General features: G+C 39.4%; 1 protein-coding gene across 2 annotated transcripts; it reads left to right on the top strand.

Moving 5' to 3' along the window:
• Positions 1-18148: 18148 nt before the first annotated feature.
• On the top strand, positions 18149-48577 carry LOC146616399 (alsin-like). Of its 2 annotated transcripts, none has more exons than XM_085373699.1 (41): positions 18149-18336; positions 20183-20359; positions 22563-22723; positions 22807-23031; positions 23483-23673; positions 23985-24017; positions 24102-24302; positions 25420-25520; positions 25612-25805; positions 25977-26064; positions 26205-26386; positions 29374-29542; positions 29786-29882; positions 30256-30333; positions 30501-30722; positions 30899-31070; positions 31161-31356; positions 32008-32073; positions 32259-32418; positions 32644-32775; positions 33524-33652; positions 33909-33932; positions 36715-36785; positions 37455-37521; positions 37648-37817; positions 38882-38947; positions 39157-39255; positions 39542-39706; positions 39929-40040; positions 41855-41932; positions 42092-42228; positions 42393-42545; positions 43279-43393; positions 44403-44560; positions 45185-45283; positions 45400-45582; positions 45688-45733; positions 45852-45913; positions 46799-46948; positions 47597-47693; positions 48024-48577. In XM_085373699.1, exons 2-41 carry the CDS (start codon positions 20340-20342, stop codon positions 48060-48062), a joined length of 4908 nt encoding a protein of 1635 aa, XP_085229825.1. In that variant the 5' UTR covers positions 18149-18336; positions 20183-20339; the 3' UTR covers positions 48063-48577. The 2 variants fall into 2 exon arrangements, with proteins under 2 accessions (XP_085229825.1, XP_085229824.1); XM_085373698.1 differs by having other exon boundaries at positions 42390-42545.
• The last annotated feature ends 6758 nt before the right edge of the window (positions 48578-55335 follow it).

Below are 55335 nucleotides of genomic sequence, written 5' to 3'. Positions count from 1 at the left end.
CTGTGCTGTAATCTGCAAAGAAAACTCAGTATAGATTTCTGACTGACCACACAGAGATTCAGCACCAAGTTCTCAAGCGTGCTTGTGCTTCATGTGATACAGTTGACCATAATACTACAAAAAAGACTGAAAAAGTGTTTTAGTCCTCAAGGGAAGGAGATACTTTTTCACATTTACCAACCAAGTTCTTTCCCAAAGGCTCAGCTCATTGCTTGCTAGACAGTTGTAATCTCCCCAAACAGTCATCCTCAGTTCGTCCAGAGCGCTACAGCTATTGTCATAACAAAGACGAAGAAAAATGAACCAGGTGGATGAGACCAGGTTCAGTCTTATGTGTTTTTGTTTTTAGTTTGTGCTGAATTCTCAGTTTTATCTACTTCTTTAAAGTTCTTTTATAACCCTTTCTATTTTTCACATGTTGTGCATTTTCAGTTGCCTTCTGTGCATTCATGTGCTGCAACCGTTACTCTGCATTTAACAATCAAAGCTGCCCACTGGCATGCCAAGGCAAGTTTATTTTTGCCTGAATCGTTATCTGTCTACCTAAAAGGCCCGTGATCAGGGTGTAGCCCACCTCTCTGGGACAGAATATATTTGGCTGGATTACACATTCCTTACAACGGGAAGTGAGAAAATGATTTACTCTTGAGTGTCCATATTTTTATTTTCACCACTGTCTACAGATTAAATCTGGCTGGTGATACGTCCCCACATGTCACCACCTTATGTTTCTGCATGTCGTTCCCATTTGCGTATTTGATTAAGTTACAAATAAAGGACAGCTCAAACAAAAACAACAAAAAAGCAATAAAATTCAGCAGCAGAACCTATTCAATCCTTCCCCAAAGTGGATTCAGTAACATCTTTTTAAAAAGTTGTAAAAGGCAGAGGAATGTTATGGTTTTGTTGATAAAAATCAGTTTAAAACCTTGTTGATAATGTGCTGCCTTTGTTTCTGATCTAATCAATACACACTGACCCTAATGTTATCTTACCAGGCAATACACTGATTACTGAAAAAGCAGGTTTTATTGATGGTACAAGAGGAAGAGGGGGAAAAACTAAACTGCAAAATTTACCAGGATACTCAAAAAAAGACATTAATATGATTTGGCAAGGGTCACTCATTGTTTGCATAATGTTAGAAATAAGCAATTAGATTAAAGTGTGAGATATTTAGGCTAATAGGGTTATTAAAGGACAGCCCAATCAGTGTTTCCAGCAGGAAAGCTAGTTTCACTAATGCAGAGGTGTAATAATCAAAAACTCCAGCTATTAAAGCTATTGATTTTGAAAGTAAACTTTGATTTCTCAGGAGTGTAGTTTGTCAGACAGCATCTGATTAGTGTTACAGACACGGTGATGTTATACACTAGAGTGAATGAATAAATGGACTGAAGCAATAAATCAATCCATCACGATCACACAATGGTCATCGGGGCATCTGGACTCTAATGAAATATAACAAAAACCATTTAACTACCAGTAGTTTAATCTGGCATATGTATATAATTCAAATTAAAACACACGTGAAAAAGTAACATAAAAGGCTTTTCCATTGCAAAAATTGTAATTTCAAATTCAATTACAATTATGAAAGAAAAAAGATCATGGAGATAAAACAATTAATTTGCTGCATTCCTTTTCGCTGCGGTGCTCTTGTTTTGTCTTTCCTTTACATCAGTGCACTTTCACCTCTCTCTGAAACTCCAACCTCACTCCCTGACATGTGAGAGGTTTAGTCCAGCTTGAGGCAAAATGATAGAAAGACAGACTTTAGTCAACAAAAACAGCAAAACCAATTCAGCTGAATCACTTTGGTTCCAAAGAGTCAAATGGGAAACACCAGTTAAAAAGATAATTGATAAACAAAGACACATTAAACAATGACCTTTTTTGACAAAGAAAGTCAAGTTCTTACATTAAATAACGGTGACTAAATTTGACATTGATGGGCAGCAGCATCTTAAAATGCAATTTATTTATGAAAGTGTCTCTTTCACATTTTTCCTTTGCATTTGAGTAAAGTAAACAAACGTAACTGGAACACCCCCACATAAAAATCCCTGACAACAGTATCTTCCTCCCAGCTGGCAATGTGCCACACCACAAAAACTATCCAGGTGTACTCAAGGAAAACAAAAAAATACAAGGTTTTGACCCAGGCTCTAAACTGATCCCACTCTGATCTAGGCCTTGTGGGATCCATCAGTAGACACTTAATCCATGTAGGCCCTCCTACACAGCAAACCATAGGACACAAAGCATCTTCTCCCAATGTCCAAGTGCTAGACTCTACAGGATGCTCCCAGAGTTGCACATATGCGATATTAGTGGAAAAAAACAAAAAAACAGAAAACAAAATGTTATTAGTGGCAGGTCTGTGAGTATTAATGTCAGTGTGGTACTCCAAGAACATTACCTAACGCCAACATTGCAATTGGTCATAATTTTTACAAAGTTGTACCATGAACATCAACCATCAACTCTGTGGTCAAAAAAAATTAAAATAAAATTTATAGAACTACATGATAAATAAATAAGTCAAACCACCGAAGGCCATCATATTCATCATATTCACTGGAAAAAACAAAAAAGATAATGTTGACCATTTCCATAACCATGCTTTTAAACTGATTTATATTTGTACATTTTTTACAAATCCCCATCCATAATATTTTGCAGATTCACTCCACATACTAATATGTACATTCTCCTCATTCTTCTCATTATTTTATTTATTTATTTATTTATTTATTTATTTATTTAGTTATTTTGATTTAGCTCAAAATTTATTTTTTGTAATGTAGCTATGGTGTTGCATTCTTATCAAATGTATCAACATTTTTATAGTTTAAATGTAATAATTACAATGTTGTTTTGTAATGTTGCTGGTCTTTACATTTATTTATACTACCAAGTATTGCATAAGGGAATAATATAGGATATTACTACACTGCCCTATCCAAGCTCTTTTTTTAAACACAAGGGGAGAAAAATCAAAAGGATAGCTGACTTTATTCAGGAATCTGATCATTTTGATTGACTTAAGACAGGCTTAAAGGACACAGATAACTTGCTTTAATTTAATGATAACAGCTCTTAGACTATACAGGCCATAGAACGTCTAAAATGCCATTCAAGTCTGCAGACAGATATAAACATGTAAAAACATAAGCTTTATATAAATTTGTACCCAGTAAGATGATAGTTGTATTTTAAATGAGTTCTTCCTGCCCCTCCCTCACACAGTGGCTCTGTCTGAGGTGTAAAACACAGCAGTTAGTAGCCACACCACACACTTCATCATGTCTAACTGTAGCTGTTTGTGTGTGTGCGTGCGTATGTTTGTGGATAGTGTCTGCAGTGGTCAAACAGATGTGGGCAGTCCAGCGGGTTTCCAGACAGCCAGTCACTGTTTAGACAGCGGTCTGCTGCAGCTGGACATTTCCTGGAGAAGAAAAAAAGAAGAAGAAAAAGAGAGAAGGGAGAAAAGCAAAACAGTGGTAGAAAAGTGGGCTAGACAAACAAAAAGTACATTTACAGTAGAGTAAGGTGAGAGTTAATGATCCAAAAATGATTTGGATGGTTTGCGCTGTGTTTGCTCCGTTCTAGTGGCTGTAATGCAAAGTATTTGTGCCACCACGTGAAACCCAACACTGAGCAACTATTTAGATGTTCAGCTGAGGTGCACAAACACAGTTAGGTTTGGTTTGAGGAGGTTTTCTAATCTGAGGACAACTTAAATGAAATGTTGGCTGACCAAATTGGTCTAACCAGCATGTTAAGTGTTTCTGAGGAGTCCATATATTAGACCATGGGCAATTACCGTGTGAGTCATTGTGAAATAGTTGTAAAAGTTGTATATTTAAGTGTTTTTTAAATTGTAGGTACACTCATTATAGTTGCCAAAAATCTTGAAATTATTCATTCCCATTCATGTTTTCTTTCAAACATTTACTGAAAGAATAAAAGAGGTCACACGTGGATGAACACGGTCAAAAAGTTTGATTTGCTCAGTTTTATTTCTATGTTTTCGTATGCAGTAACATATACAGAGAGAGAGAACAGAAAAGTTTTTGTTTGCTGATCCTACCATGTTTATGTCACCATGAAACTGCTAAGACTTAGCCTGCTTACTTTGACCGTTTTTCTTAACCTCTTGATAATGTGATTAAAATTAAAGTAATTATCATTAAAACTGCAATTAAAATTTAATTATAAGTGATTGCAACTACTTTTATGTGAAACGTGTTGCTCGCAATTATAAATGGAAAATTCTCATCTGACGGCAATTCAGCTTTTGCTTCTTGTTTTAATTTCACCAGTTTAACTTCATCTTTTTGATTCACGTTGTCTTTACTTGTAGTAGTTAGCTCTATTCGGTGAAACCCATGCGCTGAACAACAGTCGGTCAAAGTTCAGAGTATCCAGCTTGTGAACATAGTGAAGCATTTAGCAACCACAACCCAATACTTCCCTTAGGAATTAGTAGAGAGCAAGACAGAGCTAACAGGACAGCGTATGTTGGATTCACAGTCATCTGGTGGACAGAAACACAACTCCAAATGAATAATGACACTACTACATGACTGCTGGATGTGTAAATAGGCATCCATCTGTTGACAAATTTTCCCTCTTAACTTAAAGGGTGATAATGTATTAATGTGTTTACAGCTCTTGCAGTTTCCACAACACTAAAGAGGGGAAAAAATCTGTTAGTGAGGTTTTAACCTCAAAATAAACACACACACACAACCCCCAAGTAGAGTCTATACCAATGTTAACAACAACAGAGCAAAGCAGAATTAAACCAAACAAGTGAAGGCAAGTTTCTAAAGGCATAGTGGAAAAAGATCTGATTGGCTGAGAAGGTGGAGCTATTGTACCTCAAACTCGAGAGATGAGGACGAGTTTAGAAAGCAGCTCTTAAGGTGTAAAAAGGAACAAATTATGTTCTGCTCTAGACGATTTATTTTACTTTTATCGTCCGAGGTGTCTCTTGCCTCGTTTCTATGTTATGGCTGAGTATATATAGCATGACAGAAGTATGTGTGGAGACTCATCTGAGCGGGGGGAGGGGAGATCAACCATAAGAAGTCAGCAGAGAGAGAGAGAGAGCGAGGGTGGGGGGCAGAGAGGAATGCGGGCAGCTGGTTTGTGTCTGTCAATGCAACACAGAGGGCCTACAGTACTGGACTACACACACGCACATACACACACACTGTGATGAAAGAACGATTTATTTGGACCAACAGAGTGTGTGCTCGGACCGTGGTAGGCAGCAGGAAGCTCACTGGCTGACATCTCAACTACTACTCGGACAAAAACTACAGATTATGTGGCCATAAAAATCGGAGCCATTCACATGTATAGAAATAAGAGTGAAATTCGGTCAAATGAAATACAGTCAGTGCGAGAATGGTTCGGTGTAAAAATGTACTATAAGTTATAAACCCTGGGCAGGTCTTGTTTATATAGCGTCACTCTTGCCATTACTCTAAACGGCTGGGAACACAAACATACTGTACAGCGCAGTTAAAAAGCATTAAGACAGTGACAGCTTTCTTCTTCAGTGTTTGGGTTTGGAAATCTGAACTCTGATTTGAATGAAAACAATGGGGTTCGGCTTCAAATGTTTATTGTTCAGCTTTAAACCATTATTAGTCACCTTTTTTTGTCCTATAAATCACAATGACACTCTCATTTACCAACTTGTAAATATGTGTCTTTATTTAAATATGCTGGGAACATCATTGGTTTTGTAGGTATTTGGTGATACATTTAAATACTGGACAAACTACAGGGCGGGGTCACCAAAGTTATTCTTATTCATGTTGCAGGGGCTTAAATGTGTGTACAAAAATTCACGGTAATCCATCCAACAGTTGTTGAGACTTGGCTCTTAAAGCCACAAATGTCAGCTTCATGATGGTGCCAGAGGAAAATGTGGAGCTCCCCACAGTCAGCAGGATTCTTCATCTGTCAGTTAAGACTGTTTGTAAAATATTCACTCGTAATCCTTCTACTGCATGTTGGGATATTTTAGACTGGACCATAGTAATGGACCACCACACTAAACACATGTTGAAAACAAATCTGATGATTAAACATATAAGAGCACATTTAATCATCAATATTATGAATGATTTGGCTGATGAAGTCACAGGGGCACTTCAGTAATCAATGCCAGATGAGTCTAAGTGACCCAGTGCAGGTCTTCATGGAGCCTGGAGATAGGAAAATGTCACTGAGCCTGCAGGTTTGAGATATGACACTGACACCATCTGCCAGATGGCAGAGGGGTAAACAGTTTGTTCATTGGGTGGCATAGATCATCATATGGGCCTTCCACTCTGACAACGAATGTGGTGTCAAAAATGACAGGGTGCTCTCTGCCAGTGGTTTGCTCTACTGTTCTGGAGAGTCTTGTGGTTGTGAGCACAGTGTTGCCAAATCAGGAGTTAAAAGATTTTGGAGCATAGCTGGGTACATGCAACACTTTGTCTTTAAAAGAAGCATTTTAACCATGTCTGCGTGAACAGTCCCGTCAGGACACCAAAGATAGTCAGACTTCTAACCCTCCCAGCAGGGATGTGGTGTCTCCTGCAGCTTCCTGTAGTCCACTATCATCTCTTTGGTCTTGTTGATGTTGAGTTGGGGGGGTTTGTTGTCATTACACCTACTCACTGGCCCTTGGAAAACAGTCTTAAGTCCACATCACTCACTGTCAGTGGTGAGGAGGTGGGGTTGGGTTTTTTTCTCAGCACTCAAGCCCTTTTTCCTTCAGGAAGTCAAAGATCCAGGTGCACGGCGAGGTGCAAAGCCCGAAGCCTGTGACTTCAGAGCTGTTTTCACAAATGCACTAACGCCCTGAGCTTCCAATACAAAGACATGCATGTTAGGTTAACTGGTGATTTTAAGCTGGATGTAGGTGTGGACAGACAGATAAAGAGCTTAAAATGAATACAATAAAGTACTGTATGAATGTCTGTGAGGAAAAGCAAAACAAAAATAGACTCCTTACTTCATTGTTCAGTTTCAGTTTAGTTAGGTTTCGTTAACAAAGCTATGTGATTAGAAAGACCCACCGTTTAGCTTATAAAAGAAAGTCAAAATAGTTAACAGTGTAAAGGGTCGCGTTTAAACCCAAAGTCATATATTTTTCCTGAAGACAACAAAATAATTTTAATGATTAAACCTGGCAAGATGGTGACAGAAGAATAAATTAAAAATATATATATAATTTGCAAATCTTCACCCCATATTTTATTAACGGCAAAAATATATCAAATGTTTAAACTAAGAGATTTTACCAAAAACATTTAAACTAGCTTATTTTGAATTTGATGACACAGAGACAACAAAAGCCTGGAAAAGAAAGTAGTACTAAAGAAAAACAGCTGGAGGAACATTTTGCAACTAATTAGATTAACTGGCTGCTGGTCAGTAACATGACTGACCAGCGAAAAAAGACCATCCTAGAGACACAGATTTCCTGAGAAGTAAAAATGGGGAGAGGTTCACCAGTCTGCAAAATACAAATTTTGAAACTATTTCAGAATAATGTTCCTCAACATTAAATTGTGAAGACTTTAAATATCTCGTCATCTGCAGTACAAAAGCAGCGAGAATCCTCTATCAGACAAGAATGGGACAACATTCCTCTGCCAAAAGTCCAGCAGCTGATCTCATCAGCTCACAGACATTTATGGAGCGTTGTTAAAAGAAGGGACGCTACACAGGTGTTTTTTTTTTTCTTAAATTGGTGCATTTTCTCATTTTAACCAGATGTTAAGTTTTTGAATGTTGTAATCATTAAAATATGGATTTATGAGATTTGCAAATCATTGCATTCTGTTTGTATTTAGATTGTTGTTGGTGTTGAACATCCACCTACCAAAATAAGCATTCAGCTAGCCAACCTTACAGCTAAGCTGAGAGAGTATGCCATTAAGTTTTAAAACCTGTCACGCTGTCACTAAAATAATCCTCTCACCAGCGGTCATCATTTTTGGAAAGGATAATTCTGCAGAGTATTTCAAATGTACCACTCAAAACCACTACATTTGGGGTGAGCTTCCTCTTCCCCTGCTGTCTCTTTACAACGTCTGTGTGATGTCACATTGCACTCCTGCAGATAGGAGCATGTGCGATGAATTCACCCTGAGCCAGAATGCGTGCAGTGTGAGGCCTCCCGCTTACTCCGCTTAGACAGCACTCGTGTCTAAATCAAATATAGTATTTTCAGTGGTGTCTGAAGTGGGCTATTTCCTACTGTGTGCTAGATGTGAGAAAGAGCAGCTGTGGAAAATTATCCTTACTTTACTATCCTCACATTGTCTAGGGATCAGATGTGAACACAGCCCAAAACTGCATAAATCAGTTCATTGCAGTTAGCTGGGGATTCTACCCTAGAATAGAATCACTTTTACATTTTGCCATCACAAGATCTGACAAATCTGTCAATCTGTATGTCAAAACAGTGGCATCTGATAGTATGATCACTCCACCGACAGACATTTGAACTGGTTTAACTAGTTTGAACTGCAAAAATGGAGACACAATCAGCCCTTCAAAAGGCACAGTGGGAGAAACTTGCATAGCAGTGGTCCAGTGTGTGTTCACCTTGAATAGGTATGTTAAATACTGGCCCCGTTGAATTTGAAAGCTGCCTCAGCATGTGCATTCCCAAAGCACTGATACCATCACAGTCCATTATGTTAGCTCTTTCTGCTCGTGGTTGAATGTAAACTACAACAGAGCTGCACTTTAAGCAAGTGAAGTAAAGTAAAGCCTTGAGAACTTAGGATAAGAACCACGTCATGAGTTAAGCATGTAGCAGAGTTCTGTCGAAGCAGTCTAGGTGCAAAAACACCAGTTGAGCAAATCCAGGTTATGCAATGCTGCACTCACTTTTTCTAACTTGTTGTCAGTGCACTTAATACTGATCGCATTGTCGACAAAATACCACAAAGGTCAATAAATCCACACAAAAGCCATGAAACAACACTGAGAAAATATACCCAGACTACAGACAGCTTTAAGTGAAGCATACATGGAAACAGACAGCAACATTAAATTAAGCGTCACAGCAACAGTACATGTCTCCCTGACAGCTGTTGTTATACTGGGTTGAGATTAAATTAAGTAGCCTGTTAGATCTCTGTTATTTAAGTGAGTATACACAATTGTCCTGGCTCTTTACTTACCCTCCCCCACAGAACACACACACACGCGCACACACACGCGCACACAAAAGTCTTGGAGGTGACGTGCTAATTGATGCAAAGTAATGGAGGAGGTGAATCACAATGGTTGCCCCACTAAGCTTCACACAGAGCTCTTTTCCAGCTTGTGTGGCTTGTATTACTGAAGTTCTCTGCTCTAAAAGTGTGTTTTTGGCTGATGAAGAGAAATAAACCAAAATGAGAGGAAAAGGGGGAAATTATAGGAGCTGAAAGAGGGAGACGGGTACTTGGTAGAGTAACAGGATTAAGACGGGGGAGGCCTCCTGTGGGTTTGAGGTCCTGACACCCAGCTGTGTTCATCACCTTGCTCTGCGAGGAACACACACACACATGCACACACTGCTGCGGTCATCACTCAGTGGGAGTTTGACCTGAGCCAGATGGTCACCGCTCTCTCTTTTTATTGCTCTCTTTTTCTGTCATGTCCACACTAAACCAACGTTTTTCACACCAAAAAAAATGGGAGTGTTGTCAATATACGTTCCAGAGTGGAGGCTTTTTATACCACTAGTCTTGCATTATAGTGTGAAACAATTAAACAAGGCCAAATTAAGGATCTATAAATAACATGCTCATTGTGAAACCTAGGGATTTAACAGCCAGAGAATACAAACTCTAACTGCAAGTAACAATATTATGTCTGGGTTCTGAAACAAAGTAAAATATTTTATTTTAGCATTTTGCTCAAAATTTCATAATTATACCATTTAATTTAATTATAATTATAAGTAATTGTATCGCAGTTTGGGGGCTTTTTTCACTCATGCACTCAAATATTTTCCACCATTGTGCTGCCAGTTGGAGCCAGTTTGGTGTCTTTTGAGAAGCAGCAGGTTTGAGAACTGATACTACGTAATGTTACGAGCAAAACTTCTTCTTCTATAGAAAGAAAAGTTATCTGCCAGGTGTCTATGACTTTCATGCATTAACCCTTTGGCAATTTTAACGTGACATGCTGATGACAGGTTTTTGGCCTTGGCATCAGTTTTTGTTTGGCTGGGCTCACACTGTGTCGGTCCATGCAGATGTATCCAGCGGCGAAAGAGTGCATGACAGATTAAAGGCATTCAAATTAATTCATATTATTATTTTTGTTGGCAACAAACACACTGAGGGATAATTAAATCTATTTACTTAAATTTGCTCAGCTTTAAAATTACATAATATATTTTTTACTGTGAAACTTTAAAAACTGATTCTTCAAATGCTTTTTCAAAACATTCTTTGTATAAAGCCTGTGATCACTGCAGTGGTTCGTTTACTTTATTTTATGTTGTTTCTAAAAATGATTGTGTAAAATTTTAGCTCATGAGCTCTGATTATCACTTAATCTGACATCTCTTCAGGGTGAGATTGTATAGATCTGTATGGTGTTTGACGCTGTCTCCCTCTGCTGTCTCCTCGTTCCTCCCACTGACCTTACAGCTCTGGCTGCAAGAAAAAATGTTTCCATTCATATTTTCAAATCAAGTCAAACAATCATCATTTTGCATTTTTTATAAATAATTTTGTGTCCTTTATCCAAGGATTTTCAGTCAGACAGTAGGCAAAATGCATATTAATGGTGGATGCATAGGCTCCAGACTATTTTGGACAATTGCTTTACATTTTTAAGTCTAAGAGACTGCATAATCAACTCTCAATTGTAATGGAAATTGTAAAATCTGACATTTCGGCAGTTTCCTTCAATTAAATTTACAGTTTTATTTATCCAGCATCAAATCACAACAACAGTCAACTCAAGGTGCTTTATATTGTAAGGTAGACCCTATAATAATCCATACAGACAAAAAACCCAACAATCATATGACCTCCTATGAGCAAGCATTGTGGCAAAAGCGGGAAGGAAAAACTCCCTTTTAACAGGAAGTTCTAAAATCACATGTTAAGCCATCTGACAGATAAAGCTTGGTCATGCAACAGAACAATGATTCAAAAGCAGTATATCTACAACACGTGGCTGAAAAAGAAAGGAATCAAAGTGCTGACCCACTCAAAGTTCAGATCAACCACACTGCAATGGTGTGACCCTAAGAGAGCTGTGTGTATAAGAAGATCTGCAAACTCAATGAACCTAAATGACACTGCAAAGAAGAGTGGGCCAAAATTCTTCCACAATGATGTAAGAGACTTTTAAAGTCGTAGAGAAAATGATTACTCCAAGTTAATGCTGATAGAGGCGGCTCTATGAGCTACAGCTACTGAATCATGGTGTGTGCTTAGTTTTTCAAAGGACATTCACAAGGTGTAGCATTCAGATTACTCTAGGAATCAACTGATATTGATCTAAGGTAAACAAAGTACTCATCAAAACAGTTAATGTTACTATATTCTCACATTTTGATGCTTTTAGTACTCCAAATTAAGACAGAGAGGGAAACGGCTATATTATCTTCTTTTTAGATGTGTGAAGGTCTTTGTTTAGTTTTTATTTTCTTAATCATAAAGTTCACCAGGTTCCCACAGTTACAGTTAACATGAAGTCACAGTAACAGGTCTGTATTTTTCTATATGAGAACATGTTTAAATTGATCTAGTGCATGTTATACTGAAGATCTTCACAGCGTATCTGATGAAGATATTTTATATGTTATTTTTCATGAGGTCAAACTTCTTCCATCCAAGCCAGCCCGTCGGTAAACTTGTGTGTGTGTGTGTGTGTGTGTGTGTGTGTGTGTGTGTGTGTGTGTGTGTGTGTGTGTGTGTGTGTGTGTGTGTGTGTGCGTGCGTGTGCACAGATCATGCCAAATTACCCACTGCCTAAAATATTCTTTATCAAGCTCCAGACATGTGTTTTCAATGTTCTTTAAATATACTGCCTACAAACACACACACGCACAGCACTTCCAGTGCCAGATAGTTAAAACGAAACCCCTCCCATGTTGTCTCTGAAACAAAGTTCAATTTATCCTTGAAAAATACATTTACACAACTTAACTTTAGGAGATTCACCTGTTGAGGAAACACCAGAGCAGCAGTCAAATCATTTCAACCTAAAATCTGCATTTTAATACTAGATGTCAACTAGATTTACATTTTACTTTCTGAAAAAGATCCCCTAAAAAACAAACTACAGTGTTAAGATCATTTCAACCCGGGAGTTCCAAATGAAAAAATATTAGAAGAGCTATTTGATAATGATATTAATTTATCAAAGTATCAAAGAGAGAATAAACAGAGAATAAATGTGAAAGAACGCTTTTTATAATATGTTTAAAATTTACATTAAACATGACCGGTGTTACCTGATTTTCCCTAAGACTGCTGTGTGTGTGTGTGTGTGTGTGTGTGTGTGTGTGTGTGTGTGTGTGTGTGTGTGTGTGTGTGTGTGTGTGTGTGTGTTTGTGTGTTTGTGTGTGTGTATGTTACTTACTCCTCACGACATTGCGGTCAGTAAAACTCGCCTTTCTTGCTGTGTTTCTGTGGCCTGGCTGCAACCCTGCATGGTTCTACCCACATACACACACACACGTGCACAAACACATACAAACACACACACATACAGCTTCTGCAGTCTTGTAAACCCAGGTTGTGTTGTTTCCAGCAGCAGTAATATTTTATGAGGGTTTGGTGAGGGAATTACAGGCTGCTCGGGTCACGAAATCAGGTTACCGACTGTTTGTCAGTGATGTGAACAGATTTTGTGTTTGAAATTACAGGTTACATAGATTTACATGAACTACAACCAGACATTTTATTAGGTACACCTTGCTAGGATGTGGGTGTAACCACTCTTCCCTTCACAACTGCCTTTATTCTTGATGGCACAGGTTCAAAAAGGTGCTGGAACCATTCCTCACAGATTTTGATCCATATTGACATGGCAGCATAAATAAGTTGTTAAGGTGGTTGTGTGCAAAGAAACCAGTGATACAAGCCAGGATGAATCCACGCTTTCATGTTTTTTACAACAAATTTTGAACCTACCATCTGAATGTTGTAGCAGAAGTTGAGGCTCATCAGATCAAGTAACATTTTCACAAACTTTTGCCCAATTCTGGTGAGCCTGTGCAAATTGAAGCCACAGTTTCCTGTTCTTAGCTGACAGGAGTGGCACCCAGTGTGGTCTTCTGCTGCTGTAGCCCATTAGCTTCAAGGTTCAGCATATTATGTGGTTTCTCTCAGGGAACTGCCGCTCAGTGGATACTTTCTCTTTTTCAGACCATTCTATGGTCACCCTGGAGATGGTTGTGTGGGTGAAACCCAGCAGATCAGCAGTTTCTGTAATAATAAGATCCAGCCTGCCTGGCATCAACGACCATGCCACATTCAAAGTGACTTAAATCTTCATTCTTACCAATTCGTCACCATGTCTGTGTTCCTAAATCTACTAAGCTGCTACCATTTGGTTGGCTGATTGCATATTTATGTCTGGTGACTGTACTTGCAAGCACCTTTGCCGTCCTCAGTATTTTCTTGTGTGATAAGTGCAGCCTCCATTTATACTAAAAGTACTGCATCCTTGCTTTCACGAGTTAGCTTGCCATGTTTCCCTTTTCTTCTGATCAACCAGAGATTCTTCTACTTTGTTCAGAGTTTGAGAATTACAACAATGTAAACTTGTTCAGGAAAAGATTGCAGTAATTTTGTCACACCGTTTTAGATTAACATTGGAAAAGACATTGATTTTAAAAGTTTGATGTCATGAAAAACAGCGATTTCCAAACAGAAGCCATTTTAATTTAACAAGATTCAAGATTTACCTTAATGGTAAGAGGCTCATTCATTAACTTTAAAGATGAATGTTAGCAAATTGTGTCCTTAAAGCACTTTTTTGCCATTTATTAAGCACTTAGCTTAGCTATGTGAAATCCAGACTTTTAAAAAATTATTTTTAGGCAAATATTGATGAGAAAAAGAGCTATACTATTATTCGGCTACGCATGAACTTGAAGTAATCCGGTCCCATGGTGATGACTTGACGAGCATATGAAATCATGAGAACAGCAGCGACTTGAGCAATGTGTCTCCTTAGATGAGCTAGATTTCACAGCAGTGAGACGTTTGTGTGATGGAAACTGAAAATTAGACTGCCAACAAAAAGCGCACATCAGAAGCTACTGCCAGCAGCTGTGATCCTTTAATGTCTCATGTTCAGCTCCAAGAAGGCAAAATATTAGATTTTCTCCCTCTGAATTCACTGCCCTTTCTTCCTTTCTTCCCCCTGTTTTATGAGAGGCTGTAAAAGTCTGAGCCAAAACCTGCTGGATGCTTTTATATAGAAAACACTAAAAAGGCAAACGAGAGCTGATCACGAACATGGCTGAAAGGAAAGGAAAGGAAGGAAGGAAAGGAAAGGGTGTTATGCTACTTAAATTGTTTATAAAAAAAAAAAGTGTCTACAGCTAAAAATGATTGAGCACTGTTTTGAGTATTCGTAACAGACTTCTTATGACTCATCATGCTAGGATTTTAAAAAAAAACGTAGCTGTGAAGATCCCCGTGGAAAGGAAAGGAAAGGAAAGCAAAGGAAATGAAAGGAAGGAAAGGGAAGGGAAAAGCCACAATTAAGCGATTAGGTCACTCGTATGCGTCACAGTGTTTTAAAGTAACACGCTGGCAACACTGTTGCCTGTGAGTGTAAGTGAGAAAGGGAGGCATGCTGTTACATAGCCTACAAGTTGAAAGTTTTAAAATACAAACACAAAACACCACAGTTAAGTTAAGGATTTGTTACAGAATGACTCGTGAGGAACCACAGTTGTGAAGCAACATATTTGTCATAAATACTGTATGAGGGGTTTTAAATGAACTGAAGGAAAGGCTCAAAAAAGCCTCCTCTGGAGGGCACTGCATCAAACAGGATTGAGGTACAATACAAACAGATACTGTGTAACAAATGACCACTTACCAAAACAAATGTGTAATTTTAATTTAGCTAAAGCATGGGGTTATTCCAGGTGATTGTAAATATGCAGCTTGCAGTAAAGTTGTACCTCCAGTTGAGAGGTTGATGTATTTGCAGCTCAAAGACCTCTGTTTTTTGAAAGCCCACATGAGGAGCAACACAGAGCATTGAGGCCTGCACTTACATCCATATGCATTAGTCTTGCTATTTAATTATATTAAATTCACCCGAGGAACAACTTATAGTTATCTTTTTTGATCAGTTTTTGGAATCGCGTCATCAGACCTGAACATTAATTGTTTTCCAACAGCCTCTTCATGCAGTTAGATGGCTAAAACTTATTCTGTTGTATGTTTAGGTGATGTGTCGCACCTAAATGTGCCTGATGTGTTTTATAATCAAATGTTGTATTTTTCTTTGATAAATATACCACTTTAATCTAGACATCCTGTGTTTGCATTCTTTCAATAGTACCGCTTCCCCTTGCAAAACTGCTTTCATGGTTGGTGTTCATGTTTTTAACCTATAATGGCACTAATTGCCATCATATCCGTGTTCTATATTTTCCCAGTGTTTATTCCAGGAAACTATTTAAAAGGGACAAGAGCATTTCCAGGATTCTTTAATTTGGGATGGCATGGCAAAAACAAGGCAGGGGAAATCCACAGGAAACCAGAAAAATGTAACCAGACATTAAAAAGCAGAGTAGAAATACTACACAACACAAGAGTTTAAAAATTATATGGAATAGCTGTTTTACAAAGTGGTGAAAGAAATATTTACACTCTTGAGTAGCCTAATAATAGAAAAAAAAAACTAGCATCAAACTATTCCTAAAGTAAAATCATACGTTATCCAGAGTCATCTATATTATATATCATGAGACTATAAGTATTGATTCATTATTATGAATTATTTTGCACCTGATATGATTATAATTGTTTATACACTTCTGGTATCTATAATACATCAAATCCTTTTCTTATTCACTCACCCAGTTCAGGGTCTTAGGAAGCCTCGCACCTATCCAGTTGTTGTCTCAAGAGGAGAAGTACATCCTGGACAGATTTTCAGTCTACCAACAGGGACAACAATGAGAAACAGAGATCTATTTAACCATTTACATCTAAAGGCAATTTTGAAATCACCAACTAAGCTAACATGCATGTCTTTGGACTGTGGGCAGAGAGAACCCATGCAAACACAGGGAGACTCCACACAGACTTCCCTGTGTAACCTAGCATTATATCATATACACATAATAGAGTTAGAGGTAGATTTACTAATGCACTGCACCAGAACAAACTGGATTTTAGTGCAAAAAAAGTACTATTTTTAAAGAGAGCGAAGTGACGAGATTGCGTGTAAGATCTGATCCTGTTGCAAGTTGAGTTTCACTGTCTCAAAGTGCAAAATATAAGAAGGAAAATATTTAAATCAAGAGTACAAACTGGTTTACTAATGTCAGCAACAAGCAACTTACTGCTAATTGTCCTAATATAAATGCTGAAAAAAGCATGTCCTACCTGAACTTGATATTATACCTGCGATGTCATGGTCCTGGGCCATGTTGGCCCAGTATTCTTAGTTTTCATGTATTTTTGTATTTTGTTCCTTATTTAGGCCATGTTTCCTGAGTTGCCCTGGTGTGTTGTTCCCCAAGTGTGTTCCCTTCGTGACTCTTACCCCCTGTGTGCCCCTCTGTGTATTCATGAGCCCTCGTCTCTCTTTGTGTTTATTCTGTTTTCCCCAACCCGTTATGTCTGTGTTTTCCCCGTGCTCTCTCTCCTCCTGTCTGAACCTCTGTACTTCCTGTTTTACTTTGCCCATCTCCCGTCAGTGTGGTGTTCACTCCTGCCGTGTCTTGTTATGATTATCAGTGTCACCTGTGTTCCCCGTGTGCTCCCACTTCCCTCGTTAACCCTCCGTGTATTTATGTCTGCGTCTCCCTCAGTTCTGTGTCGCGTTCTCCCTCATGTTGTGTGTGTTCTTCCCTGTGTTTCTTGGCGAGCTTTGTATTTAGTTTTCCCAGTTTAGTTTTGTATTTCCTACGTTCTGCCTCTCCAGCATTAAAGCTGTAATTTTTGAGTTCATCCCCGTGTCTGTGAGTTTTGCATTTTGGGTCCTCCTCCTGCCTGCCACACAGCGATCCATGACATGCGATAAGAAAATAGTACAGCTTTTTGAAACACCCGTAAAACTAACCACACCTATTGGAACTATTTGGGGATCATGCTCACATGCTATTTTATTCTGTTTAGCAACTCTGGCCCTTATTCTATTATCTTAAAGCTTTAGTTACTTAGCATGTCATTTGATTATCAATCAAGTACACAGGAAGAAAAAAAAATGCTGTTTGATGGGAGCTTTTTCATTTCTATCCATCCAGCATGCAGATAACTGAAGACCTTTTTGTTAACACAAGTTATAACATAATTCTAATGTAATTACTGAATTTAGTGCATTAACGAATTACCGTCCATCCCTAGTCTGTTTGAAAATGTAAGCAGTAAAAGTAAAAGCTTGTCAGAAAAAACAAATACTCAAATAAAGTGCAAATACCTGAATATTCAATATAAATGCTTCCAGTTAAGAGAACTGGTTATACATCAGGTGGGACCAGTAGCAACCCAAGCCCAGATTCTAGACATGGCTAGGCAACTCAATAGTGGAGGGCCCAGAGTGCCAAAATGAATTAAAGAATTAAAGAATTAATTATATATTTAATAATTAATTAAATAGCTATTCATTTAATTTAAAAGATTTAATAAAATACTTGTTTACTTATTTAACATTTCAATGAATTGATGTCACGTTTAATTAATTATTTAATCTGTATTTCTATAATTCATTTTGGCACTCATGAGTCTCCACATAAAACAGATAACTGGATTTGAAAAAGATGATACGCCATTCAGACTGCATTCTGGAAACAGAGCTACAGTAGACCCTATTTTTCTTTCTGTATACTAGAGCTTCTTTCGCGTGCTGCAGCAACAGGTGAGTCGCCGCTGTAAAGTTTGTCCCTGCACGGATGCCATCGCAGAGTTTCCTCCCAACAACAACCACACCACTTCTGCTTTCACTGCGCTGCACTGATTTGAATAAATAACAATCTAAAAAGAAATGCCGTAGCTCGGTGCCCCTCCTGTGACACCTGGACACAGTTCCGGATTTATTCACAGTGACCGCAGCACAAATCTCCGCAGCCTTCCGCCGACTTCAAACGGGCGCTCGGTGAGTTTAGTTAGCTTCTTTAGCAGCTGTAGCATCGAGCTAGCCAACTTCTTTATTCGCTTTTCTCTCGTATTCTTAGATAGTGTAGGAAATTCTGTCAGGGGAATAAAAAAAAAAAATGAAGATGATCACAGTTGTTTCTGTCTTTACTCTGTGACAGAAGAAGCATGGCTGTCAGTCTGTGAAAGTAAACAGCTTCCGAGATTAGATAGCTATTAGACAGATTAGATATGGGTTTTGTTGCCGCCACTGTTTTGTAAATAGAGCTAAAAAACAAACAAACAAACAAACAAACAAACAAACACGTAGTCATATTAAACTGACCTTTAATGTAAAAGCATCGATTTTAGTTAACGATGATCACATTACAACGTTGTAATGTGTTTGTATTTCGTATATAAGTGATTTAATCGCCGTGAAGAACCAAAGGTGAAATGTTTGGCAAATTTTGAGAAAGAAATTACTAAGAAGTCGAGCTAAAGTTAATGTTAAAAGCAGAGTTACTTATGTTCATAAGTCACCGTCACATTTTTTAAAATATAATATTAAGAGGCTCTCTCTTTTAATATAAAAGTGGGGGATTTCGCGCAGAATTTGGATGAAAATGTGTTTGTCCATAATAGGCATTAATAACTGTAATACCATTCACCTGATCTGGACTGTTTTAAAGAATATTATGTCCTCTGGATATCAGAAGCTGTAAATATAATATCATTGCTCTACCTGCCAAACTGTGCTTTTTACAGACCTCCACAAGTTCTGTCAGAGATCAGACATCCAACTATTTTAGGGACTCAAAGCATGGGTCATTGTATGTTAGCTTGAGCTTCACTCCCGAGAGTCCATAGTGATAGAGCCATATTACCAGATACCAGATATACCCATAAAAGTGCAAAGCAGCCAGCTCAGGTAGTTTTCTTTAGGACTTTATTATCTAGAAAATGGCAATGATGATAGAACATAATAAATAGGATGGATATAGGGCATGTTCTGTTTGCCCATCAATCTTTTTATGCTTATCCAGTTTGTGGCTGTGGGGGGGCTGGAGTCCCCATTGTCATAGGGGAACAACCTTCTCATGGCTACCACATAGACTCAGTCAGCAAATCTTGGCTGGCCTAATGAGGCCTAATGAAACAGGTGCCTTTCTCTTTACTCTGGATTCACTCAGTGGATTCAAACCAAGGACCTTCTTTCTGTGAGGCTACAATGATTAATATTTAAAAGTTAACTTTTAAAGACAAAGTGTCAAGGACAGGATACTTTAAGCATGTCAGTACTCTGAGACCACAGTAAAGGAACCTGGATAAACTGTGATTACATCAAAAACATCAAGTCTGTTAACAACCTGATCAATGGAAACTATGTTTACATCAAAGAGTATATCTCCTGTAAACTGAAGAACAGGATTTATGTGATACATGATCTATGTAAATATCGCTTCCTTCACCATGTCACTTTTCATGTAATAAAGTGATGTATTAGGGTACAGGGTGCTGCACAAGAGGCTGAAAATCAGTGTTAATGTTTTCTAATATATTTTACCCTGTTCTGTGTTACAGATTTGGTTATTGTCCCTTTATGTGCAGCCACATAAAGGGCCATAAACAAAAAAGAAATTAAAAACTTACACCTGAATAGTGGACAATTGTAAATAAATGCCTTGGAAAACAGCTCTTGACCACATTTCAGTCATATGCAAACATTGGGACAAATGTTATTGCATGTTATTACATCTGAACCAGAGAAAACCAACTGACATAATGACTTAAGTGTTTTTGGTACATGCCAGAGTTGCATCAAGTGATAAACTGAATGTGTCTTTGTGGTTGTTGTACCAAATAAGCCCCTGGAGCCTGATAAACCAACGAGGCACTGCAGCAGGACAGAGGATTCACTTTGTTCCTATCAGCTGAGTCATTCAGAGGGAAAACAAAGAAGAGCTTTGAAGAAATGAACATACAAGTGTCATAAGTGTACTGAGGAATGGGGAGCCTGAAGTGATGGAGATTCCAGAGGCAAGGTAAGCACATAGGAGCGCTTTCAGCAGACCTTGGCTTTATAATCTCTGAGAAACTTGTTTTAAGTGGAAACATGTTGAACATAAAAGCAAGATCCTTTATACCTTTAGCCTTCATTTAATCTTGGACAATCTCTCAAGCAGTGTGTTAAGCTTTTATTTATGTACATTAAAACACAAAGTTCATACCATTAATCTAAGAGAAACTGCTTTGCAACTTACAAGTTTTTTTGTGTGTTTTATTAAGCTCTCATTAGCTCCATATATTCACAAATGGGCATATATCGACATTCACAAATACAGAAATATAAACAAGCATGCTCTTCTCATAGGGATATTGAAAGTCATAGAAGAGAACATAAGAAAAAAATCACTGTTGGTGGACATTTACTCAAAAACAATAACAATTAAAGTTTAATTAAACCTTACTTATTGAACCTTTTCTGTTCAGTAAATAAGTATTCCAGTAAACATTAGTTCTTCTATAATTTCATTTCCACTACAGCTCAAGCGAAACTTTTATGCTAATGGTTATAACTACAGTACTGTGCAAAAGTCTTGAGTCATTCCTCATTTCTTTATATTAATTAAATTAAATTTTATTGAGTGACTGTGTCTTCTTTTGAACTGAGAGAATTGCTCTTCAATTTTCTCATCTGATTCTGATATTTCTGATAATAGAGGAAAACAAGCTCTGAACAAGGTTTTACTGATGATTACAGGCATCAACATTCATAACTGTAAGTAAATGATGGGCATCCTTGTTTTCTGATGCTGTCTATTATTACAGACTACCTAAATTAAAATGTAGAAGTGAAAAAATAAATTAACTTAACCTTGTAACTTTTTCAGAAGCTGCACACTATTGTTACAGACTAAACAATATTTTTTACCTGGGATGTTTTTAACCAGCTCCTCAAAGCCCTGCTCTTCCACCCTGTAAACCACACCAGTAATTTCCATCCATCATTTCCTCTTCCTGTCTCATGGAGTGTAGCTAGTGATTCCTCCAATGTTTTTGTAGAGTCAAATAAAGAAACTGGAACAAATGATGTGTTTTGTGCCAGGCTGCTTGTAATAGAGTATATAAAGATAGAAATTTAAGAATTGCTTCTTTGGCAAGTTTCACTGTTATGTGTTTACCCTAACCATGGTTCATCTCTTGAGTTAGGTGCCTTTTTAATACTTTAGTGATTCATAGGGTAAGTTTAACAACCAAACCAAATAAGCATTAATCTTAAAATGGCCGGATACAGGGACTGGAATGACCAAAGAAAAAGAATTCAGAGATCTCCAGAAAGCTTGAAGAACTATTGCTTAAGACTACTTTAAAAAATGTAGAAGTCTGACTTATTGAAAGCAAAATATGAAGAAATGAGGGGTTATTCAAAAGTTTCCCACAGTGGTGTGTGCATTTCATAATCACACAGAAAATACACAATACCAGAAGTACATTTTTTAATAATGTGAGAGTTTTGGTTTGGTTTTGTACTGTATAAAAAGAATAGACAGAGCTTCTAGGTCTGAAAAGTAATGCCAGTGCTGAAGTGCCTTAAAGCTGATGGTGAGCAGGGGGAGATACCTTTGTCTGTGCTCCCTTGACCGTGCCCTCAGTAAATACAATCTTGATTAATTTAGAGTTTCAGTCAGTAAATTCCACTGTTATTGAATACTACATGATGTCTATTTTGTGAATTATGTTCCCCATTAAAGTGCAGAGAAACAATAAATTCTATTGTAACATACTCAGAAATCCTGTATCTGTAACATTTTCAGCTTTGATTACATACAAACAGGAATATCAGAACCTTACTAGGTGTGCCTATACTCAGTTGTTTATTTATTGTTTATTGGTACAGGAACATGTGTATATATCATAAACACGTGCCACATGCCACAAGTTCTATACCCTAAGCTAATTTTTAGTCCCAATCCTGTCATATATTTGTGTCTAGTTCAGTATGAGGGCTGTGTAAGCTGCACAGACTTGTTCGTCGGCAGACATTGAGCAAATAATTATTGTTTGACAGATGGATGTGATGGAATATAATCCATCTGTCACTCAAAGTTGTGTCACTAAACCACATCTAATCTCTGCAGTAGTGGTTTCCAGGTGCAGAATTTGGAGAATCTGTTCAGGTTGATCACATCTGAATGCACAGACTTATTAAGACTTGCTTATTTAATCTTTCACGCTTCATTGCAGCCTCGCAGATGAGCAGGCTCCCACATCTCCAGACCGAGGACTCCTCCATGTTTGGCATTCAGCGGGCCACAGCAGGCAGCTCTGTCCAGATAGGGTGCTGCTGTCCAGGCCCGTGCTGCAGGTCTCCCTGGGGGAACACCACGGCCTCCTGCTCGCACAGGGTAAGTTTGATTGTAGTAAAGAAGGCCCCACTTTCATTTATGCTTCATCACTGCATTTCTTCTCAGATGTTACTGTCTTTCAGGTGGTCAGGTGTATTCATTTGGAGAGCTTTTATGGAGGGATCTGAGCGTCCCCGTGTCTGCTCCGGTGCCAGAGGTCTCTCTGCTGGGAAAGACGGTGGTCCGTGTGGCTGCTGGCGGCTTCCACTGCGGTGCACTGAGCGAGCAGGGTAGCGTCTACATGTGGGGGGAGAATACTGCAGGACAGTGTGGGCAAACAGAGAAGGGTACAGTCACAAACATCACCGGTTAGTTAACACCTTTCTTCTGAATGTTCCTAACTTTTACCCTTGTGTTCAGCCTCTGCTCTCCATTGTAACTTCCCTCCTTCCTCACTACCTCCGTCAGCTTCTTTCTCGCTTATCTTTTACTTCTGTTCTTTGTCAGAGATTCAACACTTTCTTTTCTCATTACTTTTATCCATTGTTGTGAAACTTCCATTTTCTGTCAGTGCTTCCTCCCATTTTTTGCAACATGGTTTATTTTTTTATTTACGTTCTTTATAAATGCTGATATTAATTTACCAGCTACGTGTTTATGAGGCCTTAAAACTGATTTTTAAAGCACCAATGGTGATAGTAGATATGAGGTTGACAAATAAAAACTTGTTAAATTAGATGAAACAGTTAAAAAGAGGCATTTATTTACTTCTATGTCAGGCTTAATATGATTTAAATGAAACAGAAAATTACCCCACAGTTCCAGAGCCTTGTCCTGTCATCGTGGTGGACGGTGAGGTCGTTCCTCCAGTGGTGGTTCGAATTGTGGACCTTGCCTGTGGACGGGAACACAGCCTGGCTCTGTCAGCTCAGAACGAGCTGTGGGCGTGGGGTAGTGGCTGCCAACTCGGCCTGGTCACCAACACCTTCCCTGTGGGGAAACCACAGAAGGTAATACTACAACTCTTTTCCTGTTATAGATATGAATGAAGATTTAAAAAACCTTCCCTGTTAAATGTAGTTGTAAGTTGTTAATGAATTAAATGACATGAAGTACTGCTGTAGCAATAGTTAAACAAGTGTCACGACTAATTTATTTATACAGCTCATACAAATATCACAAAACAGGAAAATAGGTGCTCGAGTGTAAATGGTTAAACCGTTTTCTCAGTACATGTTAATAATATTAGACATTTTAAAGTATTAGTTAATTTATGAAATGGTTCATTTACTCTTGTGTTCTTTATCCTCTGTGTCCAAAGGTGGAACACTTGGCAGGCAGACATGTGATTCAGGTAAAATCTAATTTCATTGCCATGTTAAACCTCCAAAGCTGTGATGTTCTGTTTTAGCTTTACTGGCTGTATTTCTTCCTGCAGGTGGCCTGCGGTGCATACCACAGCCTGGCTCTTGTCCGCAGGTTACCTCCTCAGGACTATAATACCCAGCATGCCCCTAAGAAGAAGGAGCGAGGCCAGTCACCCCACTACTCGGTGACAGAAAGGGAGGAGCTCTCAGCAGTTGAGGATTCTCATTACTGCCCACTCGGAGTGGAGTTAACTGAAGTGATGAAAGGAGAGGTAAATAAAAATACAAACAGGAATAAGTAAAAGAACAATAATGAAAAGGGGACTACACAAATTGTAAAATAACTGCCAGTACTTACAACAGTAGAGCAAATTATTGTGAATACTCTAGAATAAGATGAATGCAGCTATTAATTCCATATAGGAGTTTTAAGTACAGGAGAAACGCATTTTGAAGTCTTTAAAAACAAATGTGAGCACTTTACAATTATCACAATCTCAAGCCAAAATATAATTTTTGTTCAGCTTTTTTCTATAACTGTCTTGGAGCATCAATATTAAAGGATACATCACAGTTTCTGTAGAAAAATGTAGAGAAAAAGAAACAAGCATCAGTGCCCTGTATGTTTAAATTCTGATAATACACGGGGTGAACTTTAAAGAGTCACACCATCATGTGGCATGGGTGGTCAAAACAAGTTCTAGCATATGAAAGCTCTTCTTTATAACTACATTTTAATTTGAGGCTCATCTTCTATCTGTGATTCTTTCTGTGTCCAAATCCGCTAATTTTGACCAGGTCAAGTGGGAAGCATGGAATAAAACTCTAAACAGTGAGAGTTATTCTGGCATACATTCCACAAGTATACTGATGTTCAGTTTTACTTGTGTAATGAGGCCAAAAAGGATATGGTTGTAGGTAATTTCTTGAATTTTATTTATTTATTTTTTGTAAAAAAATGTAAAAAAATAAAAAAAAATAAAAATGTAGCTTTAAAAAAAAAAGGTACGGCACAGCTAATCAGAGCTGCCAGTCAGGAAGTGTGAAGGAAACTGACCGGTCATAAAAAGGCCACTTCCTCCCTCCCTCCCTTGCAGCAGAGTTATTTGAATGGGTCACTACTGAATGTGTCACCACCTAACACACTGTTGGTCGCTATTGGTGACATGTAAATGACCAACAGTGTGTTAGGCGGTGCAATCATGATGTTTTATCGCATTAGTGAGTGTATATAAAGCCTCAACATCCTGTTAATCTGAATAATGTCCAGTTCCAACATTTTACAGGTGTGTAATTGTTGAAAATTGACTAAAAACAAGTAATTTACATAATCAGGAACCATAGCTTTCTCAACAATGTGTGATACCCCTTGTCATTTTGTGTTCACAGACGTCTTTCCAAGTTCGAGGACCCAGACGAAGGCTCCGGGCTGGAGCAACATCAGCAAGCAGCAGTCCTGGTTCTGATGACAGCAAATCTAACACTAAACAGTACGTTACTACATAACTCACTTAATTTTAAAAAAAATTCCTAACTCTCATAGTTGTCTTTCCTTGCCTTTCCTCCACTGGAAAACTTTAGCCCAACCCTTGAATCTCAGGGTCAAACTGACAGTGTAACAGAGACTGACGGCAGCCCAAAAGTGCACTTGCTGTCAGGCTGGAGAACCAACAAGAACTTCTCTGAAGACCTGGAGTTGCAAAATCTCCTTGAGGAACTCTCTGATCAGTCATTAGATAAACAAGACACTGACTCACTGAGCAGCCACACCTCAGGTTTGTGATATTCGTCTCTTCGATGTTTTGAAATTTATCATTTAATGTAACAATTAATATAATTGACTGTTTTTCTCTTCTTGATTCATCCTTCACTCATTCCTTTGTTTTCAATTGCTGTTTTTTGCTGCTTTCTGTAATGTTTTCTCTTCTCTTATCTGTTCTATCCAGACGACAGCTGCATTTCCTCAACTCCTTCCTCTGACCTGCTGACTTCCAGTTACAAAGATGACTTAAATACAAAGAGACAAATGCACAAGTAAGACTGTGTTTCAAAACCGTGTCCCAGAACTGCAAAGCATGAATAATAATCGTCGACTAATGCAGATACACGCCCTGCCAGGATGTCTGTTATCTTCAGGGTATTAGCAGCTTAACATTTGACCTTCTGTTCCACAGTAACAGTGGACTGTCTGGGTCACACTCCTCTTCCCCAGTGTGTCTGAATGAAGTTCGACTCTGTCTGGAGAAGGAAAAGCTGTCCCTGCAGGGACTGAAGAGCTCTAGTCTCACAAACATACACCAGAAGGGGAAAACGGCAACGAGCAGGAGAAGCTCGCTTCCTGGAACACCCACCCACGGTAGGAATGATAGGGTGTGAACAGCTTAACTGTACATTTGGGAAATGAGCTTATTTACTTTACTTTCAAGAGTGAGATGAGAAGATTCCCCAAACTCAAAATATGGAGCCAGGAGACTGTTAGCATAGCTTTTCATCAAGACACTGAGAAGCTATTAACAAAAAAACAGACACACCATTTGATTCTGTGTAAAACCACAGCTGTTAGTTTTTTGCATCTGTACTTGTATTTGAAATGAACAAACAAGAGGTAATTCCTGTAGTTCTAGCTTTGGAACTACAGGAACTGCTGTTAGGATTGTGTTTGATTATGAATTTTAACTTTTTACATTAGTAATTAGTGAAATATAGCAGTATGGACTGAACACGTTTATACGCTATCTGGCACTTTTGTCGATTACCTGCAACAGAACACACAGCGCAGTTCCTGCCTGTGTTTGCATTTCACTTTGACGCATTTAAGACCAACATATCTTTTAAAACTTGAGCTTATGTGTTCAATAAACTGATAAGTCAATCAAGGTTATTCTTGCTTTCTGAATATATCTTTTTTCATTATTAAAGCATTTCTCAATCTCTATAAAAAATGACATTCAAGTAGCCTGAAAATGTCATTTGGTCTCACCAATAAGTTGAGAAATCTCTCTGTACATCTACCTGTTTTGTGCTTATCTTGACAACTGCTTGTCCAGTCCAGTCAGTGTTGGCCCTTGCATTACTGGGGACATGTGTAAGTGCTTTGCAGAGTATGAGATTATTTGGGTTATCCGTTCTCATACTTTGGGTCACTTTCATTTACAAGTGGCCCTCTGCCTGATCCACTCTGTGTACGGGGAGGAGGGGCAAAGAAAGTTTTCACAGGACTGTTTGCAGCCATCTTAAAAATTAAGGGCACTTCATGATTCAGTAGCTTGTAAAACCTCCTTTAGGAGCAATAACTTGAAGTAACTATTTTCTGTATGACTGGATCAGTCTCTCACATCATTGTGGAGGAATTTTGGACCGCTCTTCATGAACGCAATATTTTAACATGCTAACTGAGGCCTAACTTATCTGAGCATTGCATGGTCTGACCTTTGGGTGAATTCCTTGGGACGTCCACTCATGGGAAGATTGTGGGATTGTGTTAACACACAACTGAATGCTCCAGACCAGAAAATTGCCAAAACTTCTGCATTTGTAGAGGTGGTGACAGCTGCTGATGATCAGTTTATCACATACATTCGATGAGCAGCACCCACACAATTTCTAATTTTGTTTGGCTGTCTTTGTGAAGATATAATAATGCATTACTAATCATCTTACTTTTAATATTACCTTTAAGTTTAATCATCACTAGTAAGTGCCACACTCTCGCGTAACCTAATTCAACCAAGTCTTTAGCCCTCAACTCTTGAAAGAACTTTGTGAGAATTTTATTGTAATAAGTCATGAAATGTTGTAAAGCTTGCTGGACATCTAATTTTACATTTGGTGTCCTGTAATAAATTACCTCCTTTGTTTTGTTTGGATCAGAGGATCTTAGGAAAGCTGTTTTGGAATATGATAAGAATATTTTAACAGGCATTTTATCAGATTTTAATTAAAACGTTACCTTCTAGCCTCTATTAAAACAACACAATCGAGATGAATGGATTATTGTGCCACATACTTTTGCTTCTCCAATTTCACTACCTGATAGAATAAGAAGTAAACCCGCAATGGGTTTATTTCAGTTCACTTTTTCATGTTGCATTTTCAGTGGAATTAGACCTAGAGTTCTTCATTTTTTTAGGATTCAAGTTTACACAGTTTTCCCATTTTAGCAAACACCTTATACTCTCTCTATATAACTCTATCCCAATACTAGTACTGGTAATTTCTGATGACTGTGCTAATGATTTCAAATAACTTTACTTAATAAGGGTTGTATGAAATACATTGATTGTGCCATACAAGGGCCGGCAGACTCTCAGTTTCTGGTTTTCCAGGAGTTTCAGGAGCGTAAAAATGAAAGTGTCTCGTCAGCCGACGCAGAAATGAAAACCACGTTGACATTTTAGGTTTTTGCTGAAAAGCCTTGTTTAAAAAAATAATAATATATTAGATATATTGAATAGCAGAATGTTTTTATTGATGTTGTGACTTTCTGCTCTGTGCCTGCTTATCCTGGTTCAACAGCTTGACTCAGCTCCCGGTTAGTTTAAGTATTTTGTAGGTACAAGGTGGCACATGTTGATTCCAGTGAAGTAGCGAAGCTCTGTGAGTCGTTAGGGTGTGTTCATGCAAACCCTTGTGGGTGCGGTTTGTTTGCGTTTGCTCATGTAGCATGGTCAATAACACTGCACTGAACTCTGATGCAGTTTGTTTGCAGAGAAGACATAAACACTGAATTTTCTGAATTAATGACATCTCTTAAAATCTCAGAAGAGCCACGAAAGTTTGTTTTCACAAGCAATAACGATCCCCTTCCTTAGTTTATGCTCAAAATATTGGGAGATACTGGCGTCTTTATCTGTTGAGTCGCCCCTTGGCCAGTCTGAATTCATTTTCAATGGATCATCCTGAAGCTATGTTGATTCAGCTGATTGTGGGAAACACTGCAGATTGTATTCTGTAGCAATAACATTCATATTACTCAAAGATTGCTCAAGTCCATCTAGGCTTTTTTAGGATTTCAAGATCATTCTGAAACATTGACAAAAAACATTTTGTACTAGAGTTATGTAATTTTAATGAAAAACTCAATTTACAATATAGATAAATGCTCAAATATGACAATTATGTGAGGATTCAGTTATTTGAATGTCCTCACCTAGTGTATTTTTTCTTTTATTCAGTCAATGCTTTCTTATTCTGTGATTTGCTGGTGTGGTAGTCTTAATGTAACGACAAACCATCATATTGAATCCCAAGCATCTTTTATACATGGACTACTCTCTGCAAAGCAGGTTCCCCCACAGGGACATTAAAGTTTTACTCTACTCTGCTCGTGTATTTTTCCGTTAGGGTCTCCTCGGAGGCGACACCCTTGTGCTTGCAGGCCGTCCTCAGCTGGTGGGGCTCCGGCTGGAGCACCAGAGGAGGCAGAAGATGGCCTGCCATTTCTGGAGACAGAGATTTGGAGCTGGGGCCGTGGCTCTGAGGGACAACTTGGTCATGGAGATCAGCTCGCCAGGTGGGGACCAAAAATAAAGTGTAACAGTGATATTTAAAATTAAAATGTCTATATTGTATTTACGATATGTCTATGATGATGTAATAAGCATAATTATTATTTAAAGGTGAATTGAACAGAATTACATTAAAAGACAATTAGATACAACCTTTTGGGATGAAATGCTCAATTGAATTAGTTGGAAATGTGTAAAGAAAGAAATTATAACCACAAGATTCGAGTGAACTGTGTTTGTGTGTCCAGACTCCAGCCTCTATGCATCAAGTCTTTAACAGGTGAAGAAGTGATCAAAGTTGCTGCAGGCTCGCACCATTCACTGGCTCTCACTGCTCAGTGCCAGGTAACAAAAACGGCACACGCTTAGCATGATTAGACAAACAGGTGCCATTTCTAAGTACCCCCTTTGACATTAAATGCTCCCAAGCTCTGGAGACCATACCCTACTAAATATTGCTACTTGTACTTGCATGCTGAGATGAGCTTAACATTTCTGTATGTTTTAATGAGAAGTCCAGAAAGATGAGTTATGCTTTAACAAAATGCTAATAGACATCCTAATTAAACATCAACATTTGTGACTCAATCTTAAAAATAAGATGTAATTAACTGTCTTATGATACTTTAATCATGTTATTTTTCAAGGTCTCAAGTTTCAAGCATTACTTGTATGTAAGTGCATGCTCACCCCCTATTTCATCTCTTCTGTGCTGTAGGTGTACTCATGGGGCAGCAACATGTGTGGACAACTCGGCCATGTGAACAGCCCCGTCACTGTCCCTCAGCAGGCGAAGGTACAGAAATCTCATCCCATTTTTTAAAATTTAATTCACACATTTCACACTTCTAGCCAAAGATTTAGTCATTCACATAGATTATTATTTTCGCTAATGTAGGAAAACATAGCAACACCATCCATTTCCTAATATTACTCTGTTTCGTTGTGGGTGGACCACCATAGCTGTCTGATGGGCTTCGTGTTTGGGACTTGTCAGCCGGTCAGAGCCACACCCTGCTCCTGGCTGATGGAGACTGTGTGCAGCCAGTCCTGTTGTACTGCGGCCAACAGAAGGAGCCAGTGCAAACTGAGAGGCTAAACCAGAGTGAAAGCTCAAGCAAGAGGTCACCCAACAGAGTGGAGCGTTATACAGTCATGCCCACCCTGCTGCCCTTCTGCATTGAGGTTTGTAGGTCCAAAGCGCAACTTAACACAGACAGTAAGGAAAATGATGGGTGGAGCATTTTTTCCGCTAAAGCACGAACATATTTATGAGATGGAAGTTCTTATTCACACCAGCCTAACTCTAACTGTAATTGTAACCTAAATGTTACCCTCTTGTTTTTGCTGTGTGTGTGTAGATGGGTTACGTTAGCAGTGTGTGCAGTGGAGGTCAGAGCTGTGCGGTGCTAGCAGACCACAATGTCATGGGTTTTATTTCGGCTATCCACGAGCTGGCCTCCAGAGAGAGGCACTTGTACTGTTGGTGCAGCAGCGTCAGGAAGATCCTCCTCACCCCTCTGCGTAAAAGAGGTCAGAGAGCATCTACTGCCTCGTTCTGCCTAATTAAAACATTTATTAAAATTAGTGTTTGTGTGTGTGTGTGTGTTTTCTCATCTGCAGAAAGTTTGTGTCCAGTGTTGGGTGAGCAGTGCTCTCATCTCTTCTTCTCTCTCTGTGAGAGTTTTGTTCAGCTGAGCACCCTGATTGGCCAACATGCCACAGCACTCACCTACTTCCTGCATAACGTGCAGGGCTGTGATGTCACTACCCTTCCCCTGCTGACACACACAGAGTATTTCATTGACACATACAAAAGGTGAGTTGGGTTTTTTTGTCTCACCAAACAAAAGTCCCATCATGTGATTCCCTCAAAGAAAACATGAACAGACATACTCATGTTTATGTCAGTAATCCCTGTGATGCCTTTTTATCCCCTTTTCTCCATTTTTTTTTTTCAGTTTTTACACTCACTGGTGACTGTATTAGTTACCTTACTTGTAGCAGGTTGCCTTCAGAACTGCCTTAATTATTTGCGGCATAGATTCAACAAGATGCTGGAAAAATATCTCAGAGATTTTGATCCATGTTGTCATGATCGCATCACACAGTTGTTGCTGATTTGTCAGCTGCACATTCATGATGCTTTGTTTATTCATGCATTACAAAGCAGTTATAGTGCTGTGGCTAGAATTACTTTACATACAAGCAAACCCTCCTGAAATTCGGGATCACACATACTTACGCTGTGATCAGGTTAGGTTTCATCACATCTTGTTTAAGCTTATAGATAGTTAAAAGAAACAAGCCAGGAAGACAAACATATTTCAAATGATCTTTAATAGTACAAATGCCTCTAATTTGAGATGGAGGGTTTAAGCTCTTGCAAGTTCACTTGACTTTGTAAAGGTGTATCTTGTGTGTCACTGAGGGGTAAAATCTAAGTTAAAATCACTCTGTCTGACTCTAGGTTTTTTTCTTCACTTGGTGATTTCCAAGTAATGGGCGGATTCCAACCACTTCACAAACTCTCGCTGTAAGCACTTTTATTTTTCTTAAGTGCTCACTGTAGGAGTGCAGCTCTCTTCATTTGCAAATACATGTTCTTGTATGTTTTCTTCTTTTGTGACTAAACTAAAAGCATAAAACTTATCCCAGTCACTTGACAGACGTGTTATTCTAAGAGTGTATCTGTCTCTGCCTGTCTCTGTTCCTGCCCAGTGAGAGTTTAGGCTTTCGGCAGACTTTGCTCACTCAGCTGTCCGTATCAGATCAGTCAGCCAGTGGTGATGTTGATCTGGTTTCAATGTTGTACTGGCCTCTGCAGCAGCTCCACCAGTACAGCCGAGCCCTGCTCAAACTGGCGGCCTGCTATGATGTGGTGAGAAAATCTCTCTTCTCTCTTTTTGTCTCAAGCACTTTTTTGACCTTCCCCCTTCTTTTTCTTCTCTCTTTCCCTTGCTCCGTTCCCTCACTTTCTGTTTCGTTCCCATGACTGAGCAACATTAGAACAAGTGGTTGTTAATGTCACTATATTGACTTCAAGTCTTTTATATGTTCAGGTGTACAAAATTCTCTGTCGTGCTGTCTTTCCTTTTCTCCCCAGTTAACTGTGGAGTATAAGTCCCTTGATCAGGGTCATAAAGATTGCGAGTCCCTGTCTTCATCACTGCTAAGAAGGAAGAAGGAGGCTGAAACCACCTTCCTGTTCTGGAAGACCCACTCTGGCAAAACTACTGTGAGCACAACTCTGTTTTATGTGCCTGCATCCTGTAATTTTTTTCTAGTCTATACACATTAGTCACTATGCTTTCCTTTGAGGTTTTAACCCATGACAACAAGTGTGCTTCTAAATTTTATTTCACTCCCTAGAGCCACTAGCCTTCCTGGCAGCACTCTCTAAGTGCTCCTTTTCAAACTGAGCTGATTCCCAGAGTATTAACTTGCCCTGAACAGCCCTGCCCTGCATTTCATTGGCTAAAGTAATAGGGTAGTTCTCACTGATGGGTGTAGCATGCTGTTCAAAGACAAAACAAATAGGTACAGTTTTGAATACTTTCAGTTGGATGTCAGTCTCTTTTCTGCACCTCCTTTCTTCAGTTGTTAAAGAACTATAATAGATCTGTAGAGCAACTGGTGTGTAAAAACACACACCTGAGGTGTCTGCTTGCACAGAAACCTGTTTCCAAGGGTTTCCTCTTGTAAATTCATCAAATTCCCAGACAAATATAAATCACCGTATATTTAAATTTGTTGCACTTTGATCAAGGTGTCTGCAAGAGCATCTGAACTGCACGCTGCTCTGCAAAGCAGAAACCCATCATTGTGCAGTACAGTCTGTTGAAAGTAATGGTTTTCAGAGTGCAGCCTCTTCCACATCCTGTGTGAAAACACATTAAGTTATGAGACATGTGTTGCAGCTTATGAGCTACCAGAGTACTCCGGGTTTTATTAAGGAAATTTATGTGTGTGATTTTGTTCTTCAGGAGTGCCTGCGTCTTCCTAGGCGTCGTGTGGTCTGTGAAAGCAGCAACCGATCTCTGACTCCGCAGAACGCCGGGCGGTTCTCAAATCACTGGTTCATATTGTTCAATGACGCCCTGGTGCACACACAGGTACTCAGAATAAGTCAGTATGAAATCAGATATATTAAAGTGCTTTTCTTTTTTATGTTAGTAGCATAAATTCATGTTGGGGGAAGCAGTGTATAAAGGAGCCCTTAAGTCTTTTAAAATTGTCGTTATTTCATTTTTTTGTTAACAACAACAACACTCACTGTACACCAGAGAAAACCCAAAGGATCTCTGCTGACAGTGATTTCTGGTCATCTGATCATGAAGCTTACATATGAACATTGTGTCTTTTATTCAGGGTACAATTCCCTCTCAGAGCTTCGTGAGTATCCCTTCCACCAGTTTACCTCCAATAACAGACATAACTGTAACTGAGCTTGAGCTTGAGCTGCAGCAGCATACTGTAGGTGGGCCGGCATCTGTTCAGTGCTTCCACTCTGACAGGATCAACTAGGATTTGAATGCAGCTATATAAATGTTAATACAGGACAGGTATTACAGGTGCTTAAAGATCTGGGGCTTTATATACTTTCAGAAGCAAGTTCTTCTGTTAGTTCAAAGATCTGAGGTGATTTTTTTCCCCTGCAGAAATAGGAGCTCTGCAAATATCATATAGGCCGAATAATTAACTGGCTCACCAGTGAGTCTCTCATCCTGTGGACATGCTCCAGCTCCATCTTCTTGAGTAGCACTTGGCGACACTAGTCTATGCTCTGCTTTGCAGCCTTGTTGAGCTTGGGTTGGCAGCACACAAACCTATTCACCTCTAGTTGGAGTAGCCCTCCAGCTTGCACCAAATCTTCACAGCAGAATAAGATGGTGGAGTTGAAGTTGGTCTACCTGAGAGACAAGAGTCTCACTGGTGGGATCACATCTATGGCAACTGGTCAGTCCTTTGATAGTAAATGAAAAGACAGAACAAACTATCGACTGATCTACAACTAAACTAAGAATTCGTTGTCTGTTTGTATAATGATGAACGATGGCTTGCGTTGTTCATAAATTAATTTTTCCTTTGATGTCAGAATTGCTGGCCATTATGTTCCCTAATACTCTGTTTTTAATATTTTGTCCACTCAGTTAACATGAATGAGGCTAAAACAAACAGTGATCATTGGCCTTTGTAATATTCCAGCATTACAGATGTCCTGTGTTAACATTTATTCTGTGCATGTGGTCCTGATGGCTGATTCTGTCCAGCTGCTGCTCAGCAGGCTGCTGTGTGTGGATTCATTTGTGTTTAGAAGATTTTCCAACATTAGTTAGTGGTGAAAGTAGATGAGATCATAGCTGCAGTAGTTCAGAGCTTGGAAGGGTGATGGTGAAAGGATGCATCTCTCACTGCTGTGGTCTAGCTTTAAACAAGGAGACTGTCACTGATTTCTTCCAGATGATGGCTTCTTTATTCTTACACTTACTGTCAGCTTGTCCTCTCTGGCTACTTTTTTTGGTTTTAGAGCAGTTTCTTCCTGAGACTCTGTTTCCTGTTTGATGTGGTGTGGTGTGTTGGGCTCATGTCACGTGTTGTGAGTTAAAACTTTGAGCAACCGTTGATGTATTAAAAGTCATTTTGTGCATCATAAATAAGTCTTATAATTGTAAAATGTGGTTGGTATGCAATGTGCACTAAGAAATGTTAATTCTTCCCATGACAATCAAAAATTAAAGCTGGTCAGTTCCCCTTCAAGGTCTTCACCTTATCCATCCATCCGTCTGTCTGTCCGTCTACCCATCCGGCCATCCACCAACTCAATTCTGCTTATCTGCCATCAGGTTATGCAGGATATTGTAGACATCTTTCTCCCCAGCATCTCTTTCCTGTTCCTCCTGAGTGATCATGAGGAATTCCCAGGCCCAATGAGATATAAAATCTCTCAGTGAGTTCTGGATCTTTCACTCTTAGATGTTAGATGTGCCCAAAAACCCTCCATTCATGAGTCATCCATGAGCAGATGCTTCACCATCTCTGCTAGCTTCTTTTTTCACACAAAGGCGCAAAGGCTTCAAATTCCTTCTGGATGTCTGAGTTTCCCTAAGAATTAGCCCAGAAGATCTTCAGGTGATTTTACTTGTTTGGTTTTTAGATCTCCTTACCATAGGTGAGAGTTGGAACTCTCGCTTTACTATCCAGTCATTCAAGAGAAAACGAATTTGTCATGACAATCCAGTCACACGCTGCACCACTCTGCTGGTCTACCTCTATCTTCTCAGTACTGGCAAAGAAGATGATGAGAGTTCTTCACTTGGGGCAGCGTCTCTTCCCAGATCCAGAGGGAGCACTCCACTGTTTTACAGCGCTCAGACTTTGAGCTGCTGATTGTCATCGCAGCCATTTCACACTTGGCTACAAAATCGAAGGTCACGCACCACTAAAGACAACAGAACTACATCTGCAAAAAGCAGAAATGCTATTCCGAGGGTCAAAAAATGGACCCCTGCTTATCCCTTAAAATCCTGTTCATGGATCAAAGACGAGGGTGAAACCCTGACAGGTCCAACACTCACTTCTGTGTGTCCACGTCCAGCATGGTTGTCATTTCTATGCTTCTGTTTTCAGCTCACATGTTCAAATGGTCAGAACAAGACTTCTACAGATAGACCTAAAAGCAGCAGAAGTCCTTGAAGGAGAAGTCATCCAAATTTAAATCAGGATTATATTGTAGGAGTCACACAACTTAATGGTTACATCTCATGTAGTTAAAAAAACAAGCTTTTATGGACCTTTAACTGTAATTGATATAAAAAGGAATTTAAAACAGTCAATTACTTTGAATATTAAAACACAAGTCATGTTGAAAACAACTGAAACATCATAAAAGGTCATAAGTTTATAGAGGAAACTGCCTTATTAATGTAGGGTAGTGTAGCTGAACTCAAAAGACGTTGGACTTCCCCAATTTACCAGCACACAGTCAGGAAACCACAGACAGTTATAAAGGCATATCTTTTGGTCATCTATCCTCTTCTCTCCCTCTCTAACATACACACACACACACACAGAGTAAGATTTGATCATTTCTAAAGTTTTGTAATCTCAGACAGCGCGTTGTTACCTAATATGTGAGAATTACAGAAAAAGTGCTGCTCTCCCTCTTTGTGTGCAGTTCTCCACTCATCACGTCTACCCTCTGACCTGTTTGTGGGTGAAACCGGTCACTGAAAACTGCAGCGGACTGTGAGTTTGTTGTTGTAGAAATCAATCTACATGCTGACTAATGCGAAGTAAAGGAATGTTAGTCGCTCTGATAAAAACATTTATGCAACACTATAGCCTCAACAGCAACATGGGAGCAGTGAGATCCATGCGGGGATCTTTTTTTAATCTTTTAATTTACTTTGTATTCATTGGATAGGCAACAAGCAGCAAAACATTAAGCCATGGTTATGGTTAACTTCCCATGAAACCTACTGCTCTTTAAATCATCTACTTTTAAAAGTACTGGTACATTTGTCACCTTTGTTTGCTAGCTGAGACCCCAGAATAGCCAGTAGAGTCCCGTTCAACCCCCAGACTAATAAGATGGTAATAAGCACTTCATGTACTTATAAGGATGTCATTTATGCTTTTTATTTATGAGTCAGATTTTAAAATCTGAGCAGCTGGGATCAGTGGAGTGAGCTCTGACTTATTCCAGCTTGCAGAGCATTGCATGACCTTGTGAAAATCAGCAGGAGACAAGAGTGATCTAATTCTAGAAATATTTTTAAGTTGGACCTCCAGCCTACAAAGCGTTTAGGGAGTGGAAGTTGGATGTCATTTGTAATACAATATTTAAAAGATCCACCTCCTTGTTTTTTTTGTACCAATTAAGTTAATTATTGCTCTTGTGCTGCATATTTTCAGTCATGCCCTCAAAATAACATGTCCAGAGGAGAGTTTCACCCTGGTGGCCTCAACACCGCAGGAAAAGGTACATTTATGGTTTAAACCATTACTGTTGCTCAGTTTTTCAAAATCAGTTTGTAAAAAAAGTTTTTTTTGAGATCGAATTCCGTCTTAAAGCGTCACCTTCGGTTCTGTGCTTCTTTCTCTGCAGAACAAGTGGTTACGATCTCTTAACCAGACAGTGGATCAGATACTGGGCGGCGGAGGTCAGGGGTCGTCACCAGCAATGACTCGCACGGCCTCCTACACGTTCACGGCAGACGAACGGTTCAAAGATGCTCAGTACACCGGGAGCTGGTTGGCAGGACGGGTTCATGGCAGGTTAGAAAACATGTTTGTATGTTTTTGGCATTCTCTTTAAGGGCCCCTGAAGGCATCATTTAGGAGAACATTAAAAATGTTCCTCATTTAATACACCTGTAAAATCAAACAATAATAACAGGATTTAATGGAACTGTATTATTTTGTCACGCATAAATGCATAAAACAATGTGCCCAACTCAATAGGTTTCCAATACAACTTGAATACCAAAAAACAGCCAGTTAGCAATACAGTGGTCCCTCGTTTATCGCGGGAGTTATGTTCTAAAAATAACCCACGATAGGTGTAATCCGCGAAGTATCCAACTTTATTTTTTACAATTATTATAGATGTTTTAAGGCTGTAAAACCCCTTACTACTCTCTTGTTTAAACACTCTCAAAGTTAAAAACTTCAAAGAAAAAAAAAAAGTCCAGTATTATAGAATGAAACCAAAAGCACCCGCTGTTGCCTTTGACAGTGCAAAACGCCTCGTCGACGTTGTTGTGTTTGTCGGGGAGAAAACTTACAAACATACAGTACAGCACTTCAGTGTCACACTGTTAGCGATTGAAGATTTGTGTAAATTTGTCAAGCTGAACGCATTCTTTAGTGTACAGGAGACACGGCACGAGATTGATTGACAGTGGTCTACAGCCAATCAGGGTGCAGAACACAATGCGTTGTAAGAAAAAAAAAACATGCAAAATTGGACATAAAAAATCAGCGAAACAGCGAGGCCGCGAACTGCGTTATAGCAAGGGACCACTGTACAAAACAAATAATCTAACTTTATGTCTTTGGAATCTCTTAGAAACAATGATTAATGTAAAATATGTTTATATATATTTAAAAAGCAGAGCCACTTCTTCAATACGCAGGTTTGAAGTCATTATGTTTTTAGGTCAAAGAGGAGCAATGTGCATGAATGAGGAATCAAATCACTAGAAACCAATAAGTGAAGTCAGCATGAATGAAGAAAAGACTGTTTCCAGCCTTCTTGTGTAAATTCCTTCTTTGTGTGGGGAGCCTAATTGATGACGCTGGCTAAATGGTTTAAGCAGAAGCTATATTTTCCTTCACAGAGGAACCATGAAGTGGCCGGATGGGCGACTGTACAAGGGGAACTTCAAGAATGGACTGGAGGATGGGTCAGTACAGTAACCTGGTCTTATACAGAGGTGGTTACTGGATATGTTGTTCATTTCCAGTAAGAAACCTCTGCTCTTCCTGCCTTTGGTCATGTGATAAAAAAGAAACAGAAATAGTGATGTAATTGCCCTACACTTCACCTCCGGCATGTTTTAAATATCCACATCGCAGATTCTGATCTTTGCTAACTGTTACTTTTTTTCCCCAGCTATGGAGATTGTGTGATCCCTAATAAACTACTGAATAAAACCGACACCTACCAAGGACAGTGGAGAGAGGGCAAGATCCATGGTTTTGGCAAGTACAAGTCAGTACACATTTTCTACCAACTTTCTGGTGTGAGATAGCACAAATTGTACGTGTTGCCTTAGTCAGGTGTTAAGTAGCAGCGCTGGACGTCCATATACAGATATAAAAGCTTTTTAAGTTTTAAAGACATCGGCTCTTATTAACAAATGTCTTGGGTCAGCAAATGTGGAACTAAAATAAAACATCATGTCTCCACAGTGTTTTTTTTTTTTTTTTTTGAAGTGGCCACAGCTGTGGGCTCTGCACACTAACACAGAAGGCTGCTGTATATGTGTCATACTCAGGTATGCAAGTGGCGAGGTGTACGAGGGCTGTTTCTGCGATGGGCAGCGGCACGGTTACGGCATGCTGAGCTCTGGGAAACTGGCGAGGAATTCCTCCAGTGTTTTCATCGGGCAGTGGGTCCACGACAAGAAGACAGGATATGGCGTCTACGATGACATCACAAGGTCTGAATAACCCCAAGAAAACTGCTATTTTAGAAATATGGAAACTCAGAAGTGTTAAATGTGGAACGCATCTCCTTAGGTAGGACGGAGCAAGGTTTCGTCTAATGGTCGGTTCACAGTAGTCGATATCGGTCCTGGTTTCTAGAGATGGCCTATCATTGAATGAATTTTGTATCAAAGACATGCTCCTGTCAGCAGTCCCTGATCTCATTTTCCCCCCAGAGGTGAGAAGTACATGGGCATGTGGCTGGATGACCAGCGGCATGGTAGTGCGGTCGTCATCACGCAGCACAGTGTGTACTTTGAAGGAACTTTCAGAGAGAACAAAATGAGCGTAAGTACACCCTGAAATATGTATCTGCTTACATATGTGCTTACAAATTTGTTAGCTGATGAGTGAGTTTGAGTACATTTTAATAAGTGGTTTTTTGCTGGTTTATTTAAATACATGTGCAGAAAAAAAAAAACTAGTTTGAACATTTACAAATGCATTTTTGTCTTTATTCATCCTATGTGTTAGTTCTAAAAAAGCTTTTAGTTTATAATAAGCATATACAAACCCCTGCACCTGAAATAACAGATAAGTTGGGAGACATGCGGTGTAACAAGGCTTGAATTGTTGGTGCTGACAGGTAGTAGCTGCAGGCCTGTGGTGTGTTGATAAAATACCAAATGCATTTTACACAATGCATCCTACATGCGGCAGGTAATAATTAAATAACTTATCCTGCTTATCATCAAAAAGGATTCTCTTTGATGTCACTGAAGCACATACCAGAAGGGGTCCTGGGATGGCGGAGAGGGGTGCAGAGCGCTCAGAGCTCATGCTTTTCCTTCTTCAAACAGCAGAATTTAAAATATGCTAACCCCACTGCTGCTCCCATTAGTAGACTCTAAACATGCCAGCAAAGGACATCAGGCTCATCTCAGCCAAACAACATATACAAACCCCAGTATTACCCAAGCATGCTTTTTTAAAATACATGGTCATTTTAATCCTTTTATGGTTATGTAGATGTAAATTCTGTCTCAGTTGTTGCGAGATGATCACACCTATCACTTCTCTGCCCTCCAGTATCAGCGTTACAGTGGTTAGCCCTGTTGCCTCACAGCAAGAGAGTCCTGGGTTTGAATCCACCAGCCAGTCAGAGGCCCTCTGTGTGCATGTTCTCCTTCTGTGGGTTTCCTCTGGGCACTCCATTCTTTCTCCACAGTCTAAAGCAGGGGTGGGCAACTCCAGGCCTCGAGGGCCGGTGTCCCTGCAGGTTTTAGATGTGTCCTTGAACCAACACAGCTGATTTAAATGGCTAAATTAGCTCCTGCAGTTCTCCAGAGGCCTGGTAACGAACTAATCATGTGATTCAGGTGTGTTGACCCAAGGTGAGATCTAAAACCTGCAGGATACAGGCCCTCGGGGCCTGGAATTGCCCACCCCTGGTCTAAAGGAGTGCATGTTGGGTTAATTGGTGATTCTAAATTTCCCGTAGGTGTGAATTTCTCTGTGTTAGCCCTGCAGTCTGCCAACCTGTTGAGGCCATGTCCTGCCTTTTGCCTTTTAAGAGAAACAGATGGATGACACAGACACCTCAGTGTGTGAATCAGTTTGATAAAATGAGTTTATCATGCTCTAGTTGATAAGATAATATTGTAAATTAATTACTAAACACAAACATCCCCTTTCCAGAGAGTACAGGAAGAGCGTCCAGCAGACTCTTGTTAATTAGGTTGGGTTTGTCAAAAAACATCAAAATGATGTTTTTCAACTGCAAAATGTTTTCTGGGATGTTCCTAGCTTGAGTCAGACATTTTAACAAAAAAAACAACAACTTTGTATTTACTTAAATTTTAACTATAGATGTCTCTTGTTTTGCAACTGTTTATATTGCACAAAGCACATAAAAGACACAAGGGTTTCACTCAGGATCGATACATTTCTAATCTTATCCATGACATGTGACTGGACTGCAGTTTGTAGTGCATGTTGTAGAACTGGTGCACCTGTGCACCTCACGCCTTTGAATTCTGAACTAGTAAAATGTCCTGCCTGCCTTTAAATCTGACCTGATGATGAAATGTAAATAAATATAATGTGGTGATGAAATCTTAATCGTATTGGTGACACATTTGATGCTGTGTGCTTTCTGACAGGGTCCGGGTTTGCTGATGTCAGACGATGACACAGTTTTTCATGGGGAGTTCACTGACGACTGGACCATCAGTGGGAAGGTAGAAGTGATTTCTGCTCTTTGTTTAGGACTTGGTGTCTGCAAAGGTCTTATTTTGATAGTCTTCAAAACTTTAATCTACCTTTTTTTCCTTTTTACCACGGTTGTTACTAATAATACTCTAAAACAAGTTTCATTCTTCACTCCTCTTCTCCTTCAGGGGATTTTAACCATGCCTAATGGTGACAGTCTGGACGGCCAGTTCAGTGGAGAGTGGAGCTCAGGGCTGAAGGTGGTTGGAACGTACACAAAGCCAGGCATTGTTGAACCTCCAAACAAGAAGAAGAACGGCCTGAGGTGAGTATTTATTGCACTTTAGTGAGCTGGTTTTATAATAATGCATGTAAATGTGCTCCTGATTTGTGCAGGCTTTTATTTGTCAACTTCTTGTCTGTTACGAGGGTATAATCGTATAATGCCGTGTCATTTAAAACTTTGAAAATGTTGCACATGTGCAGCAGACTGGGTCAGTACGCCGTGCCGGCAGATCAGAGGTGGATCTGTGTGTTTGATGAATGTTGGAGTCGGCTTGGCTGCGACGCTGCTGGGAAAGGAGAGAGGACGACGGCCTGGGAGAACATCGCTGTTACAATAACAACTGCACGACGGCAGAGGTAGACACATAAAGGACGCAACATCAAAGCCTCAGATTTAATTTGTGTTAGTTTAGACTGCAGATTTCAAATAAAAGATTGATGTAGCCAAGTTGAGGTCACACATTGGTTGATGAAATCCAGTTTTAAAGGCTCACTTTCAACATTTTAATAGTCAGTAGCCTGATTTTTTTTAAATCAGGTTTCAATAATAAACTTCTTTATTGTACATTTTACCTCAAATAGCACCATAATTACGAAAATGAATATCATATTAAGACTTAAATCTAAAACTGAGAACATAAATTCATCAGAAAGGTGTTTACTGCCATCATAAATTCTGTGAGAAGTCGGGTCATTTTCCCCTAGACTTCTATAAAACTGACAGGAAACAGCTGATGACTTAAAGCACCACATCATCCATCCAACACAGCGGTGGTTCTGTCATGCTTCGGCACGTTTGGCTGACAGTGTAACTGCCACAGTGGCATTAATAAAACACTGTATCTGTTAAAGTGAAAGCTCTGCCGCACAGTTTTTATAATGATGTAAACCTACACATTTTAAAGATGAGACATTAATGCAGTATTTATCATTTTACTTTAAACTAAATGTGCTGAAGCTCCTGCAGAAGAAATATGTAACTTTCCAAACTACTTAATGGGCCGCACAGTGTGATAATAATTCATCGTGTCTTACGTATACAGTTGTCAACTTAAATAAGTGGATGTGTCTGTGTGCTGTATGTTTGTAGCCCAGACCTCAGCAGGTCTCAGACCAAAGTCCTGGAGTGTCTGGAGTTTATTCCTCAGTATGAAGAACCTGTCACTGCAGCAAACTACGACAACATACGAAGATACCTCACCAAGGTATAGTGATCATACATTTAAATAAACAGATTTATCCTTCATTAAGGCGCAGACGCAAATGGTTTTGGAAAGACAGAGTTAATGATAGGACTGTGTGTACGGGGTGTGATCAAAAACTTGGATGTCCACCCAACTTGATCAGTGGAGATCCAGCGTGCATGGCAGAGGTAAAGGTGCAAAGTGGATGAATTAGCAGGGAGGCGGGCCTTGAGAGGAGGTTGTGTGTCTGCACACAGTTGCATGCTAGACAGATTAGCCTGTGATAGAATGGCCAACAACAGTTCAAGTCCATTTTAAAATCTCCAGTTAACCGAACAGGCATCTGTTTGGACTGTGGGGAGAAGCCAGAGTAAGTGCAGAAATCCCATAAATAAACAATAGAAAACATAAATTAAAATGTACATTTTAGGAGCTTTTCAGATTACATAGAATAAATAAATTAGAACTCACATTTTTGAAGAAGAAAAAAAGGAAAGCTACCTGAAACGCTAAAACGCAAATAATAAAAATATAGGTGGTTTCCTTATATTTTATCTGTCACGTTGGTCACACTTCGATACTTAATTGCCAAGATTACGTATCAGCTGCCTTTAAAAAGCGTTGCATTTGTATTTAGTACTCATTATGAACTTCTAAATCTCACTACTGACACATATTTTAGGAATTTAAGACTAAAGCTAATAACTAAACAGAAATGTGGAAATTCACTCTTTGAACAGCTGAAACTAATCTGAATTCAAAACAAAATAAAATAAACCAAAATAGAAACTGTAATAGCTGTGGCAACTGGAGACCCAGCCCCGATCAGCCGCGATGATCCATCACGTGATGTTTGAACGCATTGGAAGCCGTCCAGGCTCAAAGAAGATCTTGAGGGGATATTACCAAGTTTAAGTTAGGTGCGGTTTGATTATCATGAGCTGTTTTCCTGCGTCAAAAAAGTCTTCTGGTTTTGGTTATTTGTAGTTTTGTTTTTGTTAATAGATGTTTGTGTATGTGTGTGCATCAGGCATGTGAGACCCCCCACCACCCTCTAGGCTGGCTGGTGGAGACGTTGGTGACAGCGTACAGAATGACGTACGTCGGTGTGGGATCAAACCGCAGGCTGCTCAGGCAGGCGGTCCAAGAGGTCCTGGCCTACCTCACGCATTTCTACGGCGTCATCAGGTAGATTCATCTGTTTGCTGGGCCCTCAGGAAAGAGTTTCTATACACGGGTCTGAGACTGGAGAAACTTCCAGGACTGTGCTCTGAAAATTAGGACATTTTGCTGTTTCCCTGTTTAAGGTCATCTTAGTGCAGCTTTCTGTGCCATTGCTACATTTCAGTCACTACCTTGAAATCCTGTTCTGACCACCTGCACTTGTGCATATGATTTCACCATGGACCTGTGCAGAGATTTTCCAGGTCAGATTTAACCGACTTTATGTCGAGGATCTGAAAATTTCATGTGGGTTTTTCGTGCACTTAAGTTGTAAGAGTTCCACAATTTTGGAAAAAAATAAGACAACCTCTCCCCTGTGACTCTGAGGGCTTTTAACTCTGAGAGTAAACATGACATGTCTTCATATTAAAGTTATTGTACCAAAAATAAATCAATCAGCTGATTGTGAGGGAGTCAGGACTGTGGTTTAAGATTTGGTTTACAGGGACTGAGCCCTTATTAGATTTAAAAACTGAAGGTGAAACCAACTTAAATAAAACTCTTGTATACAATAAATTTTACTATATATGTATATGTGGTATAATGTCTGTCACCTGACTAAATATGGGTGTAATATTCTGTCTGCAGGTTTTTATTCCCAGGATTACCGGACGATGGCAGCGTCCTCCCAGATGCCCCCACCTCTCCATCTAAGAGCAGACGCAACTCTTACACAACAGGGCATGGGTGAGTGACACACACACACACACACACACACACACACACATACAGGACACATGAAGTTTTCCTGACTCTTCATCTGTGTTTTTCTCCTCTTCTTCCTCCACCACGTTATTCTCCAGCTGTGTTATGGTGGTGAGCTCCTCCTCTCTCCTCCTCCCTCTGCTGCTCCCTCGACTCTATCCTCCTCTCTTTACTCTGTACTCCCTGCAGGAGGAGCAGGAGGAAACTGAGTACTGGGAGCGCATCCTCCGACTCAACAAACAGCCTGACCAATCGCTGCTCAGCTTCCTGGAAGTGCAGGAGTGAGTACAAAACACACAAAATAAGTAAAAATATAAAAGGTTTTCTTCTTTAGAAAAAAACATTTTGTTTGTTTGTTTTGTGTCATTTGAATTTTTCCACTTTAGGAAGTTCTGGCCGCTGTGGATGTCAATTCTTGGGGAGAAAAAGCAGGTGAGGCAGTTTTTTTTTTTTTTCTTTCTGTAATTTTCAGTCTAAATGTGCAGCTTTTATTTACAGCTGCAGCTCTCGTTTCATTGTCTGTAACTGGATCTCTTTGCATGCATTACAGATTGTGTCCAGCAGCAAAGACGCCTGTTTTGTTTCTGCTGTAGAAACACTCCAGCAGATCAGGTAGCTGCCCTGTGATCACGCACAATGTCATTAGTGATGACTAGACACTAAAAATGAAAAATGGAGCTCTTATTCATGGTTTAGAGTTTTGTGTATCTATAAGAGTGATTCATTTGCAACTGAATTTACAGATGTCCTGGTTACAAACACACAAGCTTTTCAAAATGTAAATGTTTCTTCACACAAGTAAAAAAACTCCTTAGAAGCAGATTTTATTAAAGCGGGATAAAGTTCATGGTTCACCTGTCGGCCATGAAGAAGAGCGTCACTACACTGAATGATGAGCTGTGCTCAGTTCAGAGTGACGGATGATGTTGTCGATCCTGACGTCCACCTTCACATCCTGAACCTGAGCGCACAGATGTTCAGCTCTTTGGTGGGCGGAGCTTCCTGACTGCGATGGAGGGTCTCCTCGAGGGTGCTCAGTATTTTGCACTCTCCTGCTGACCTCAGAGCCGCCAGCAGCTCTCTGTGTGAACTGAGTAAGCGGTTAAAAAGAAGGATAGTCGGATGGGTGATCACTTGAATGGGATGTCGCTATTGTCTCCTTTTCCTTCATCAAGGATGCTCAGCTATATCCTCTCCTAAAGGAAGCATTAAACACCTTTCCTAAGCATTTAGAGAATTTGCCCAGTTCTTGTGAAGACTGCCACACAGATACTTTCAGGTCATTTCACTCAGTTAGCAGCTGATTATTCAAGCACACACTGGGACTCCTTCACTCAGCTGGTTTTTTAATAGATGTTGTGATGCTTGATCACAAACTATTGAGACTTTGGTAAAGGGATACACACCCACGCACTAATAAAAATGTCACAATGTCATGAGTTTATAATGTAAATTCACGAGTTGAGTATTAAAATTCAACCCTTCATATTTACACAGCACCAGATTCACTCCGTCAGACAAGCTGATGGTGATCCAGAAGTCGTTTGAGGAGCTGACCCTGGAGGTGAAACCTCTGCTGCATGGTGACTTCCTCTGGTGCATGGATGATCTGTTCCCACTCTTCCTTTATGTGGTGCTCAGAGCCAGGTATCCTATCACACATTCATGCATTTGCATGTAGTAAGAGGTGTCTGTATTGCCTTATTGGTGGTATTTGAGGTCTGTGTTGGTTACCCTAACCTTATGCTTTTATTGAAGTCTTGACAATCAGGGAACAAAAACAGTCATCAGTCTACCTGATATTTTTCAAAAATACTTAGATTTTTCCCAAAAAAGTACTTTTAGCTTGTCTCCAAATACAAAGGAGTAGGATTCAGGGTTGATGTCAGCCTAGCCGGTGAGTTAGACCTCACAGTGTTAAATTTGTGTCCCCTCTTTAGAGATTCAGGTGTAGGAACTATAGCCTCAAAGTTTTTTAAACACGTGATATTTATAATGATTAAAAAAACGGAACATTTTATAAGTGATAGCTGGCAGAATTTATATCTGTAAGAGAATGAAGGGCATTTTCCATCCTGAGCTATTTTCTTGAGTATTTTATAAAGTACTGTGTTTTGTTGGAGGTTGTCTAAGTAGCTGTACAAGAAGTGAAAACCAAACTAAGCAAGTCAAAGAGGACCAAACCAGTCCTGATGGTTTTCAAGTTCGCAGTCTTGTTATTTTTACTATCCCACCTCTTTGAAAGTAGTTTTATAAACATCCAATTAATCCATTACACATTATTCTGCTGCTCAGGATCCGAAACCTGGGAGCTGAAATCAGCCTCATAGAAGATATGATGGATCCCAACATTCAGCACGGAGAGCTGGGACTGATGTTCACAACACTAAAGGTGAGAGCAGCCGACTCCCAGACACATTTACATAAAAGGTGTAAAAGTACCTGTTTCAACATAATTTTATGGACCCTTTGTGTTTTCTTCTGGATCTGAAGCAGCGTAATTAAAAAAACCTTTTCAACAAATTCCTAGTTTTGTGTCAGTTTACAATAAGAAAGGTCTATAAGCACTTTCCTGACTCCATAGTTCCTCAAAGGAAACAAAAAATCTTTGTAAAACTTCAGGAAATCTCCAAATTGCTGTTTTTGTTTCAGCTGTGACTCCAATCACAGTTATTCTTCGTCCATCATGCGTGCAGGATTTTAAACCATGTCTCTGCCACAGGCCTGTTACATCCAGATCCAGCGGGAGACGAACACGTAGGAGACAGGAGGATGCCACGCGCTGACAGGAAGTGCCATAACCAAACCGAAGCTGCATCGAGGCTGCAGACGTGCACAGCAAAGGGAATGTGGGAGCTAAACCTCTGAGCAGGAGGAGGTCTGACCCCTCTCATTAACTCCACTTTTTTCTATCCAACCTCATCAGGCCTATAAACAGTGGGAGCGTAGCGCCCTCTTCTGGACAGGCTGCGACACTGCACCTTCATTTTCAAATGCACTTTGACATACGTGTCAGTTTAACTTCCATTTGAGTTTCAGAACTATTTAATGAAAATTTTATTTTACAGTGTTTCCCTGACTGCTGAATAGGGCTGCCACAAACGATTATTTTGATAGTCGACTAGTCACCGATTATTTTTGCGATTAGTCGACTAATCAGATCATCATCCATTGGACGTAAAACTACAGCTTATTGCACCAGCAGCATCTGCTCTTATATAACTATCATTAGCTTACAGCTTTAAGTGTTTAAGGTCTGTGCTAACTAAAAATAAAGACAAGATAGTTTATTAAATTTTAATGAAATTTGCAGATTGTTTCGGTGAAGTTTAATGAACTCCTTGCTATCTAAAATATAACAGGACACTGGAGTATATTCTGGAGCATCTCACACTTCTGATAATCAGTTGTCTGCTTGACGTTTATTCAGCTGTGTAAAAACTATAACTTTAATCTCAGACAAACTGATTTACTCAGGAACAAATAAAATACTAAAAAAAAAAGCCAAACAATAACATTTTAAGTTATCTAAGTGACTCATATATATTTAACCTGAGTAGCGAAAGATGGCGGTGGGTTTGAAAACGATTTGCGGGGAGTCCGGTGTTCTCACGGCGCTAGTGAGCCTAGCCCCCGGCTCGCTAACGAGCTAGTGGGTAACAGATGTCTCCGAAAACGTTGGAGTGCTTTTGAAAATATGTGGTGTCCTGATAAACTGAGCAGATATTTGAGGTTTACACAGCTACATTCTCGCCTGAAAATATGTTAAACGTTTATTTTGTGACCCAGAAAGAATAATAAGAGTAACATTAAAACAAACTAGCTGCCGCCATTGTTGGAAACTGCGCTGGGCCGCGCTATGAATTCTGGGACACAGCTGCTTCTTCTTCTTCTTCTTCTTCTTCGGGGTTTAACGGTAGCTGACATCCTTGTACATGCAATGCTGCCATCTTCTGTTTCAGTCCGTTATTACACTCTTAAATCCTGCCACTTATTCCTGCGTCTTTTGTGATCTTACAAAGCTTCAAACGACGCGTCGACTATTAAATCAGTCGTCGACGATTTTGATAGTCGACGTAATCGTGACTAGTCGACAAATCGTGGCAGCCCTACTGCTGAATATACAGTGTATATTATACCGATTTCATCTGCTCTTTGCATCAACTGGATGCAAAAAGCGCTAACTACATCATAGATGATAAACATAACTGTGTTTTAAAGGGAAAAGTCGGTGCTAATAACTGCAATAACGATGTAAATATTTTTCTAAGGGTGAAAGAGTTTTCAAAAGGGATCTTTAAGGCTGTTAATGCTACGATCGTTGTTTTTATTTAGCTGAATTTGAATGCAGTGGAAAACCAGGGAGAGAGATGACGAGTGTGTTCTTGGTAGCAGATTTTGGATGAATACACTGTTGAAGGCTAATGTGGGCTACAGTGCAGGTACTTACTGAACGTGCAGCATGTGTCAGCTGCAGTTAAAGTTAAAGTGTGGCTCTAAACCAGAATTAGGTGCTGCTGCTGCTTTGTGAGGCTGAACGATTTTTCTCCGTTTTAGCTCAATTTTATTTTGAGTGTGAGTGACGCGCTCACTTTTCACTGAGCAGCCGAATGAGACAGAGCTCGATCAAACTGGGCATCCCGCCGATGCCGATGCACATTAACAAACTAAAACTGTAACTCTGACACACAAACATAACTCTGATCTCCTACAGCTCTGATATTTTTAACCAGGATAAAGTGACCAGCAGGATTACTGATTTTGGTCCTTCGCTGAACAGGATGAACAAGCTCAGCATAAAGGAAACTTTCATTCTTTTAATCTGAGTGCTTCTTCTCTTATTCTGTGTTCTTGTTTAAGAATATCATCTTCAGATCCAGGAACGCCGAGTTTTCTGGGCTTTAGTTTACTTCCACGTTCAGCCGGCGAAAGTCTGCAAAAGGAATCTGCATCTGTCATCTGTCATGTTTTTGTATCAAGCTGCATGAAAGGAACATTTCAGGGTTTTTCTTTTGTTTTTGGGTTTCTGTTTGTGTGTTTTATTTTGTTTTATGTTATTAAGAAAAGCAACTTTGCAACATTTCCAAAAAGTTTGACAGCAAAGTTCATGAACATCTCAGTTCAGAGAAAATGGTGCGCACATTCACGTCATAATTGTTACTGTGTGTGTTTTAATGCAGATCCAGATTTTTTTAAAAACACATTTGTCCAGCTAGTTAATGAAACTTTTAGGTTGTTTTGATCCCTTGAAGCTGACTCAGAATAATATTTTTTTTAATGTTGTGTCCTTGTGTGTTCAAGGAAAAAAATAAGACATGAGGGAGTTTTGTCACTTTAAAATGATTTTCTTATTTATTTATGATTGGAATACAGTTTAAATTAATGATATTGATTATAAATTATGAAGACTTACCACAAACCTGCACAGGATCCATCTAAATTTGAGTGAGCTGAGGACTGTGATGCTTTTGTATCATCGAGACTGACGACGACTTGTAATTTCAGTGTTACTGAAAGCTGCACTGTATTCACTGCCACCTCCACCATGTTTTTATTTTTGGCAGAGTCACTTAAACCTGTGTTCTGATTTAGTTTTTTAAAAATACTACAAGCAATGGAGTGAGAGTTGCTGAGAGTTCATGGTGTAAAGCCTGAGCCGTGAAATAATTGACCCTTTTTGAAACTGGTGTGTTTATTGAATCTATTGCTTTAAAAAAATTAAATAGCAGTTTATAAATGATTTGTGTGATTGTCAGTCACACTGATTATGTACAGATCTCATGTATCTCATGTATGTATCAAATATGATACAGTCTGTGTTACAGGGTTAAATCTTTGGACCTATCAGGTTCAAGGAGAGAGAGCCTCAGCCAAATATCAACACTGTCTTCAGCTCTCAGACTGACTTTTGTTGATTTGAGATAAATGAAAAGTTTCTCTGAGAATCGTAATGCACTGTACAGCAGCAGCTCTCCGGCTTCATGCATTTCATAAAGAGAAGCCAGTGTCTGCCTAGATGGAAGAAACCATTAGAGGAAAATAAAGTAATTAAAACTGATGAGCTAACATGTAAAACATGTTTCAGACTAGGAAGCATCTTTGAGGTGATTATTTTTTTCTAACTGGGTGTATATTTTTGTAACCTTGTAGAAAGAGTTGATTTGGGGGGAAATGATTGATGAATGTCGAGTAAAGACTGATTTCAGATGTTTATTTTTAAAAAAGGCAATAAATTTATTTTAACTCTGGAAAGGTCTCCTCGTTTTGTTAAAATCACGACTGTTTGAAAAATGATCAGCACTCCTTCGAAGCACAGAGTGTTTGCAAACGGACTGATTCTTATACAGGACCTTTCTACTCTCCCAGAGCTCTTTATACCCACACTTATTCATACAAGTGCTTTCTATCTAACATTCAAACTCCATCGGAGCGCAACTTGGGGTTAGTATCTTGCCCACAGATATTTGGCATGCAACCCAGGAGCAAACCAGGTTAGTAGATGACCTGCTCTAACTTCTGAGCTACAGACACCTGGAAACAGCTCCAAATATTTGAAGGAATAGGTGTGGTCTGAGGGTTATTTAGTTCTTTTGCACATGTAGGTGAAAGATTTAGACTCTGGATTTTGAGGTTTGTGAGGCTGACATAAGGGGGAAGCGATGTGTAGAGCTGAGCAGGATGATGGAGGGTTTTTCGGAGAGTTTGTTTATAAGTACCAGTCTCTGATGGAAGTGAGAAGACTTCATACGCACGCACGCGCACACACACACACATTGAAGACAATAAAAGGCGTTTAAAATTAATATACACCACGAGTTTAGTCTATAATTCAGCAGGCTCCAAGGGAGGAACTCACACATTACAGTCATTTGATTTATTGATAATATGAGAAATATTGACTAGTAAAGTGTTTTATGAGTCATGAAATACAAAATATCTGTTAGTTTTAACACACATGAAGAAACTACAGAGATGCGAAGCAGTCCTTTTTTTCCTGGGTCGACTGAGAGGCCAGCAGGCATTTTAACAATTATAAGGAATATATGAAGAATATCTGAGTGAAGTCCGTAACCTCTCACACTTTTCTTAACATAGGAGCAGACTGAGAGAATAGCCCTGTAAAAAGGTTTACCAGTGGTACAGAGCAGAAAGCTGACCAGGACTATTCAGGATTGTAATACATCTAAGGGCCCCATTATAAACAGTATATCCAGTACATGTAAGCACTGGAAAAAGACAGATTTCAGGACAAGCGTAGCTCATATTTCGTTTTTTTCCTTTCTTTTTTTAGCCTAGTTGTAGTTCAATTCTGGGGACAAACATTTATAAAATGTTGTGAGAGTGAAGTCTACACTGATTATAACTGTTTTACACATGCAGAGATATAAGAGGAAACCATACAAAGCAGGTATTTGCATTAAAAAAAAACCCAATAGGAAACAGTGATGTGGTTTCCACAACCAGTAAAAAAAAAAACACAATAGATTCATTCAGCCTCTTTAGGATCATAAAGAGCAGATCAACATAATCCACTAAATGTAAAGGATCCAGAACTATAAACGGTATAAAAGATGGTCTTTTTAATGGCCACCAGGGGGCACCCTTGTTGTTAGAAAGTGAGTTCTGGTCAAATAGGAGTCAATGGGAAAAGCTCTTTTCAGCTCTTTTTCTCATGGACCTCAGCAAACACTTTCCTGTTGAATTTATTGTCTCAAGCACTATTTTACAGGAGAATAAAGGAGGTTTTCCCAGTTTGACAAGTCCGCTCTTCACTCTCCACAAATAATTGCAATCACAAAATTAATAAACTTGAGGTTTTCACTTACCAGTAGGTCACATCACATTGGCAGTGTCCATCTTTTAGGCCGCCTGTGGCGTGTACACAAGCTTTAACCATGCCTAAACACTAACACGTTGTGACCATTTCATATTCAGGCCCAGGAGCGGCCGTGAGGGATCAGATGTTGACTCTCTGACATTCGATTCAACCTGATGTCGCAGCCACCTGTGGAGTGTGATCTTAGGTTAACACCTGTGTGTTGGAGCAGGCTCAGGTGTCCGTTTCATTAATGATGGATGATTGTTTCTTCCTGACATCACCTGGATTTCTAACAAAAAAAGAAAGTATTTGTGCCTCATTCTCGTCTGCTCTGCTGAAGGTAATCCAGTCAGTGGCTTCAAGTTTTACATCAGGAGTTTGTCATTAGTTTGGTTTCTTTAAAAAGAAACAAAAAACATTTTTAAAAAAAGGAAACACAGAGTTAGACACCAACTCTGTAAAATCCTCATTGTTGTCTGAAAAGAAAAACTAATTATACCAGCTAAAACATTTTATTCAGGCAGCTGACTGTGAGTCACCCTGGGCTGCTCTCTCTTGTAAAGTACGTGCTCATGATTAAAAACATGTGATTTTATCTTCATGCAGCCAGTTGTCTTATTAAACTGTCAGCCAGCCTCCTTTAACTGTTTAGTTTTGACTGTTTTTAATGTTTGATCGTCCAGCTGAAACGTGCTGGCTGGTCCATTGATGAAACTTCACTGCATTACTTTTCAGTAAAGCGGTCGGATAACAGCTGATGAACAGCGACATAAAAAATATTCCTTCCTCCCAGCCTCGCTGACCTGTAACCAGGGGTCAGAAAAACAGGAACCGCAGAGTGTTTTAAAAATATCGGACACTGCTGGCTTTTGTTTTGGAAAGAGCTAAATGGACCTTGAAAAGAAGCTCTTAAAGGTCAGGTATATAAAGGTATATACCTGACCTTTAAGAGCTGTTCTGCAGATCTCTCACACACACACGTACATATATGTACACAAGATGCCTGGATGTTTAGAGGTTTCATCTGCATAAGCCAAGAGGATGCATACATGTCTTTAAAGTCAAGATTACAGGAATTGTAATTCCTACCATCCATCCATATTCATCCATTAACCCTTAGCAAACAATTTTATTTCCTAAAATAAAATAATTTCCAGTGTTAAATATAGAACTTCAATTATTTTATTTTAAAATAAAATGTAACTATATTGAGTTGCAAATACTTACAGGTAGGTAGACTAAGAATAGAATAAATGAGTAATAATCGGGTTTTCGCAAGAACAAAAAATAAATACACTGTCGGGAAATTTAAATAATGTGTAAGTAACTTTAGGTAGTGCGTGAGTAATTCAAAGTATTGCATAACTTCGGGTATGTTATAGGAACGGAGACAGTCCTTTCCTGAAATTCCATTAAAGTACAAGTGAATTAACGTCTCAGATGTGGGCTGTATTATAAAGTGTTACCCAATTTTTAACCGATAGTCTGAGATTACAAATTGAATTACAGAATTACAAAACACCTGGTCATAAAAAAAAGACCTCCGAAATCTCATTGTGTGTTTAGTTAAAATGCAGAAATGATTGTGCGTATGTTTTACCGGATGCAAAATAATGTAGTGTAAGCCAGAGCCACTCTCCTTATCTTTCATCCCTGATTTCTCTGTTTTTACTGCAGCTAGTGTTCTTTTCACTGTGCTGTTGAAAGAAGGTTTGCCAATTCTCCCAGCATAGACTGTGGAGGAGATACCAGGAGATGGGTTACCGCAAAACGTGAGCAGGACAGGACCACTAGAAGGGCATCAGCCCCTGCAGCAGGACTGCTCCTTTGTGTGAGGAGCCGGAGGAGTGCGTCCAGAGCTGGATAAAGTGACCTCCAGCAGGAGAGTTTTGTGCATGTTTCTGTCCAAACTTTTAGCAGACTATTAGGGTTGCATAACGCCCTGACTTCATTTAGTGAGATCTGTGCTCACAGACCAGCATCATGCAGCGTGACTGGCATTATCCAGAGAACAAGGGAACCAGCAGATCCACCAGTGAGCTCCATTCTCTGTACGTGTGACACATGAGGAAGAGAACTTTACGCCTCCTGCAGCCTCCATCAGCACGACTGGACGGCTGACTGGCAGAACATCTAGAACGGTATACATCAGTGCATCCGATGCTGCCAAATAGCCCGACAGACCTTAAAGTCATTGATCTAGGTGTGGGAGGAG

This window comes from Diplotaxodon limnothrissa, linkage group LG16, assembly GCF_057381915.1.
Source record: "Diplotaxodon limnothrissa isolate DT_005_m linkage group LG16, D_limnothrissa_male_GT1.1, whole genome shotgun sequence".
NCBI classification, from domain to species: Eukaryota; Metazoa; Chordata; class Actinopteri; order Cichliformes; family Cichlidae; genus Diplotaxodon; species Diplotaxodon limnothrissa.
Note: the sequence above shows the minus strand (reverse complement) of the source record. Positions and strands in the feature narration are given on the sequence as shown.

What these genes read in the sequence shown, in the direction of transcription:
- LOC146616399 (XM_085373698.1), top strand. Translation starts at nt 20,340, where the DNA reads ATGGAGATTCCAGAGGCAAG. An exon ending in CATGGTTTTGGCAAGTACAA is followed by an intron (nt 39,256 to 39,541) that starts GTCAGTACACAT and finishes TGTCATACTCAG; the next exon opens with GTATGCAAGTGGCGAGGTGT. An exon ending in AAGAAGAAGAACGGCCTGAG is followed by an intron (nt 42,229 to 42,389) that starts GTGAGTATTTAT and finishes GCACATGTGCAG; the next exon opens with CAGACTGGGTCAGTACGCCG.